At 32.7% G+C, this 72089-nt stretch overlaps 1 protein-coding gene across 1 annotated transcript; it reads left to right on the forward strand.

Moving 5' to 3' along the window:
• The first annotated feature begins 24355 nt into the window (after positions 1-24355).
• Positions 24356-37931, forward strand: LOC143921631 (neuroligin-4, Y-linked-like). The gene is made up of 9 exons (XM_077444984.1): positions 24356-24455; positions 24527-24679; positions 24761-24958; positions 25039-25700; positions 27094-27373; positions 30604-30964; positions 37177-37331; positions 37420-37523; positions 37824-37931. The coding sequence occupies exons 1-9, from the start codon at positions 24356-24358 to the stop codon at positions 37929-37931; spliced, it is 2121 nt and encodes a 706-aa protein (XP_077301110.1).
• The last annotated feature ends 34158 nt before the right edge of the window (positions 37932-72089 follow it).

Consider the following 72089-nt stretch of genomic DNA (forward strand, 5'->3'; position numbering starts at 1 on the left):
TGTGTTTATACCTGAAGGGTATAGACATTTTGTTGTAATCTTCATAAGTGTGTTAGTATGGTTATTAGTGATTCTGTCATAGAATCTACTGGTTAAACTTGTATAATAAAAATTCTGTATTGTTTGTAATTGGCCAGGAATGTGCATTGGGGTTTTCCTGTGAGGCTTTCCTGGTATAAATGTAATAAAAAATAAAAATAAGAGAAATTGGTCGTCTGTTTTTTTAATTATACTATTTTTACTTTATCTATGTATGGACGTTGTAACAATAGATGAAATTTTGTGATCATGCGAAAATTCGAACTCGAGATTTTGACTGATTCGAACTCAGAATCGATCACTGATCACGTTTTAATGTTCTAATGTGTGTGTGTATTTTGGAGATTTTTTGATCGGTTACTGTAATTCTTATCGGTACGACGTAATTTTTTTTCAAATTTTTAAGTTGAGCAGAAATAGTACCTCTCGTTAAAGGTGTCTTTGTTTTTTTAATTTTTTGAATTCAATTATCTCCCAAACGGCTCATCAAATCGGACTGAAATTTTTTTACATGTAATAGAAATTGTAAATTTTATACCTCAATATTTTAAAAATATTTTTTCCTAAGCCGGAAGTAGTACTTTTACTCTTGAGAATAGAGGTTTTTGTTTTTCTTAGAAACCTTTTAATTTATTGAACTGAAATTTAATTTCTAGAAGTTTAAGTTTAATACCAAGCTATGTATAAAATTAGGTAAGCATTCGTCAACCGGAAATGGCAGTTTACTCTTGATTGTTTTTTTCCAATATTTTTTTCGACCTCTTCAACACGTGTGCTTTTCAAGAAAAAATTGAAGTATAATTATAATTAATCGACAATTAAAACTATTTGATAACTTAAAATTCAATAAAAATATTGTATGTTTGTTCATATGTAATTAGCTTCGTTATTATCCATTCGCTCTACCCACTAGTTACATATATAAAAGAAAAATATATAATAATTAAAATACAATCTTTTTCTCAATTACATACAATTGTTTTTCAATTTCGAAGATATTAAAATTCAAACGAGAATTTGGTATGTATGTATGTACATATATTTCGATTTCCATATCTTTTTATATCTATATGAATATACAACGCATTTGTATATCCATGTGTAAAATGTGATAGAATAGTGAAAATAACAAAAAATATTTATTTGACAGATTTCACAGTCGAGGATATTACTCAAATTGGACAATACGTGGATTCAAAGAGAGACATGACGTTACACGGTAAAGATAGTATTTTTCAAATTAAAAATTTAAATGTCAGTTACACAGAAATTCATCTAAAATTTTCAGACACGACTTTCAACTGACATCACAAATGAAAATTCTCACACAATAAATGCATTTTATTGCAAGTGAACGCGACTCAAAATAACATTCCGTTGTCAAGATTCAACTCGTATTACATTTTATTTAAAATTAAGTGTCTTTCTTTCTGTAAAAGTTTCAGTAAACAAAATTAAATAAGCAGATAATTATTAATTACTTTTCATTCATTCATTAATTATTACAATTCCTATTCTAGTAACATGACAGACTTTTCAATATGGCTAAACACTTCGGCGCGCGTACAAAATACTACTCAGTTCGTTCGGAAAGGGTGTACATACATACATATGTATGTACGTAGATACATATTCTGATCTATAAATTCGAATTGAGATAGTTTTCCGCATATGCAGATGCAACATTGCGAAATTGAGGATGATATACCGATTTTATAAATAACTATCTGGGCCCATCTAGTGTATTATACATCAATGCGTTACATCTATCTTATTGGTAGAATTTGATTATGGAACGGAGAATTTAAATGAGATACGTAGAACTGTTTCACTTTAACTTTGTTTTTCTGCTGATGTGTTGACTGCTACTCTCGGAGTCTCAATGGTGATGACTACCACTCTCCGAGTCTTGATGATGATAACTAACTGAAATTCTAACAGTAATGAGTTTATATACTTTAAAACAATGAAGTGTTGAAGACACGTGTCGTACAATTTTGGTTAGTCAGTGTTTAAGATGTGCTATAAATCAATGGTGTTTATAAAATTAGTTGTCTTATCCCTACTGGTTAGTCGACTACATTGATAAGTGAGGTACAAAACAGTACGTATAGATTACTCAATTCTTTGGACGTATATCTGAAAGCTCGTTCCTTTGTTTATTTATCTAAGTATGGTTATAATTCTGGCACGATGTTGCTAAACTAATAATTTTTATTGGCGCAAATTAGCAATTGTCGAGGCGTAAACGCGTGTTGTCGCGCGCGCTTGCGCATACGCAACATCCATAATGAAGTTATCCCGTCGTCGGTGACAGGTAATTTAGCATAACAAAACAAAATTAATGTCGTTCATTCAATTTGCGCGAAAACGCGGGAGGCGATGGTCTCTTCAACCCCCTTTCCTAAGCCCAACCCCCTCGCATTCAAAATAAGATTTTCGCGCTCCCCACACACACCCCGCCCAACATACACAGACAACCACTACTGTAGTATAACAACAATATAAATTTCAATTTGTTCGACGGCTCATCCCCCGGAATTTGGGGAGGAGAGGGATACGAGTGCCTAGAGTTTACTTAATCATTAGGCGGTGAGTTGCTTTTATCATTCGCAGAGTGAACGAATACTCGGAGGGGTGGGTCGGGGTGGAGCCATGGTCTCCGAATTAATTGTTCTCAATTAATTCTATAGCGCGGTGTTCCCTTCCCGAACCCTCCCAGTCCTTTCCTGCCCCCCCCCCCCTTCCCATTCCCATCTTTCCGCTGTGGGAGACGTGCGGATCATCCTAAGACGAGAAAATAATAAATTCTTCCCTCTCGAGGAGGGTCCTCTTGTGCCCTTTCTGCGTGCGTGCGTTTGTCGTTTTACAGTGGAGCACATTCCGAGGGGTCGGGAGGGTCAGATTTTGTGACGTTTATCAACGTTTTTCCAGCAATTAAAGTCCGACGTTGGTATGACGTGCCTCGAGTGCTTTCAAGTTGACGTTTTTCTATACATAAATATTATATCTACTCGTACGTATATTTAAATCCTCGAATTATACGCCAAAACTCACTCTAATTCAATTAGATTCAATACATTACTTATGCAATTAGAGGGTAAAATTTTCTGCTCAACTTTTAGAGTAAATATTTAATTCAGATTTTGTCTTGATTGTAATACCTATGTAATTATATATTATATGGTGGAATACATTTTCCGTTTTCCGTCTGTATATTTGTACAATTCAGACGGCGGTGTATCGCTAATGCCGAATCCACATAAATGTATATATATTTATAGTACATACATATTGTTTATAGAGTTTGTTTATGAACACACTAGTTTATTCATACACGAACTATTTATTGGTTTTTGTTCAAGTACTAACAGTCAAAAGCTATCTTCAAATGGACTCACCCAGGTGTAACATGAAACTTTTGACTTTTGAACTGTCAAAAACTTTGAGATGTCAAAACGCCAAGTATTTAAAAGGGGAATCTTATGGAAACCGCATTACAATGTTGCTATAATACCCGTTTTCACTAATATTAAAAAAAAATATTGCAACCCAGGGTAAGAATACGTATATGTGCATATGTAGAGGATGGGACAAACGATTTAAAATACTTAAAATTATGCTTAATAAATTGTGCTTGAAAAAACTAGTTCGTTTGTCAATTTGTTTTTTTTTGTGTACAGTATGACTGGCTAGATTGGTTCGTGTATAAAATACTACATACATACATATACATATGTATGTACATATATACATATGTATAACTTGGTTATTAATTCGTAGAATTCGTTCATTTTTTTTGTTTTAAATGTTTGGGAATCATACTTATGTATATATGTATTTCATGAATTCATTTTGCTATAATTTTTTAAATCCAATAGCAAATATATAAAAGGACGCAAAAATGTATATTGTTATGTTGGTGCACTATTTATAAATAAATGCACCAACGTTGATTTTGTATTGGATTCGTATGGGAAATTATGGTAAATTTCAGTGAAATTGAAATATATAAAAGTTTAAATCCATACAAAATGTTTTTTTTCAAATTCACATTATCTCTCTTTTATTTAGATTTTGAACCAAGTATATTTTCATTTATATTAATTTATTTACCACAGTGGCATTGCATAGTGATACAGCGCCATTGTGGCGAAATTTCAGCATTTTTTACAATTCAGTGAAATTCGAGATGCTAAAAATTGCCAATTGGTTAGAACCGTTTCAATGAAAATCTGATAAATTGGCAAACTATTACATAATCAGATAGCAAATAATCAACCTTGATTTATATATCAAAAGTCTGGTCAGCAGCAACCGGTGGGATTTGAATCCGTGACCACTTTATTCGAAAGCATTAGATGCTAACCAATAACATATGCTGGTGTTTGTATATTTAAATCATATCACTGAATAATTTTAGTAGTGTAATTTTTATTGCATTTTATTACCTTTCCTTTTGAGATGGAGATAAAATCAGTGTAAGCGAGATTTTTTGAAGCAACAATTAATGTAATCACATTTAGTCTATGGAGTTAGATATTTTGAACAGCCCTTTAATAAAAAAGCCTCATGCATTATCTAGTAGATTTAATTTAAGCATCCTCCATTGTTTCGTAAATGTTTGAATGTTTGTCGTTTTTCTTTACTTTTATGTATTTTTGTGAGATTTCAAAGCCAACAGACTGTGAAGAAAGATATGAGAAAAGCGTAAAAGAAAACAATCCAATCTGACTTCTCTTCTGTCGTTTAAATGTCAATAATAGAAATTTAGCTTCTATTTATAAGACAAAAAAATAATATTTATTTATTATAGATTTAAATTTAAGGGTCTCTTATTATATGCTCGCAGTTTTAAGTATTATGGGTTTGTGCTCAGAATAGAGTTTATATATGTTGAAGTGTGTTTCGCAAACTTTTAAGACGGGTATAATCGGATTGAAAGCGTACGAATTCTGAGAACTATACAAATAGAGTCGGAGCTGTTGTCGCATCTCTGCCGCCTTGGCTTTTCCACGCTTTTCCGCGAGAAAATAATTTCGCAAAACGCGTGCCGCATTCTGGTTTTGGTTTTCAGACACTTTTGCACAGCAATATATTCAAGATGCTTACAAGTGATCACTCGAAACTTTTAAGGCTTTCGGGTGTGGGTGAGGTCGAAGACGAGGCTTGGCCCTCCATCGTCACTACGAGAACCCTTATTAAGTCAACAAGAACACTCTAAAGCTGACTCTGTATTGTTCGCAAATGAGTTTTGACAAAGAACAGAGCTTTTGAGATAAATGCGTATTTTTTATGCGCGCGTTCTGTTTTGGCCACCGCTTTTATGTACACGTGGTCGATGCGCGACATTAATGCTCAATATTGTGGAAAAAAATTAAGCTTCTCTATTTATTTCGTTTTTTTTTTGTCACACCTTATATGTGATGTCTGTGGAGGATTGAAATTATAATTCACTTTTGCGAGATTGAAAGCTTTAGTGCCTAGACGCCTAGATGTTCAAATTAAATAGATTGCTTTTGCGAATTCGCTACAGCACAGCTGCCTGTACGCGAAAGCTCGAAAAAGATAATCGAATTACGCGAGAGATTTTCCTTTTCGCTTTCGCGTCACAGCTAACGGTTTGATATTCTCGCAGGGTATATATATGTACCTATGTTTGTATGTATTTAGATGATGCACGTTTTTCGAATGAAAAAAATAAATATAAATACGTATAAAATGCAAAATGCTCCAGAGTAAAAACAACTCGAATAAATCTCTGGAGCGTGTTACGCGCCATTCGCGAAATTGTAATAAGTTTGTGTGACGTGGATGACAGTGACAGGTGCTCTTGTGTGAAAATTTTTCAACTTAATCTTCTGTGCGCTTTTATCGCATTTTTCTTTTTTTAAAGCGACTTTTTTATCCTTAAAAATGCGTATAAAACGTGTCCCGAAAGCGTACGAAATTCACCTTGTATTTGCATATTTTTATTTCAGTTATACATAATTGTAATTTTTCGGATAAACATATTTAAACATCTAAAGTTCAATTTAGATTTAATTGTATATAATATGAATATATCAATGGCTTGGTGCACAGATATTGTATGTTCATTTTTGAATTTGTATCGGCATGAATTTGTATAGATGCCGTAATAATTCAGGTTTTTTCTTTCAAGGTAATTTATGTATACCATATTCGTAAATTCAATAAAAATTCAAATATATGTATATGGCTAAAGCCATTGATATATGTATATGGCTAAACTCTATGTATGTATTGTTACGCACCCCGCTCCCCTACAAAGTTGCCTAAATTTAATTCAGAATGCTAAACATGGGAAAAAAAACTAAAAAATGCGTGAGATAAATTATTTGTGACAAGACAAACATTGACATTATCGATTAAAATATATAAATTGCCTACTTCTTGTAAAGCAGTAAGTAATAACGATTAAATATTAAACGAACACCGTTTTATTCCTCTGAAGACGTGTGATAGAAGTTAATAAAATTATCATTAAATAAAAATAAATAAATATTGATTGGGATGTCAACTGAATCGGGATCATCCTAATCGACATTTTATGAAGATAACTCTATGTACGGTTTTTATTAAGTTTAAAATTATGTATGTTTGCTTGGTTCAAAATTTTAATCAACATTTGACTTACAAATTTTCGCACACATGTCTATATATTTAAATATTTGTGATGATAAATTAAAGTTACCCTCCTCCCAAAAAAGCTGTTTGAATGCTTACCTGTATACCACTTTATTTTAAAATATACATATTTTGACTAATTTATGTTTATCTTCAGTATTATACCAATATTATCCAGACTTATAAGCTGCCGATATCAATTTCTATCTGCGATATAATAATATGAATATATGTATGCTCATATGTACAAACAATATGATCGTATTTATTTAAGCATACATATGTACAAATCTACAAACAATATCATCATATTTATTTAAGCATTATTCCATTGATATTACACAATATTTTGGAATGTTTTGAATTTTCAATTTGATAGTTCAATCCTGCTAGAACCCCCGACAAGTATACACGTATGTACGTATTATATTATATTTAACTTTAATTATCGTTATTGATCACAATATCATTAAGATTTAGTAATGAAATTGTGCACACGTCCAATTACAGTCTAAATTGTCAATTAGAACACGTCCAGGCAAATAATTCTAATCGTGTTTTTTATATAAATATATATATGTATTTGTAGAAACCTATATATTGACATACATATATTGTGAATTAATAGATAAATTGTGTGCTTGTAATGGGACGGTGCTGTATAATTAGCCGGTTTATAATCCGGCTATAGTTTTGATATATTAGAGTAATGGCATAAATTCGAATGGAACTAATTCACGTTTCTACTTTTCCACTGCTAAATTTAACATAGAGCTGGGCTAGTTTTGAAAGTTATTGTTCGGCGACACAAAACGATGTTTGACAGGAAACGAGCCATTTTGTCACAGTGAACAATGAAACGGCTAAAAGCGATAGTAAATTTCGATGTTGAGTCGTATTTCAGTTTCAGTTTTGCCTTTCAATGTAGGATCGGGGGATAAAACTGATTTGTACGTGGAACGCACATATAATTGAAAACATGTCATATAATTAAGTCTAAATTTTGGTAGAATTGTTTCGAATTTGATGTATAATGTACTCAATCTTATTTTTGTTTTCCCTGACTATCTAGTTATATAGTGGAGTGGTCTTAAATTTTGGCGACAGGGCGAAAGTTTTGATTTTGGTACTCGGATCACGAATAATGGTGTTTCGGGCGAGGCCGAGACGTAAAGTGTGGACATTGTACGTGTTAAGTGTTTTTAAAAGGCTTTCACGGCATGGATTTTCAACGACACTTCTCTCTCGAAGAAAATTTGGAAGTTTTCGGTGAGATCGGAACGTATTTAAAATTGAAAATATGTCACCTGAATTTATTTATTTTTGATCTTTAATTGTAAAGGTGCCTTGACTCATTTCAGATAAATCGTTTTTAATAGGTTTTTTTTACTATATAAGAAATTGCAATACATTTACATTTACATCAGGGATTCGTATTAAAGATTGGAATAAATCAAGGGGATTGAAAATTTTCTTTTCATAATTCAACCCAGTTTACTGTCTTTAATGCAAGCTTCCTCGGATTTTATTTTTTGCTACCGTTTTGACCGGGATTCATTCATTTTTAACATTTTAATAACATTCTAAACCAATTTAGCCAGCAGCATAGCTCGATCGTTACGCTTCTATTTAGCGTCGAGAGGTGCCGGGGTTCGATACCTGGCCCGGGCCTTGAATGAAAATGTATTTTTCAGAGTATGCTGTTGGTCAGACCTGATTTGTGACTCCAGGTTGATCGTTTCCTATCAGAGTTTGCCAATTTTCTCTGGTTTCATTGTTGAAACGGTTCCCGGAAAAAAAAATTAGCTAAAAATCCTTCCTACCTACCATGTCACCACTATTTGATGTATGTTTGATGTACAATAAAATTTATGTACAATTCATAGATGTCTCGTTAATTTGCGAGTTTTTCAGTGTCTCGTAATTCAACGACTTGTATAAAAAAAATGCTGCATTTGTAATTGTAATTGTAATTTGTAATTGGCCAGGAAGGCACATTGGGATTTACCTGTAAGGCCTTCCTGGTATATATGTAAAATAAATAAATAAATTTACATATGTTCGTTTTTAACCATGTGTGTCGCTTTGAAGCAACCTGTAATGAAAACATAGTAAAAATATAATATAAAAAAAATGTCAGTAAAATACATGTTTTTTTAAATAAATTGATAATTATGAATTTTGTAAAAATTATAATTCAATAGAATATTTAAATTGGAATAAATCTGCATTTATAACTTAATTTAGCAAAAATCTTGGAAAAATAATATTTAGCTTTGAAGATGCGATATGAGTACTACTCTAGTATTACTAGTATTATTAGTATTATTACTAGTATTATAAGTATGATTACTAGTATTATTAGTAGTATTACTCTTTTGTATCTTCTTATGTATATTGTTTATTGTTTGTTTTCCTTCATTGAGGTCGGTGACCATCCAGACGAGCGATACTTTATATAAAAAGGTTTTTTTTTAATTTTTCTTCGTATTTGCCCCAAAAATAAGCATTTAAGGTCGAAGTCATACAATTATCGGAATTCACTTGACCTGCGACATTTTCTTAATGGGTTTCCTGGTAGCAATATGCCAGCGAAATGTTTTTCACCCCGATGCCTTGGTCAGATATTTCTTGTCGGTTAGCCCCTAATCGAATATCGATTTTCCGCACCCGATACGATACCCGCTTTTATTTATTGCTCGCCGAATTTACCTACTGGCCTTTTTGCCTTCGACGTCGTAAAATTCGCACAGGCATATTTTGCGTATTGAATCAGATCTGGAGAGTACATTTCGGTGTATTTAGCGTGAAATATGTCGTTTCTTATGGCGTTGACAGGCGAAAGCTCCGCACGTTCCTCGAATCACGACTTTCTCCTTTTGCCGATTGTTCCGTTACGGGAAAAAGGAGGCTACACGTCGCTTCTAATGAAGCGTCCCGCATCCGAAATAAGCTCCAGACATATTTTTTTCCCGGGCTTTTGCGAAAAACCTCGCTCGCTCGAAGGGACGCCTCGGTAATTGAGCGTCTGTTATGTTGTTGATACGTCCGACTTTATAAATAGAACCGTTCGTATCGATAATACAATTACTTACTTCCAAAGGTGCTGACCTGAACTTTGATTTAATCATTTTGAAAATTGGATAAAGCTCACTGACGCGAAGGGATTTTAGGTATTAACTTGCGTTAAGGCGCCATAGCGTGAACGCTAATTCGATTTAACAGGAAAATTGACTTTGTAGTTTCATTCGTTTATACCTACATATATAAAAGCACATACTTGTAAACATTTTATAGTGAATAAATACATTTACAAATCTTTAGAACTACTTTAAAGGTAATACTGAAATAAATAACCGAGGCCGAAGTGAATTTGCTTGTTGTATTTACATATACCAGCAGCATAGCTCGGTCGTTAAGCTTCTGCTTAATATCGAGAGGCGCCGGGTTCGATCCTATGAGCTTACCTCGATTGAAAAGAATTTTTCTTAGTATATCTGTTGTGCTACTGGTCAGACCTGGATATTTGTGACTCCATGTCGATCGTTTCCTATCAGAGTTTGCCAATTTTCTCTGATTTCATTATTGAAACGGTTCCCGGTAAAATTGGCTAAATATCCTTCCTACCTACTATGTCACCACTATTTGAGATGGATTAATGTACAATAAAATTTATGTACAATTCATAGATGTCTCGTTAGTATTTCAGTGTCTCGTAATTCAGTGACTTGTATAATAAAAAAAAATGTTTATAATTGGCCAGGAAGGCGCATTGGGGTTATCTGTAAGGCCTTCCTGGTATATATGTAAAAAATTAATAGAAATAAATAAAATAAATATATACTACATATCTTCGTGTCATTCCTATCGCTAATGTGTACATACTCTCACGAATGTAAAGGTATTTTGTGATGTCAAAAGTGTGAGTTTTATATTGTATATTTACTTCATCACAATCATCATGAGTACTTTATCGAATTTGATGGGAATTTGTTTTGAAAAATTTCGATCCAATTTGGCGCAGGGCGTATAATTCGTTGTTTGGTTTGGAAGTGTGGTGAATCCCAAAGCCGCCAAAATCGGCCGCTATCCTGACAGCCAAAACGAAGACTTCTTGCCAATTTGGTCTAGTAATTTGATTACCGAGTGGCAGGATCAGACCGAATCCAGATTACGCCTGCCGGGGCTGATTTGATTTGTCGGCAGAAGACCTATAATATTGTTTTCAATTCGTCATGTCTGACGGCGGAATTACTTTTGGGTGCCCTTTCGTCGGATATCACGCTTAACGATGAACATTATTTCAAAAATTATAGGCAATGAAAATTTATGTATTAAATCAAATTATTGTATAAGTTTTTTAAAAGAAAGTTTTACATTGGCTGAAAATCAAATGGTGCATATAAAAAGTATTGGAAACATTTCCTATTTCTTACGATCTTATTCTGAGCTACTCTTTTCTCCCCTTAGCCCTCGGGAAAAGTTTTGAATTATGACGCTAGACTCCCGTAGGCGATCTGACACTTTTGCAAGGAAGAAAATTGGAACAGATCTCACTCAATATACCCATATACGTACAAATATAGTATAGGAAATATAATATATCGTATAAAGAATGTTTTTATTTGTACGTGGAAGTGTTCAATAAATACTGAGATTTCGTTATGAAATCTTTATTTACTATCCTTTTGTGTATATGTTACAGTTGAAGTATATCTTCCGGTTGTTATATATTTTGACTAGTTGGAATATATTCCATCTAACCTGGTACCAACTGCCGCTTAGTTGAAGTATATTTTCAGTTGTTATGTATTTTGACTAGTTGGAATATATTCCGTCTAACCCTCGTAAGTTGATTCATATGGCGAATTACATTCTAACTAGTCAAAATATATGTATTTCGAATGAAATTACAGTTTAATTACAAGTTAGATGGAAAGGTTGAGTTTTCGTGAAAACATCACTCGACTAGTAAATTGAGTTGAAGAAGCACATTTTTGTTTTGAGTACATTCTTAGTTATCGTAATACGGTACTCATTACCTTTATCCGTAATATCAAGCAAATATTTAACGCATTATTGAATTCTAAAAACATCACAGCTATAAAAACTCAACTATTATATTACAATTGGCGTACATTGTTGAAATTGTACATATTTGCGCTTGTAGAGATATAATTTACTAGTAGAATTGTATTCGAATATGAATGACCTAAAACGCCAATTGGAATTACAACTGAAAATATACTTTGACTGAAACATATACATTTCTATCTACAAACTTTTTGTCATGCTATTCAACGTAAGTACTAAATATGATAAACTTTATGCTTTATCAATTTTATGCTTTTTTCGTTCAATAAACATATTTTGATATGCATATTATAATTTTATACATTTGTATGTTCAAATACAGATATGTAATTTTATTTGTAGATTAACAAAAAAATAATATTTAAAATTAGAAAACGTAAAAAATAACGTAACGAAACATTCATTATTATATTTGTAATTTTGAAAAGCTTTTTCAGTACAATGCTTACCTGCAAGAATACTTTTGCAGACTTTTTGGTTACTCAATAATCAGTTCTATCACTATACCGTACACAAATCATACGTACAAGTGTAGTATATATTATACATATGATTTGTGAGTTAATTGTATTTTCACTATTAGCTAGAACAATATTTGAAGGAACAATGTTCTTGTTTGTAATATTATACGAACATTGTATGTAGATATATGCAAATGTCATCATGCCCCACTGACAGTTGTGTACATTTAACCTAGCACAAGAGACTGACCTGGTTGTTTATGAAGATTCACACTAATCTATTTTTGTTTATTCACAGGTGGTCAGGTGAGGGGTGGCTCAGAATTTCGATGATGGAGGTATGGCGGTCAAGCCGCTGGGAAGGCTGTCGTGGCCGCTCCTGTTGATTCTATTGATCCTCGCCCACGTCACAGCAGGTCCTAGATACAGCTCGAGGATCGTCGATACACAATCTGGTATGTTTCTTGAGTATATCTATAATTAATTAGGGTCGCCTGTAATGATTGAACATACTGAAAACACAAAATACTTCCGTCTCTTTTGATTTATCGTAGGAAAAATTTTGCCACGTATGAACTATATTTGAATCGTTAAATAGTTTCTACGGAATTTATAATATTTAGCCCGGAACTGCTATTGCCTAATTATAATAAAAAAAAGTTTTTTTAAAAACATACCTCTTCTATAATTTGTATATAAAATTATTATTTTGAATAAAAATACCAATAATTTTATTTTACTACCACCATCTATGTTTAAAACTAAAAACTGTATAGAAGTCAGGCACTTTTCAGAAATTTAATTTTCAAACGCGTCTTACATGATATTTTTGCACCATCGTAATGGCGGAGGATCCATTTACTTTCATATATTGATGACCAAAATGAGCAATATGGCAAAGTATGAAAACGATCGGATAAGAGGCAAATTTTTTCCTGAATTGTAATCGTAAGTGAAACGTAAAGAATGTATATAAAAATGAGAAAGAAATAAAAAAAAATACTGAATATTAAATATTCCATATATTTAAATAATACGACTCGTAAATAAATTATACACTTATCTTATACAATTTTTATAGTATGCATTAGGATCAGATCAGAAGCACCTCTGATTATGTTCAAATTTAGTACATATTTTATTTGATTAAGACTCGAGAAATTATATATTACATATATTAAATACATACTTATTACAAACATACACATATAAATCGAAACAACACCTGACATCTATGGTCAGACATTACAAACATCGTAAACAATACGACCAATAACATTTTTCATGTAATAATATGATTTTTACATTCAATAACACTGTTCGACACGAAAAATGTTTCAGAGACGAGATATGACTTTTCTTATAGATCTATGCCCAGTAAATACGAATCTGGTAATAAAAAGTGTTGATTGACTCGAGATTCGGAGATATATGTGCTTTTTAAATCGCGCGATTTTTCTATATCTTGGTGTTGTTCGGTCGATTTCTCAAAATCTGTTAATTTTCTGTTTAGAATGAATATTGGAATCTACAGTCGGGTATTTTATCTTTCATTTGTAGTACTTTTCAGCTTTCAAATCTCTCTAAGTAGTCGTCCAGTTCAAATCAAAAGTCAAAATTACGTATTTTCACTTGGGATTTTTTCCCACTGTTAATACTATATTATATTGAGTATTTTCTATTGAAACATGTTTATTGAGATAGTTTTCTAGCCACACTATTTTTTGTTTTCGTTTAAAAGGGTTAACTGGAAGTGTGCTGAACTTTAAATCGGTAAAATTGCGAGCAAAAAGCTCGTACTAGTGTTTACTCGTATATACACGAATTTGAATTGAATTAATAGGGATACTATATTAAATTATCTTTATATGAGAATTAAATAAAATTCCACTTAGAAAAATCATATTTTGACTATTCTTGTGGATCAATAACAAAAATTCGTTTATTTTATCGAGGTAAGCCAGTTATCAATAGAATTTTTGAGAAATCAGCCGAACGACACAAAGATAAAAAAAAAATCGCGCGATTTAAAAAACACACATATCTCCGAATCTCGAGCCAATCAACACTTTTTATTACCAAATTCGTGTTCACTGGGCATAGATCTATAAGAAAAGTCATATTCCGTCTCTGAAAAATTTTAAAAGTCGTCATTTGTCGAACAGTGTAATCATCCATAGAGACATCTATGGAGACAAATCTGGCGAAACCTGAGATATAACAATAGCTCAAGGTTTTCAATAGAAAATTGGATAGGAAAAGCCAATTTTACAGGAACGGTTTCAATGAAAATCAGAAAAATTGGGAAATTCTGATAAGAAACGATCGACCTCGACAAACCAAGGTTTGGCCAATAACGAGACTCTAGTGGGAATCGAACCCGTGACACCTTGCACGAAAAAATACAACACTCACCACTAGACCAGGCTGCTGGTTATATACCACAAAATTTATCTCCTTAAAGATTTACATAGACCTCTGATTTCTTCGTTACTATTATAACTGCTTATATAATTTATGTATGTATATATTTAGTTTTGCAACTGTTTTCAATAGAGTGAAAAATACGCGATTTTATTAGCTAGTAAAAATGTTGCGAAAGGAAACGCGTCTTTTGAGATTCGCGTATATCAAAGCTTCATAATAAGGTTTTTCCAGCAACAAGAACCGAAATACAACGCTAACATATAACGATCGACTTATGAAATCTCCGTTTTCAAATAATAGGTTACGGTTCTTCACAGCTGGAATACCTCACCTGTGTGTTTGTCGCGTTTCAGTTTTCCTACTACAAAGTCTATTAAAATAATATAGTTGATGTGATTAACTGAAACCAATTTGAAACCAGAGCTGTTGAAAAGAGTCTTCTTTTTTACGCCCTTTTTCGACATCCTTAATAATTATAAAGAAAAATATCGTTTTTTTAAATTAAAATGCAGTAATTCTAAAATGATACAGACTTCACGGCTAGTATATATTCATTATTTGCGGTCGGTTTGTAATTAGTTTTTTTTTGCCATGATTTTCTCCAGAATTAGGCTCTTTAAATATATGTATGTAACTGGCCCCGGGAATTTGTCCTATTTTCCCTCCTATTGTCAGCTCTGATTATGATGTACACATTTATATGCGTGGACTTTTGGCCGAATGGACACTTGGCCGACGGACGTTATGCCGATTGAAAATTTTAATTGCATTAATTTATTTCTAATTAGCAGGGGACGGTGAATGGCTTTGAATGATGATGATGAAAAAAGGCATAGATAAAATAAAAAGAAAATATTATTACAGGTTATTATTATTTTTTATTTCAATTAACTGTAATTGCTTTGTTAAAAATCCTAAAAAAATAAAATAAAACCAGCCCATTAAGTACCCTATACCGTTTTTATCGTCTACTACTAAATACAAATATATGTTTCAAATCCTTTTATATTTTGATCGATTTTGAAAAAAAGCAAAAAAATTAAATCCAACGATAAAAATGAATAATTTTATATCGAAATTATTCAAAGCTTACTAAAAATAGATCTTCTTCTTCTCAATAGCCTGTCCGCATCCGGACGTTGGCAACCACCTCGTCGATTATTTGAAGATATCCGCATCGGTCTTCATCGGCTCGGAACAGTTCTTTGGCGCTCATATCGGTCCATTTGCGCATGTTTTGAAGCCAAGACAACTTCTTCCTGCCAATTCATCTTCTACCTTCTATTTTCCCCATGGTTATCAAACGGAGAAATTCGTATTTTGGACCCCGTATCATGGGTTCGGGGTACTCCATCTTTCTCCGCTTGATGACAGAAACCAGTTTTCTGCCTCTCCCTATCATGCCGAAGACAGCTTCATTTGATATTTTTTTGATCCACGGGATCATCAGCATACGCCTGTAGACCCAGATCCCAAAATATTCGATGCGGCTGATCATCCTGGTCTTCAGAGTCCACGTTTCACATCCATGTAGTAACACTGTCTAGACGTAGCTCTTCGCAAATCTCAAACGCGTACGAAGATTGAGATGCTTGTTTTAAGCGCCGCTTTCATTTTGATAAACGCTGTTCTTGCCATCTCGATGCGGATTCTCAGATCTTCATCTGGGTCTATCTCTTCATTTAGCCAGGTAAAAATAGATAATTATTCAGAAATCACTTTGACGTATTATTAAGATTTCATATTGTTACGTAATGGGTTGGTTCAGGATCCAAATGAAAGGCCAAAGTCGCTTCACAGCATTTTTCAACGATTCAAGAGGTTCACACGGATTCACCACTCACTCAAAATAATCTGATCTACTGTGTGTACCTCCATATAAAAGACAAGTTGCACACTACAGCTTCCCCGATCCGTTAATGTGTCTATTTTCCAGGCACCTAAAGGTCTACTCTAGCGATTCTATTGTTTACGCACACACTCGCCCAAGTCTATGAGAACTCCAGCGTATCCTTTGTTCAGGCACTTACTGAGTCCCGTTAGCCTAGTCCGGTGTCTCTATTGTTCACCCACAAATGCACTTAGATAGCGGATACTCTCTCTCATATTCCCACATAACAATATTATTGATAATTTTAAGCAATTAAAAATTTCATTCAGCCAATAGTAAGTCAACCCACATTTAGTTCGTTTACTGATATTTTGATCATTTGTTCAATGGACTCTTCAAATATTCAGTTCCTTAAAAGTAACGACCCACTGCGCATTTTAATTCTAAAAAATATAGAAAAATAGCTGAACCCGGCATGTGTTGCAATGCCACTATTTCTGTTTTCCCGTTCCCGTTTTTTTTACAGAAACCATCGCGGGCATGCATACAATAACTCATGTAAGTTTTATCGCAATCGGTTGAATGGAATAGGAACCCAAAGGACACAGACAAACAGACATTCAAACATTGATTTTTATATATGTAGATATTCAGATTTTATACTTTCGTAATAAAAAGTATAAAATAACTAAAGTACGTGCAGGAGACGAATATATGTATATGTATTTTCAAAAGCTTCGGTTCAAGAGGGTGCCAGTACATTGAAGACTACCAGAAGCCGTAAAACCATATAAAAAGTTTATGGATAAAGTCAGTGGTCATCCCTGTTATAGATTTTAGTTTACAGCCGTGCGAATGTGTATCGATATTTTACGGTCGAGTAGGAGAGCTTTCATGTTTGCGAGGCTGTGTGCAGTACACTCCCCGGTAATGCTTATTGACTCTAGCTACGGCGTAGCTGTAGCCAAGTATTTGAGCAAATATACTAGGCCTGAGAGTCCACGAACCGAAATTAATTTTGGCATTGAGCCACATTATGTGTGCGTCAAGCCCCAAATAGCTATATCGTGTTCTGTCAACGCCACGACGAAGCAAACATAAGCGTGGGTCATTCGAAAAGTAATAGGCGAGAGACTTGCGATTTGCACGCTCCGTCTCCGCAGCATACGTTTCTTGTTTTCGCAAAATATGGTTATTAGATGTATGAGTGTGTATATAACATGGAATAATTTCGTAATTTTGGTGTTCTGTTGCATAATTTTTCAATGTTTGAATGTATGAGGCTTTTTTTTAGCTCTGTTACTTTTTTGTGTTGAGGGTTGGGACTATGTAGTAAACGTTGGGACTAAATATATTATGTACTGAAGATTTTTCTGCTAACGGGATGTTATTTTAACGGTCTTTTTTTCATAAAAATGTAATAAATTATATTAAAGGTATTTTTTTTCCTAAATTTAACATAAATGAGCTACGTGCATGAAATGGGTTTGTTATTGTTTTTATTTAGTTCATAATATGGCGGTTGATGTTCGAAGGTATGGGTGAAAAATATCGCTGAAAAACATTTGTATAGAATGTAGTATTCTATTCAGATTTAATTGTTAAAAAAATGTATATTTTAATATATATATATATATATTTTATCAATCATACAATTTGTCTTTGCTTTCACTCCAATCTTGGAAATTTCTCTACAAGCCCACTTACAGCATGTGTAGAAGCCAAAACAATACGAGATTTGGAAATCTTTTAAAATTTTTAAATGTTACTTAAAGGGTGAATAATATTGATAGCCAAAATAGATCATACAAGGAGCCGTATGCGGCTTTAGATATCCTAGTTTGCGATCACTGATATAGCCAGACAGTGCTGTCAGTACCGTAAAAAAAATAATAATCAATTCATCAATTGAATGTCAATATTGGTCAGTGAAGTAGTTCCATCCAGCGAACATACATACAGTGATGAGCGAAAATGAGAAAAAACGGCAGCATGATTACAATTTGACGATAAAATTACATAAAGACGTAGGGAGGCCGCTCTCATCATGAGAAAGGTCTCAAAGTGAGACTACAAACATCTGCAACACGCTGCAACCCCTTGGTAGCCCGAAGGGAGCACGGTAGCAGTTTTTGTATTGTACCTTTATCATTTTCATTGTCCCCTGCATGTATTTCGTACATAGTTCTCCAGTATAGAGATTGGTACAAAAATACATAAATAATTGTCTTTTTACCTCTACACTGGAGTGGTAAAACCGTCTTGCTAGCAAGCATATAAGCAATGAAAGACAACTACTTATAGAAATATTTTTTATAAAAAATCCATCGTTAAAAATATGTGAAGATATATTTAACAAAACATATTGAAAATATGAAACGCGTTTTAAATGAAAGTTCTGGCCTCGAGATCAATATTCTAAAAGTGCGAATTGAGATCTCACATAATCACCAATGGGCTTAATTAATCCACATTGGGGATGACGCGTTAAAAGCTCGCGTAATGTTTGCCGATATATCAGCGTCGCGAAACTTTGGAAGCTCGCATGTTAATTTTCGCACATCGGGAGACATCAACGAACGGTCGGTTACGGCAGGTCACACCCCACCCACCGCCACCCCCATATATATTACCCCACACCCAGCTCACGGTGCAGACAAACGTATCTAATTATTCAGAGCAGCTGCGGCAGCGAGCAACACTTCGGTAATTACAGTTTGGGAAACTTGGACTCGGTGTGTGCGTGCAAGTTCGCGTTTTGATTGCGAAATATGAGATACCTATGTACCGGGACGGGGGATGGGAGAACAATGCGGTCCGATGACAAGCCGACGACGCGGTGTAATTTATCATTTAAGTCGTTACGGTGCGAAAACGCCTTATTTATTATACTGGGGCGTCGTCGCGGGACGCCCATGGACTAATCGCACGAAGGCCCGATAAAAGTGTTAAAAGGGCTCCGACCGTAACAGTTTTAAATCACCGAGCGTTGAAAAGTCGACTCAGTTATTTTTGGGGTGACCTTTCTGTTGGTAAATGTCGCGAGGAAAGTTTTTCCGGCGATTGAAAATTGTGGTGGAAAATGTGATTTTTCACTTGTGGGATTGTGATCGTTTGTGCTGTCCTTTTGATGATGGAATGCTTTGTCGAAGATTTCTCTGCCATTGAGTTGTCAGTTTGTTGATCACTTTAAGGTTCGTCTAAATTAGGACACACTAAAACACATGACGTACTCTGAAACATACACATCATCTTCGGAAAACGGAGACGCTCAGAGTATTCACAAAGGTATACTGAGACACATCTACAGACAAGGATATAACGTGGAGATAAAAAGCACCCACAGAGACATAAGTTCACATAAGGACATAATAAAAACATGTAAGTTTAATTGAAAAAAAATCATCATTTGTCCCGGGATCCCGGGAATCCCATAAACGATCTCGAGCTCCGTCCCATCTCTCGGGAATTGAAAAAGTCCGGGAAATCAGAAACCCCAATTCACACATGAATATTTACACGTAGACTACAGCGCTCATAGACTCATTCAAGGATTTACACGTACGTAGATACAAAGTACTGACAGAGACATGCAGAGAATCAAGCGGCTCAAGGAGACATTATACACAAAGACACAATTCACATGTTATGCAGAGACAAAAAGGCACTCAAGGAGGTACAAGGATATACACGGAGACACACCTGCGCACATCAAAATACACACGGAAAAGATGCATTTTGATTGTATATTTTTCTTAAGTAGTAATAAAATCAAAATAAATCCATAAAAAAGTAACGGAAAAATAAATTCTGTATTATTAAATTTCGTCATTTTTATTTCATTTCTGACGCAACTTCTCTACTGGGTCCATTACCGGAGAACCATATTTTTCATTTTTCATCCCGGCCTAATGTATTGTACATATGTACATACATACATAGAATACATAAATATATGAAAATACAAGCATTTTTAGTACTAACTTCGAGCATTTTGAAGAAAAAAATAATAGATAATAATAATAATTGCTTAAGCGATAGATATTCAATTATGTAATTTTTATGTTAAGTTGTTCCGTCAAAATTTTGAAATTCTTTACCATAAATTATGTAATATAAAATGAAATATTTCTTATTGTGTAGTATGAAAGTTTTATTCGTGTACAATCAAATTAAGGTCAGATTTTTTTCAAACATATTTCTATAGATTATTTGACGAGCTGCGAATTATTCAAGCTATACAAATTTTACATTATATAAATTTTCATTTTAAGTTTTGTCGAGAAAAGCCTGTGAATGACGAAGTATGCAACAACATTGGATGAAATTGAAAGAACGGATGATTGATGAGAGAATTCCACGAAAGTTTCATTGACGTCTCCTTTGAGAATACACAATTTGATTTGATGTAAAACTTGAACGTCGCCAAGCGAACGAAGGTCGAATAATTTCAAGTTTTATAATACCGAAGGTAAGCCAAGCCTGCTTTTGGTTCATTGGGAATTGTTCTCAAACACATTCGATTGCCATTCAAATTAATACATAATATGTACATGCTTAACATGATACATGTACATATTATGTATGTACATACATATATTAGATCTGCCGAATAAATTGATCGTAAGATGTCGAAAGTAATAATAATGATACTTTAATAATTATCTGTACATGTTGTGGCATATTCGGGATTAATAAATTACATTTCATACGTTGAAATTTTATAAAAGATCGATGAAAACGATTTCCTTTTGTATTCTCGTGAGATTCTATAACGATGATGTATGAGAAATCTTCTTTTCCTCTGAATTATATTCTACAGATATTTGTCGAAGGTTAAAGTAAGATATAATTATACTTACATACATATATTACAAGTGTGTGTAGTTTCATTTTTTGTAAAAAAATGCTTATGTCAACGACGAATACTATTTTGGGTAATGCTTCGCAATAAACAGATTACTATGAAATATATGTACATCCATATGTATGAACATATGTATATAGTATTAGATAATACATGTTATTTTATATTTTTTAAAAGTTAAACTTATGGTTTTGCGAAACCAATATAAATCAGTTGAAAACCGAATATGTATTTAATCATCAGAATTTTATATTAATCGTCAGAATTTAGAAAGCGGGTTCGTTTTTTGACATATTTATGAAGTTGAACATATTTTTCCAAACTGATAAATTACCTGACCACATTCGTATATAATTACTGAATTATAAGTTTATGACTTATAATTTGACTGACTTATAGTTGTTTTTACGCAATTGTAATATAAATAATATTTATAAATTCATTATGAAAAGCAGAAGTCATTTTTCATCTTATTAACAAAACAATATGAAGACTTACAAATTTTTATATTAAAACAATGTCAAGAGTGATAATACATGTAAATTTAATATAATATGCGTGACCAGCATTTTTTCAATTAAAAAAATCATCTGAAAATTAAATTAAATTAGCCTCAAGTAAATATAACGTATGTTAAGGCCGGAGTCGGAATTAGCACGATTCGCGCGTAAACCGTTTGAAAATTCGCACAATTTAATCATTTCCGTCCATTATTTTTTTCATTATTTATTTAAATTCATATATTTTTAATTTTTCCCCTTTTTGTGTTTCGGAGCAATAATGTTATTATGCAAATTTTACTGCCGCATTGGAGTGTTTGCGTTTCGAGCGTTCGGTATTTGCGTTTCGTTGCGTATATTTACCGGCCGTCCTATTGTTTTGTGCGAATTCGCTTGCCAACGCGAAAATCAAGGCGCTAAAAAGACCGAAATAAAATGAAAATTTGGAAAAATATTCCCTCACAAAAATTCATGAAGGGAAATTTCACGTTAAATACATTTTTAAATGAACGTTTGATGTTGGCTCTTCCATCTGACGACCGTCCGGAATAGAAACACATATAAATAGAACAAAATGAAAAATACATTCATTTTATGTAAAGCTTACTTGTTAAATAAATCCTAGTCTTTTTCAAACTTTCGCGTAGAACTGTGTATTCCACGTCTCTCGAAATTAAGCTTTTCACCAGTCTCATAAATCAGTAGCGCTTTTGAGTCAACAGAATGTCGAATATTTTTAGGTCAAAGAGGGAGGAAAATTCACTCCAAATATTTCCCTGATTGTGTGTACGTACATATACACATACATACATACGTGTACTTGTGCGTACATTTCATATAAACGAAATCAATAATCAAAGACTGAGTTACAAAAGCTCTATATATTCTCGTTCTGGCGTTGAAAGCGTTGGAATTTATGTACGACTGCTTTTGAATAGGTCATTAGCTTCAACGTTTCAACATTTCTCTTTCGGGTATTTGATTTTTTTTATTTTTTCTCTTTTAGGTGCTATTAGAGGGATTATTCTAGAGCCGAATTCAAGACATTTGGAACCGGTTGAGGCATTTTTAGGCGTACCTTACGGTTCAGCTGAACGTCTGCATCCACCTCAACCACCACCTCTCTGGCAAGGAACCCGACTTGCAGATGCTTTTGGTCCTGTCTGTCCACAACGCTACCCTGATCTTTCAAACAGGTATGATTGCAAATTAATGTGTGTAATACATTTGCGAAAAATATCTCAGAATATTAAGACCCGAAACATTAATTTCGAGATCTTTTGAAATGTTCCGGTATATAATTGCGTCTATTACGCTTATCTGACTGGAAGTTCTGATTTCGATTCCCAAGGGTAGTAATTTTCGTCTATTTCATTGGCGCAATGATATTCGAAGGTATAGCATATATATTTGATACGCAATCGATAGCGTGCTCTGTCGAACACACAGACTTTCTAAATTGGATTTTGTTGTTAATATTAAATATGTATAACCAAAAATATACTTCGATACAGAACTGTGTTCATTTTCGTGTATATTCGTATAATACTATGTATTTATTATAGTTGAAATGTAGCTTCCAGTTGTAATATATTTTTAATAGTCGAAATATATTCCATCTAACCTGGTACCAACTACTGTTATATTAGAAGTGTATTTTCAGTTGTAATATATTTTGACTAGTTGGAATATATTCCGTTTAACCCACGTAAGTTGATTCATTACATTCCAACTGGTCAAAATATATTACAACTGAAAATACAGTTCAACTAGAAAATACAGTTCCATCCTAGACGGAGAGGTTAGGTTTTCGCGAAAACGTCACTCGACTAGTAAATTGAGTTGGATATATACATTTTTGTTTTGAACACATTTTTAAAGTTATCGTAATACGGCACTCCTTACCTTTATTTGTAATTACCAGAAAATATTAATGCATTATTGAACTCTAAAGCATTCGTAAATACATCAGAGCTGTCAAAACTCAACTGTTATATTACAACTGGCGCACATTGTTGAATGAATATTCGCGCTTGTAGACATATAATTTACTAGTTGAATTGTATCCGAATATAAATGACCTAAAACGTCCGTTGGAAAATATTATATTACAACTGAAAATACACTTCGACTGTAACATATATATATATATATATATGTATATATTTAATTCAATTAACTTCTATTGACATTAATTGACTCAATGTCATCTTTTATAATTGACTATTTTGTCATTGAAGGTCACACAGTCCGTGATATGATTTTTTAACCTTTTATATTGCCACTTTTTATTTTATTTTATTTTTTAGGCATTTTCTAGATATTATATTTTACAATAGTTGACTTGTGCCAACCTTTTAGTCTTCTATCTGATCACAAAAAAAAAAATCAATTTGAAAAATACTTCAAATTCTTCAAATGATGTTAAAATTGGTTCGCATTGATTTCTTGTGTTTATTTTATAAACAGGACTGCTGCTCTTATGAGGATGCCTAAGGGTCGTTATCAACAATTGAAAAAGATGATTCCATTACTTACTAATCAAAGCGAAGACTGTTTATATCTTAACATATACGTTCCTGGAAGCGGTTGGTTGTTTTCAGCTTATTTTATATTTAATTATAACTTAATTTTAAACTGATGTAATGTTTCTTGTTAGGAAATCGTGGTGTAGAAGCGCCTTATGCAGTATTGGCTTGGATACATGGTGACTCTTACGAATGGGGTTCCGGTAATCCTTATGATGGTTCAGTATTAGCTGCTCATGGCCACGTTATAGTCTTAACTATTAATTTCAGATTAGGTCTATTAGGTTTGTATTTTATAAATTATATGCTAGTAATGCACAAGGTATTCAGTTTATTGAATTTCGGAATGTTTTTGTTTAATAAAGGCTTTTTAAAAACTCGATCCGGAAATCGTCTCAGTAATACTGGAGGCAATCTGGCACTGAGGGATTTGGCTTGCGCGCTCAGATGGGCACGCAATAATCTTCAATCCTTTGGGGGTGATCCTTCGAGATTAACGTTACTGGGGCATGGAGTTGGAGCAGCTCTGGCCAACCTCCTACTGCTCACAACCGAAGCGAAAGGTCCTAATTCACATACCCAAATCTCATTCAATACCCAAACTCTATCAAAGTTTTATGCCGATTTTCGTCTGGGGTTTTAGGTTTGATTCACAGGCTTATCCTATTGAGCGGGAGCGCGCTCAGCCCTTGGGCTCTGGTCCACGATCCCGACTCCCTCAGGAGTGCAGTTGCTGAACAACTCGGCTGCAACATCGAATTCGAAGCAAAGGGTTTGCCCGTGGAGGATGACGATATCACAGGATGCCTTCAAAACAAGCCTCTGGAAGCTTTGCTCGATGTGCGGATCGACGATGCTAAGTTCATGTCTCGGTGGGGTCCTCACAGCCCTATAGATGCGAACTCTCCGGATCCCGTGCACGCCATGGAAGTGGCCAGTGATAGTTTTATAACGTGTAGTTTAATGTTGGGTGTGACGACTACGGAAAGTTATTACGACTTTAGTGCCACCGATATACAGTACGGTTTCGAGGAGGACTACAGGAACAGAGTGTTGAGGACATTCATTAGGAACTCTTACGTGTACCATTTGAACGAGATATACGCGGCCGTTCGGAACGAGTATACCGATTGGGACAAGCCCATACAGCATCCCATAAATATCAGGGATTCTACGATGGAGGCTTTGAGTGACGGTCATACGGCTGCTCCATTGTTGCGAGTGGCACATTTACACGCTAGGAGAGGTGCTACAACTTATTTCTACCACTTCGCTTATCAAACCAAAGAGGGAGATTATCCTCAGGTACGAAAATCATTTACATTTATAAATGTCTGGGACAATCAAATTACATTAACATCAAAGTCTGGGACGAGTTTAATTTTATTCAAAGTACCACAGCGCATAGGAGACATGATCGCAATGGAAATTTGTATGCATGTATAATTTTCTATATATATTTTATATAACCTATTTTTACATACTCGCACTATAAAATTTTACTATAGTATATAACATATTTCACGTAGAAGCTCTTTCATTATGGAATTCTAATGCCATATTGAAATCAATATAAATTTACGATTACTTACGAACAAAGATTTGCTATTTGAATTTTCATTAGTTGTACTACGTTTATTATTGTATTGTTTGTATGTACATACATCATCATCATTATCATCTACAGCTACACACCATCCACTGCTTGTACTTCTTTTGTCCACCTTTTGTCTATTCTTCTTGCCATGTACTCGCCCATTGCCATTCCAATCTCTTTACTCTATCCACTTTGTCCACTAAACTTGGCATACTTATCTATGTATATACATACATATGTTAATATGCCTGTCTATTCAAGGTCTGTTTATTTTATCCAGCACTGCACGTCAAAAGCTCGGCACAACTCCACATGGAAAAGACTACTTCTTTTCATACTATACAGCACCGCTTGTTTTCAGCACGTTCATACTTTTTTTAGACTAGTGCAATGCAAAATCGTTTAAATATACATTCATTAAATATCGCGATGATACGGTGCAATAGTACTTGCGTCGTATCATGGAGTCAATATTGTCACAAATGACGTTTCCGAAAATATTCATATGCGTATGCGCACATTCGTTGGTACGTATGCACTTGTCACCATGACGTCACACCACGGTTTTGCATATACCAAAGAATACTTTTCGTACTGCTGTTTACATGTAGGTGATGTGTCAGTATTAGCAGACCTTTATACTTGTCCATACCGGTATATAGATTGATTTCAGACTTAAGAAGTCATATTCAAGACCATAGATTGACTTAGAAATCAAAGACCCTAATTGGGCTGTAATTTTAATGTATCAAGGCTTAAACTATTTCTGCAGTTCTGAGTCAGAACTGTTATAATGTCAGAACTTCAGTTCAGAAATGCATATATAAGGTCAAAACTTCTAACCTTATAACTTTTTGAAACATTCTTGAATGCTCAATTTGCTTTTGATCCAGACGTATGAATTAAATACGGCTTATTTTAAGCGTATAGTTTTGGGCGGGGACAATAGTGCTTGATAATTGAATAATAATGCTAGATAATGGACAAAAATGATTTACACATTTTTAGTATTGAGTTTTGTAATTGACATGTCCTAGCAACTCGTTGTGTTTGTTTGAATTCAAAATAACTAATTTTTATGTATTTCAAATAAAATTTTAGAGATTAGGCAGCGTTCATGGCGAGCAGGTGAGCTATGCATTTGGACTACCACTCGTTGGCGGTGTACCATACTTTCCAGCCAACTATTCTCGTCAAGATGCTACCGTAGCAGAAGCCCTACTAACCTTGATCGTCACATTTGCAAAAGTTGGTGATCCAAACGGCAGACCTGGTGATCCTGCCCCTCCTCAATACGCCGATTACGGCAGAGAAAGGACTCAATTCAAAGGCGTTTCCTGGGCGGCATACGAACCTGGAACGCAGAAATATTTAGCATTCGGTATTTATAAGACTTATATATTATATAAAAGTAATTTTCTCTTTAATGAGACTGTTTTAATAACTTTTAATCTCCCGCCGTCGCCAAGAGGGGTGATGAAATTATATTGCCCTCGTGTGTGCGAGAGCCTAGATTCAATTTCGCTTAATGAAATACTTAAATCTCTTTATCCTCTCTCATAATTACTAACAGGAATCTCCGAACTGCTCTCGCGTATCTCTTCCTTCATATTAGATACACATACATACATATATATAAAATACATTCACATGTATCTGCTTTCCGCGTTATAGACGCCACGTTAACAATATTAAAATTTTAATGAGAAAGCGGTCTTTAGCTACTCTCAGCTCAACGTTATTAAGTGATTAAATTCTTCAAAAATAATTCGTAGAATATTCATGCATTTTATAAGTAGCATTATCTCATATTATATTTTGATAGTGAGATACGACTAACAGCGTTAAAATGTCGATGAAAGCATAATGCAATCTTCAATAATTACATTATTAGTGAAATGAGGCATCATAAGTGGTTTCATCACCATAGAGCTACATAAATTAGTAGAATTAAATTATTTGAATTTCATTATTGGAACAAAATTTTCTTGGATAAATGTATGAGAATATAATATAACGTAAAAAATAGTAACCACTAGTTTCGTCGAGGATGAGGAAGAGTCAACATTTACCAACATGTCAAGAATTGTTTTCCATAAATATTGTATTAAAAAATACCCCCTGTGCTTTATTTTCACTGTGAGCTATTTTCGTATGTCTGTCTTAAGGCCATTTATGTATCAACAACATTAAAAAATTGCTTTGATCGTAATAAAAACTTGACATGATTCTCCTATTAAGGGCTGCAGACAGTTGACAATTAACTATGTCCATAAGAGGAGTAGATAGAACATCAAACCTTTCAACACTTAAATACTTCTCAATTATTTATTTAAAGTTTGGAGCATTTTAGCATTACAGGAAATCCTAATGCCCCACAGTGGTCAAAAATATAACAGAAAAGAAAATTATATTAAATGACTTAGGAATAATACCTACTATTATATATATTTTTATATTTTTTTTGCAAATTGTTATAATACGCCTTTAATGAGGTAAAAACAGAGTATGATATTTAGTATCGGTAAATGAATCTGAAATTTTGTTTCGCCGAGAATAGAATAGGAGTCATTTTTTCTTATAACAATATTTTTTTAAGTACTAAGTCTGCAATTTATTTCACTCAGAGGCTACATACTACAAAGAAAATTACATTCAAGAGACTACATATATATTTATATGTCCCAGTATAGGCAACATTGGTAGTATCTTTCGCAAAAATCGCTGACCGCTTTGAAAGTTGGAGTGCATGTTCTGTACATTCAGGTGTCTTTCTGGCTTCATTAAGGCTCGCCACAAAAGGACCGTAGGACGTCTGCAGAATCCTGCAAACTACCATTAGTGACCCGACATGAATAATTCATCACATTTGTTTGTCGGTAAATAATCCAGGCGCAATGAAGCGAACAAGATGGCGACGGAGCGGAACGGAAGATGAGCCGACCGCCGAGTAATGTCCGGGTGTCTTGGCTCATTCAAGAGCCGCTTATCAAACGAACCCCACTGGGGGATGGATAGTTGAAAATTTGTATGATAATAGTCCGAGGAAGGGAAGGAAGGGCTTCGGTGAGAAAGCCAGTGCTCCAATGCGAAACTAGATGATAAGTAAGAAAGTTCCGAGATCAATAACCATTGTTATCTGATCGAGAGCGACCAGTCTTGGTGCCTAATAATAGATCAAAATATGTATGACATTTTTTTTTTAATTATGCAGTATCGTTTGAGGGACTTCTACAGAATAACATACGAAATATTAAATCAGACACGTGTTTCTTGCAGAAGTGGAAATTAGCTTCACGCAAAATTTTATACATTTTTCCAATAAATTCGACATACATATGTATGTAAGTCTGACTACTGACTAGGGTTTCTTCCCGGGTTGAATTCTTATCACGAATACCGGGAAAAATATTTCAATTAAAACGTTCTTTAAATGGTTTAATAAAGGTGAATTTATTAAATCATACAATGAAACTATTATGAAGCGATTGTTTCCTTTTTGTATTGACGATTCCACAAACTCTGATGAATATGAGACATTTCTGTGTTTATTATAACACACTTTGTAAAAATAAAACCAACTTCGATCGAAACTGAGAGTTTTTTCCATTGCTGGAAATATATGTGCTTAAATTTATAAAATCTAAAAATAGGCTTTTTCTAGATTTCTAATTTAAATATTTTGATATTCTTAAGAAGCTACTTCAAGAAAAAAATTATAATTACATTTTTTCAGTTAAAAGATATATTGTATCCTTTTTTTTTTAAATAAATTAGATTGATTGAAAAATCTACATCATACGTCTAAGGATTCCGGGAATTCCGGGAATGATCTTAACCTCTGTCCCGTATCCCGGGAATTGAAAAAGTCCACAAAACCAGAAACCCTACTATTGCTACTTCAGCGTAACTCACTGGTTAAGTTATTGATTACAAGTAGATAGGTCGAGGGTTCAAATCCCGGCCGGAATCGAGTAATTATTCGATGTATATGCGCTGCTGGCAAAACCTGGAGGATTATCTAATTCAAATCGACCGTCGCCTGTTAGATTTTGATATTTTATTCAACTTAATTGTTGTGAGGGATGCAATAAAATCGGTATCTCTCCTCTATGTTTCTCAAAAATTGGTCACAAATCCTAATTTATATATAAGATGCCTTTTTAGAATGTGTTTAGTATTCATGTATAAATTTGGCTATAGGTGTCACCTTGGAGCAACCTGCTTTTTTAAATTTTTCATAATTTCAGCTACGGTTTTTGTGAGACGACTTTGAACTGTCTATATAAAATTAGATACAAATGTAATATTATATAGAAATGTAAATTTGAACGAAATAATATAGACGAAACGAAAGTGGAAATTTTATATTAAATTATTTTATTATTATTAAACGGCTGAAGCGGATTAAGTCGGATTAATTCTAAATGAAAAAGGTTGCTAGTGACAGAAAAGTAATTAGATTAAGCTGATGAGCTGAGTGCTCGCGTTTTCATTTCGGCGAAATATAAAATGTTTGCATTTTTAAAGAGTAGTGTACGGAAAGTCAATTAGCGAACGCCCTGTTTTTCGAAATCGCTGTGGTGCTTTAATTTTACGTATTTTTTTAAGGATTGAAACCGAAGATGAAGAGCCACTATCGTGGCCATAAAATGGCTCTCTGGTTGAATTTGATTCCACAATTACATCAACCGGGAGCTTCCGACGTGTCAATGAGACATCACCATTTCCGAGAACGAGATCCCAACTTTTACACGGGTCCCGTTCGACCGGAATCGTTCACTTTGGTTTACGGTAGGAACGATTTAGCTATAGCCAGAGCAGCTCCGACTGAGTGTCAACCGACCACTGATAATTTAGCAGTAGACGAGGATGAAGATGATGATGAAGACACATTAGAAGAAGAACCAATCCTAACCCCGGAAAAGGAGACTGATCTGTTGCAGAAATTAGCCAACAAACACTATTACAGGTATGAAGTATTTTTTGTATACACAGTAAATTATTTATATTTAGGGAAAATAAAACACATAATCGGTAGTAAAGAAGAGGAAATTAGGAGACGTATGAAATTAGGATGGAGTGCATTTTGGGGACTGAACCCTGTTATTAAATCAAAAATGCCACTTTGCTCAAATGAAAAGATCTTCGATCAATAAGTTTAATATGTGAAACTTCAAAATTTAACGTCAAAATATAATACACAGTCCAATGCACTCAGAGTATGGAATGCTGTATGCTCGGCATAACGAGGAATGATCAAAATACGTGGGTGAGAAATATGACAAGGGTAGTATATACATATATAGTGAATAGAGTGAAGAGATTCAATGGCGATGGGCGGGTTACGTAGCTAAAAGAAGTGCTGGAATGGTACCCGAGGGAATGTTAAATGGTGAAAGAAAGATTGGTGGGTGAAATTAGAAAAATGTGTGGGTGTCAGATTAGGGTTACCAAATATTCGAATATAATCGAATGTCAAATATCGAATAGTAGCTTTAAATTCAATTAGATTTAAGAAAATATCTCATTAAAGAATTTCACTATAACTTGAAAAAAACATCGCTTGAAGTAACTTCATTCCTGACCACCTGTTCGGTCATTCTGGTATAATTTTAATTTAAAAATAAAACTAAGAATCATTCTTCTTTTTAAAAAATACAATCTTTAAAAAATTCTCATTGTAAAATCCTGGCCTATACCTAAAAGAGACTGAATGGCTAAAAATCAAAGTAAATAGTCATATTTTAATGAAACATACCACGCTTTCAAATGAATAAAGGTTCACCACCTCTGGGATATGAATCAGCCATTACTTTTCTTTTTCAAATGTGTTGAACACAAAGCGCGTATGAAGATTATTAAGTCCGCGGAGATTAAAACGAGCTCATGAATGTGTGTGCGTATGTGTGATTGCGTATACATTCGGGTGTGCAAAGGGTGAAAAAAATATATAAATGAAAGGGTGGGTAACGCAGGGTCCAATACCGCGAAAGGGAACAATACAACACGCAATTACAAACGGTACGCATCGCGCCGCCCCGGGACATGGCCTTATATTCAGGATATTACGCTCGGGTACGACGAGCGTGTAATGTTTTATTGCGGCCGTTGAATGTCGGCCCTGATTTGTCGCACGGCCCTGTGTTTTTATACGTTAGCGAGCTTATGAAAGCGAAAAGCTCGTACGTCGAGCTTTTGTTCGCAGTTTCCGTACACATCAATTACTGACGCGCCATACGTATCGTGTCATTACGGAAAACTGCAATTTGAAATAAATATTTACAGATGCTGAAATAAATACAGAACCAAAAGTAAAGTCTGCTATAAAGTCGCCGTGTATATTTATATCGTTAGGAAACGTTTGCTTATTCAACTCTGTTAGAGTTTGCATATCTCTTCGAGTTACCGCTGTCGACATAAATACGTATGCATATAAAATGTTTAAGGATCGTTAAAAAAATATTTAAATTTATAAAACTTTATTTTACATAACATATGTGGCTAGAAGGATGGACGAAAGGTGGACAAAAGAATTGCTTAAATGGTACCCGAGAGAATGCAAAAGGGTAAAAGGAAGACCGCACGGAAGATGGGTGGACGAAATTAGGAAAATGTGCGGGGTGAGATGAATGAGAGTTGCGCGTCATAAGTGGAAGCGTGTTGGAGAGGCCTTCATCCAGCAGTGGATGGTGAATGGCTGTATATGTATATGTACATATATACAAACATATATAATGAATAAGATAGCTTCTATTCCAAGAGGTATCCGTACTTCTCAATGAAATCGTTGTTTCAGAGTCTGAATGTGATATTTTCCACCTCAGTGAGCGTAGGTTATCGGAGATTATTTTAACCTACATATTTGTCTGGTAGCCTGCGCTCATCATTATTTTCATAATTAAATGTGATGTATGGGTGGAATTTTGATCTTCTCTCTTCAATTTGGGCCTCACAGGGATGTTTTGTATGTACGGCTGGTTCTTATTTTATTTTATATTATTTTTTATTTATACCAGGAAGGCCTAACAGGTAAACCCAATGCGCCTAACAGGTAAATCCTGGCCAATAACAATTACATAAACATATATAGGTGCAAGACATTCCATACTTTGTGTTTTACTATATGATATTATTACATTATCTGCTATTGTTTTTTTTATGAGTATGTATAAATATATCTTTTTTCTGCGTATATATGTGTGTATATATTTTTATTTTTCTCATTTATTTGTATTTTTTGACCATTGTGGCGATTTATGGACTCCTGTAATGCTACAATGGTCCAAACTTAAACTTAAAATAAATAAATAAATGATTCTTCTTCGTCAGGTGCCAAGTTATCCAAGAACGTTCGCAAATATACATATGTAATTCATATTTGTATCTTATTCATATACGATTGAGTGGTATTTTTGACGATTTTTTTTTATTAAAGCGTGATAAAGCATAACATTTTTGTTATGGATCAATTATTTTTGTCAATTTTATACAAAATAAACTCATCAATACTAAGATAAAATACACAAATTATAATATTATTTCCACCAAATTCAATCAACAAGTATGTACATAAATGTGTGTACGTATGTATGTTATTCTTGATACTTTTTTCTACTCAACAAAAAGTCCAATGCATTAAAATCATAGGAATTCGTGGGTGAGAATTATGACTAAGGGACAAAAGTTAACCATTTTTAATAGTAATTGTAATTAATAATTTAATAGTAATAGTTAATTAGTTAAAAGTCATTGACAATAGTAAACCATTTTTGGTTTATAATTGTCAATGGGAATTGTTCTTGGGAAATGGAAACACCACGTCGATATCTTATTATGACAGGGGTGTGGATATAGTGTGGAGATAATAAAGATATTGAAAAAACAATGGGCGGGTCACGTAGCTAGAAGAATGGACGGAAGGTGGACAAAAAGTCCTAGAATGGTACCCGAGAGATTGTAAAGGGGTGAAAAGAACATGGGCAGACAAAATTTGGATTAGAGTTGCACAAAATAAAAACGAGTGGAAGCGTGGTTGTAAATGATGATGAAATACTGGATGAAAAATTGCTGATTAGATTTAATTATTTTTACTAAAATTTCTTCATTTAAATATAATATTTTATATGTACATATATACATGGCTTCTTGTATTTCTATTCTACATTTACCGTGTCCAATTCTGTCTTTATATTTCAAATTCGAGTATATTCGACGTTCGCTTATTTCTGTACGATTTCGTCGTAAAAATATATCGCCTATATTTTTGCTGAACTGTGCTTTTATTTACCCATTCTTTTAAGGAAACAATCTCTTTGTTCCTTGAGAATGTTATTAAGAAAGTATATTTGAAACTGTATATTATATATAGTGCATTAAGAAAATATATTCGTATATATTTGCATTGGTAGACTTAAAATCATATTATATTATCAAAGTTATTATTACTGTTTCACACGTTATTAGAAATATTATATATGTACATATATCCAGATGAAACTATGTAATTTTCTGTATTATAGGTTTTTCGTTCCACCCTTTACCCTTTTTCATTTCAAATTAAATCTTTTTCATTTCAAATTTACCCTTTTTCATTTCAAATTTACATTGAAAATTTAAATGAAACAGGTCAATTTCAAATAAAAAAAGGGTCAATTTGGAATGAAAAACCTGTAAAAGAGTAACTGTACTGTAAGTTTATTAAAAACTTAATAAGATAAAAATTTATATCACCATTGAAATTATCTGAGAGGGTTATACTAGTTACATATGTATGTAGTATATGCGTAGTTGTTTTACCGAGTCAGAAGAGCCCTTTTAGTTTGGAGAAGTACTTTTAGTGTTATCTATGAGTTTAATTTGGTTTAATTTTGGCACAAATCGGTTCGCCTATCATAATAAAAAACATGGTCCTTTCACAAAAGTAATTAATCGCTTGAAAAGGTCGAAAAACACACCTCGAATATTTTATTTTTGGAAATTCGCGCTTCGCATATGTTGTTCGCACGTCACGTTTCGCATTTTGCAAATAATACTATTTTGCGCGAGCTCAAATACAACAAGGGGTGAGGGGGTTGAAATGTGATATTGAGTGTGAGGGAGACCGAACGGCGAATATGTGCAAAAAAATATTTTCAACGCAAATCCCCATACGAGGGTATTAATTATGCGGGAAATCGTTTCCCAGGGAAAACTCATAACGTGAAAGTAAATATTCAAAGGCAAAAGAGTTGAGCCGCCTACGGTCAAAATGTAACGGCACGTGTATACTTGCATAGTTGTACAAACATGCCTTTAAATTGCTTGTGCTGCGGTTTTCGAAAGCACGCAGACTTTTTGGCTATTTAATCTAAAACAATGGCTCAATTAAATGTATATTATTTTACGAAAGTAATTCTCCCACTGTTCACTACGGAAAAATAATATAAATATATAGACATAAATCTGAACTACATATATATGTACATATATTTAAAAAAATTGAAATTAATACTGGAAGCACGTTTGAAAAACGTTTAAAAATTAAATAAATTGTTCATATATTATACTATTATACATATATTATTAAATGATATTTTTAGATAACGTATGAAAGTAAATCAATACTCAAAGAAAAACTAATAAGAGCCTTGTTTTTAAAAAAGTTTTTTTTATTAGATGGTATTAAAATAGATTAAGAGGACTGTACACCCGAAACCTTAATTCTGTTACCGTTCCTTTCTTCGATATATATATTGAGTGTATGTATATATTGAGTGAATGCGACAATATATATCAATATATATATTGAGTGAATGTGACAGTTGCGCTTCGACCACATAAAACGTATTTTAAATTGACAAAATCGAGGTTTCGTATTCTCCTATTTTCTCCTCCAAAACTGGACCAATTTTAAATAAAATTTCATCATCGGTATGAGAAAGATACTTTCTGTGCATCTATCGGCGTATTTTTTTTAAAATCAACCGTAAAATAAGTACGCTGGACTCGTTTCATGGGTGATAAAAAGAGGCGATTTTATAGATGTTTGGCGGCTCCTAGCTCCTATAAAAAATAATTAATCAATAAAATAAAACGATTGATGCACCCCAATGGTGGATATCCATAGCATATTAAAAAATAATTTCTCTAGTGCCATAATTGAGGAAGGGAGAAGTATAGTATGTTTGTATGGACAAGGCGCTGCTGTCCAGCCCTCTTAAGGACCCTAAAGAGTTTTTTTTTGTAAGATGGTATTAAAATAGATTAAGGACCAATGTAAGGAGTTTTTTTTATTTATTATGGAGAATATTTCATCAGCGAAGTGACGGCCCACACCGATTGACTTGTGAGCAATTTGGTGATCTTGTTGCGTGATCAGATCAAATATATATAGTTGTATGGATCGTGCCACACCGGGCAATTCACTGTTTGCCCAAGTCATAAAATCTCCTGACCTGATTGCCGGAATTTGGTTTGGTCATGGTATTGTAGCATATGCGAAAAAGAGCCGCCATTTTAATTGGTTTTCGAGGATTATCTCCAGGCTTAAGTGCAGTCGGCTAACAATGGAGACCTCCGAATTGACTTAGTGGTCGGTAACGGCACTCCCGTTCTTTGAAGTTTTTTGAACGGACAGCGCGAAAGCGTGGGACTGCGTGCCGAGACTGTGGGACTACATATCTGGTACCTGACAATAATAGGTAAACAAACGCGTCGAGGAAGATGCAGTGAGCGACCGGCCTTTTATAAGCAGGTACTTGGGCCATATAAAGGCATTCTGGACGGAGCACTGGCAGTGCGTGGATCTCCTTAATCACCCAATAAATGATGTGAAGCGACTTTGGCCTTTTATTTGGATCCTCCACCCACCCCTACGCAACAGTATTTAATGCTTGGGTGACTGGCACGAATCCTCAAAATGTGTTGTATTAATGGGTGACACACTCGGTTACTTGTCACCGACGACTACATAGTGAAAAAAACCATGAACACTTGTAATTGTACCGTCACGTATTGAAAACTCTTATAAGGTATTTGTGAGTGGAAGTTTGATTGATTTTGGATGCCTTAGTTGAGTAACCTACAGTGAACATAAGCAACTTCGTTTGGGTGATAAAGTCACTGACCAAATTGCTTGCAAGTCACTCGATGTGGGCCGATTCTTATCAACAGACGTACTGTATAATTTTTTTTTCCAAACAGTTCCACAGCTGCTCTAGGCGTGACAGTAGGAATAGGTTGTTTTTTACTGGTGCTCAACATGTTGATATTCGCTGGAATTTATTATCAAAGAGGCAGAAGGAGAGCCGCTAGAGCAGCCAATATGAGAGAATCGTCTGTTCAATCCAGTCCGGATAGTAAGAAGACCATTAATCAACCACAAACACCATACAAAATTTTATTGTATTAATTATATTATTTGTAACCATCCGATTTACTCTACAGCCAGCATACAATTAAGAAACACAAGTCTGGAAAGCACACATCTTCCTATTGAACCGAATCTAGAGCCTCCACCGTCGTACAGACCGAAAGTTCAACAAAATCAGGTTTGTTTTTTTTTAATTATTTTTTTTTCAATTTTAATAAAAAATTGCGTCAATTTAAATGCTTATCAAATGAACTGTGTAAGTTTAATTTGTGGTTAAAAAATAAACGAAACGTCACAAACGACGCACACAATCAATTTGCACAATTTTGCCATGCAAATTTTACGGTAATTCATTGTGTAAATTTTAACGAATTTCATTGACAAATTTAATGCACAAAATTAATTAATAAAATTGACTATCGGTTTGGAAATTTATGTAATTCATCGATACGTGAAATTTCAATTTTGTTTTATCTAGACAATAAATTTATTTTACACACGTCAACTTCGAACCACCGTATTCAGTGAATACGGTGGTTCGAAGTTGTTTATATTGTCGTTTATACACCGGTATAATAACGTTTAAACACCGTTATTGTTGTTTATACACCGGTTTATATTGTCATCATATTTAATTTTAAATAATTATATTTGATTTTTTAAATACTATGCAGTACAGAATTTGAATAGGGTCAAAATATTGATAGATTTTATTATTTCGAATAATGAAAATGAACTTGCAAATATATTTTTTGATATTTAAATGCTTTTTATTATTAATAAATTATGTTCACAATACGTCTTATATATATTTTAATAGCTACTGATCTATTGATCATATTCTATTTTGCAATTTTATTTTATTTTTGTAAGTAATTAAAGTATTATATTATTCTAATGTTAATGTACAGCATAATAGGAAAAAGATCTCAAAAATCTATTCACAATTCTTATAAATGCTCATAATACATTTTATACATAATATCAACTAAAGAATCTAAAGTGGACAATATAAAGCAGTATTTTATTATATAATAATTTAAGAACATATTATATTATATATGTATGTATGTATGTACATATGTAGTAGATTTATGTCTGGTTACTAGCTTGTAGTTAATTTGTATACGAAATTATTTGTGGAAACTATGCTACGGTCACTATGTGGTAAGTTTGACGTCAAGTATACATAATTAGAACGGATTCTGGAACTTTGAACAAACAATATAATTGAGAATCGCAAAACAATGCGACTGTCCTTACAAAATTGAATCTCCATAAGGATGATTTTCCAACGTAACGTCATCAGATTATTCGATCGATAGTCTTGAAAAGCTCCATCGGTAAGAACGATGGTGTGTATGTTCATACCGGAAAGTTTGCCGATGGGGTTTCGAAGAACCCATCCTTGGTCTGACGGTATATCATAAGGGATGGTAGCTGGAGAAGTTTTCCCGCGCGATAAATTACGTATATTGGGGGTGGGGGGTTTGTCGGATACGTACATGGAAGTTTTCCCAAAACAACAGACTGAGGATAGCCGTCGGGGTGCTTCTTGTTAAGGGCAACTTCGACGACCAAAGTTATACCCCGACAAAGACCTTCGTCGACTTCGGAATTAATCTTCAGCGTTGTGCATTAACAGAGCAACACCTGATTTCACCGTCGAAGACGACATTACAATCACACGATATTATAAAAATTAATACAAGATATTTGTGGTTTATCGAGACGATTAAACAATTTTTTGTCTTGTTCCAGTCTGCGAGCTCGAATGAAGGTACGTTGAGGCCGCCGAAGAAGAGAGTTCAAATTCAGGAGATATCAGTGTGATCGAATCGAATTTAGATATTTATAATATATATGTAACATATAAATGAATTAGAATATTTTGTATATATTATACGTATAACAATAATAAAGTTAAACTGTTTTTCAAAAATGCGATAGTATTTTACCTATATATATATATATATATATATATATATATATATATATATATATATATATATATATATATATATATATATATATATATATATATATATATATATATATATATATATATATATATATATATATATATATATAACTATATATATATATATATATATATATATATATATATATATATATATATATATATATATATTTATATATATATATATATATATATATATATATATATATATATATATATATATATATATATATACACATAATACATTTTTAAATCAGCGAAAAATATGTATGTAAAATATGTATGTAATATTCATATTCATCAATCAAATTTAATCATTTATAATTCAATGAAATAGTTGTGCCCTACATATAAATATATATATTATATAATATAACATTAAACGAGAGCGAAATTTCATTCCATATAAATATGTAATAAATAATCAACGATTGCATTTTTTTATGTAAGTATGTTATTTATTTCCGACTGATAATCATGTTGTTCATATGCAAAATATATGAAAAAATGTTTATATATCATTAAATGATTTTTACATAAAAATAATGTTTATTTTTTTTAGTTGAAACCTTTCTCTTATATTACATGTACATTTACAGGTATATTTTATGGTAACCGTTGAATTATTCACAGTTCATTTAAACTACAATTTTAAATCTCTTAAAGCATTTGTATTGTTTATAAATTTACGGCTTGAATAATGTTTAATTATTTTCAACCAAATTTACTGCATTCATTGATGTTTGTATTTTTTTAATTTTCTTTATTTTTAAACGAAAACCAAAGTATTAGATTTTAATTTGCATGTAGTGTTAGCATAATATAACTCTGATTTAAGCGGAAAAAATAATCTAAATAACGCGTATTGATTATTTTGAAAAGTTCGACAACTTTCGCTTGGCCTCTAACATTTCGATGCCAATATATATTTTTTTATATGTTATATTAAAATTAATTATCAAATCAACCAATTGAGATTCAGAAAAATGCTAATCTAGTGTAAAAACAAGCTTTTTATTAGCTTCAATTGTTTCTTGGATGGGGTTCGATATTTAGCGAGTTCATTTTGAACCACTTCTACTCTTCCGATCGGTTTGATATTTTACCTACATACTAACTGTCAATAAAATAAGCAAATATCTCCAAAATACCACTTCAGGAATACATCCATTACGAAATCAATAAAAACATACATCAGAATCGTCTGTCAGATCGGCCTGGTGAAAATCAAGTACATACTTACGCTTGGGGCGTATGTTACGCCATGGGAATAATTGTAGCATAGTCAGCTTTTCTAAAAAGGAAAGTTTTAATATAATTATTTTTCAGGATAAAGATTTGTCGTAAACTATTGAGGTGCAGAAGGATAAATTATGAGAATCTTCATGGATTAGCGTAGAGTCAGCACGAGAAATATATAAGGGGGAACTACTATATAAAATGGCTAGGTCAAGAATACAATTATTAATATTAGATAAAAAATTGTATTGATAAAGTTTATTGTAAGATAAGAATTGAGTAACGGAAAGGGAAGGAATTAAATGCAGATTTGAGTCAGGTTTTATCCAATCAATAATGGGAAGATTGTAATCACCGAGTAAAATAAATCGATCCTCAAGATAATAGATATATACATATACATATCATAACTTTTACTATTCAATATTTATGCTGCATGCTAGTATAAATATTTGGTTCAAATATGGATAATCTTCCGCTATCTTAAGTATTTTCACATTTTTAGATTTTTTTTTATTTTTTATATATCATACAACACAAAAGTTCACACTTATATCATGCGTGACCTACCACACACTCGATTTATTTTTATTTTTTTCATACATCTACATGTAAAGAACGATCAGACCGCTTTGGGTAAAACGATCCGAAAACGATCCAGCCATCGTAAATACGCCCAAATTTTTTTTGATAGACCTTTATCATTGGCATAATAAATATAAATTTTCCCGTTTTTCTTGGTTGGTTTAGCGTCCTTATCGTTTCGGGGTGTGGTCAACGGCGAGGAACGTCGCGGTTGGAATATAAATGCGTTGCGGACAAAACCACACCACACTCTGAATATCACCGAGGCCGAAGGACCATTCAGGACATTCAGGACATTCGAGACATTCGGGCCCAGGGGGATGAGACGGGTTGACGGGTTGACCAATGACGGGAATTGAACCATTCCACGAGAGTGAGCCTTGCTGCATCGCACGCCATGCGTTCTGATGAGTTCCGGATAACGGGGATAAAGTCGTGAAAACCGTGACATGCAAATCGACCGACTCTCAAACCGTCGTCAAACGGACGGTTAATGGGTCCCCAAGTGCTCTAGTGGGACCTTATCAATACCTTTCATTTTAGTGCAATCGATATTTATATCCAGACATAGGGTATACGCATTTTTGATATGTACATCAATGACTGATATATGTCAGATAATATCAATTAAGTCTACATTCATTATATTTGAGAACCAGCATTATAAAACTTTACGCAACATTTGAAAAGCATGTCAAGTTTACAAGAAGAATTTAAAAGGTAAGTCAAAAGCAAAATGTACTGTAATAAATTCAACTGAGAATCGGGGTTTGGTGCATCCGCTCTAAAATCGCCAGATTAACAGAACGGCAGCTTTAAACGTAATTCTCGTTTTCTCGAATTATAGATTGCACATCAGATGACGAGTAACCTTTCGATGTGCACAGATGCAATTATTTAATAAGGCAAGATTCGGAACTTATCGAATCTTGCCTTATAAAATCACCTGAAAGATCAAACTAAATTTTAATAATTACCATTTTAATAATTGCATCTGTGCACATCGAAAGGTTACCCGTCATCTGATGTGCAATCTATCATTCGAGAAGATGAGAATTGCATTTAAAGCAGCCGTCCGTTAATCTGTCGTTCAATTTGTCTGGCGATTTTAGAGCGGATGCACCGCATCCGAGAATCGGAAGTAGGTAAAATTTCCAATCATCTATATCTACATATATGTACATATAATGGTATTTTGTTATTTTTGTCTTGTATATAAAATTGAAACGCCGTCTGTAATTCGTTTCTGATTGGCTATCGTCAAAGTCGTTTCTGATTAGCTGTCGTCAAAGTACTTTCTGATTGGCTGTTGTCAAAGTCGTTTCTGATTAGCTGGTTTGGTCAAAGACGTTTGTGATTGGTCGGTCGTTAAACAAAATACATTTTTTTCGATTCAAATAAATTTAATAAGAACACAAATGATTTTTTTTTTCATGGCTCGATGGTATTCTCACTACTAGACTGCATTTCCATTTCAAGTTACTTTTATTATATCCGTGCTAAAGCGGAAGAGGTCATCAAAAGTGGAACCGAGCGAAGCCGGTTAGCACCACTAGTTATACAATACATAATAATGGTGGTGAAAATTGGAAATTCAATGCCAATATGCTACACAAATTCCAATAAACTTGAAGAAATATGAGACGCTGTATGCTCTGCATAAAGATAAGAGATAGAAAACGGAATAAGTGCGTGAGAAATACGACAGAGATGGTCGATGTAATGGTACCAAAAATAATGTAAAAGAGTGAAGAGAAAGCTACAAGGACAATGGATGGACGAAATTAAGAAAATGAGTGAAAGTTGCGTAAAACAGAAACGAATGGTAGTGTGTTAAAAGAGGCCTCCATTAAGCATTGGATGGTGAGTGACTTTATATGATGATAATGATAATATAATAGTATAGTGTGGTAGGGGGCAAGAATATAAATACAAGAGTTTCGGTATTTTTTACATGAATATTTATGGTAACGATTTTATGTGAATTTAATGAGTAGGATTTTTTTGCTATATAATCCGATAATCCTAAGGCAAGCTTAAATTTAAAATTTAATTCTATTTTATTATTTTTCGATGTAATTCGGATACTTATTTATATTATCATTATACATAAATACATATATACATAGTCGAAATAAAAATATCGATTTTCAATTTGAAATAAATTACATTCTTTCAACATGGTCTAATTTTAAATTAGTTCAATCTTACCTACTCTTCTTTGTAGTGTACAAGCTTGATGAGCTGTATCTAAAATATAAATCGGCGATATTGTACGTAGTATAAAAGTTACATGGAAATTACCTGGAAAGTTTTATTATGTACGTAATTTGCTTCCATGCAGACTCGCTGATTTGAGTGGTTTTCATTTACAATATAACAATATTTAAAAATTTCATTCAAATTGAAAAAATTACTTTGAATAGTGAATATATTTTCCGAAAAAATCTCGACTATCCATACATGTGCCAGGTTGTCGGATTTAAAAAAAGAATCCACTATGGCATGGGCTATTAAAAAAATAAATTGCATCGACAAGTATTTGTCCATTAAGCTGTGTTCGACATCGGCACGCTGTCGACCCCTGCAGGTTCAATTCAACAACAAACAAATGCAAATGCAACATGGGACTGAAAGCTGCCGAATATACAGTTAAGTGCATAATTTAGTTTTCCGGTGGATAAAAGGGACTTTTAAAACGCAAATTATTCGTGTAGTTCATTTAAAATAAATATTTATATCCAAAATTTAAATTTGCAATCAATTTCATTCAAGAAAACGTAAAAAAAAATGACACGAAACAATTATTTTTAATTAAAGTTCAATTTTTTGTGAAGAGATGGCTCTAAAAAGACATCGAAATTTCGACCCTACATATATTTTGTGTAAAATTGATATTTTTATAATACACGCTATTTCTATGCACGTTTACGTGTTAATAATAGTATTTAAATCAAATTTATTGTATTATTTATAAAAACAAAGGCTAATTTACCGAAATATTATAAATAATCAAATTTGTGGGAATACTTAAAATAAAGTAAAATCAAAGGAATAATTACGCTGACCCTTTTTTACAGCCTGTTCTTTAGATTTATTTATTTATCTAAAATTGCCCTTTTATCGTTTATTTTGTAATATCGACTATCGCTGAAAATATTAACGTCGAAATATTTAAAAATGCGATTTATAAATTGTATCAAAGCTGTATTGATTACACTGAGCAACGAAAAAAAATGAATAATTAATATTTACTAAGTTTCAGACAAATCAATCTCTACTGACGGATTAAATTCGAATATGACAATATTATTTTTGTTTTTGAGATGTGAGCGTTTAAAAAAATGCGTATTTTTTTTGCTTTTATAGTCTATAACTCAATATTTAGTATTGTAATGCCAAAAGTGAGTATTGGAATCAATAACCACATATTTTTCGTAATGATTGTGATTTTTTAATGCTTTAAAATACTTATATTTGATTATCTGGCGAATATTAAAATGTCAAAAATATATTTTTTCGTGATGTAATGAGTAGAGTACGGACCCAAAACGCGCTGCCTATTGTTCAATTGTTGTAAATGCTTTGTTAAAAAGGTTAGGCAAACCTTTAAAAATGCATTTACAATATTTGAACAATGAACGGCACCCTGGTTATCCGGGCTTTAGTACTGAGCATATTTCGTTAATTTTTCAATTGGTTTTATGTACATATATCTCAATTTTATCTAAACTTACTAATTCAAGCGGTAAATGTCTTTTAAATTTTAATAATGTGTAATAAATATGATCAAATGTTCAAAACTCTAAATTTTATTTGCTAATAATATTTTATAATAAATGTTATAAACTTATAAAGTATTTTTACTTTATTTTAAGTGATAAAACAAATCTTTAGATGTATGTCTTTTATTTACTCTTAAATAATTTGGTCACCGTAACTATAATCATTGACATGTTCAATTCATCTATTTAACCTCCTCGTACCGTCTTTAAATTAATAATGTACATATTATATGATTAAAAAGAAAACTGTAAAAAAATATTGTATTAAATATTTTGTAGTACATACATAAATTGGTGGTATTTACCTATGTGTATGTAAAAATGTACAATTACGGATAAAAATTGAAAATTTATTATCATTTTCAAACATCATAAATGATGCTTTTAATTCTAACACAATATAATCTATGTATATTGAATTTTTTATAAATCTATATTTAATTCTAAATAAATCTATATTTATTTCTTATCAAATCTATAGTTAATTCTAATAATATAATCAATATTTAGTTCTATGTAGTAATAATTTGTATTAAGCTCTAAGCTAAATCTAAAATATAATTTAATTCTAACTAATATATCCGAAAACCAACAGAATTGTGCGCATGTATGTATATTTGGATAAATGAGGATAGTGCGAGAGATGGAAATAGGTAGTGAGAGGAGGAGAGCTCACAGTAACGAAAAAAAAGTTCATTCGAACGCGAAAAAGCTCTCGTACGTTCATTCGGAAATTACAATTTTACTGGTGCATAACAACCGAGCTGGCCAAAATGCACGTGTTATTTATGCACGAGCATGTGCGCGTCAAAGCACGTGCACGTGCATCAAAACACGACTCGTGATTCACGCGGCGAAATTTGCGCGCAAAGGAAAACTACGACCATGAAAAATTAACGGCGCGAACACGTCGTTACTCCCGTTCATTTATATGCCAGGCAGGACGGAAAATACTTTGTATGGGTATTTAATGTTCCAAAATGAACATACATACATATAAGCAGACTCCAATTTAAAAATCTACGACTGGACTATGAGGACGTAAAACTATATATGTACTTGGAAGACTTGATAGTTAGCTACATCTGAGATTATTTTTATAGTGTAAGTAGTGTTTTTTACCCGGTATCTAAAAGTAAACATTTTATTAAATTTATTTTAATAGTTTTATTTTATTTAAATTTATTTGAATATTCATTTGCTTTATTCTTCGAACCAAACAAACACACAAAATTTCTTTCGAAATTATATATTACATAGATGTGGGATCATTAGAGTATGTCCACTACTGTCTAATGCGATTTGTATGTGGACAATGGTCACCTCGGATTTGGCTAACGGGAACAAGTAAGTGACCGAACAAAGGATACGCTAGAGTTCTCACAGACCTGGCCGAGTTCGCGCGTAAACAATAAATACACCATGGCAATTTTTTAAGGGCCTAGATAATAGGCAAACTAACGGATCAAAGATGATATTCTGTGCAATTTTTATTTTATAAAGAGGTACACACGGTAGATCAGATTATTTTGGAGTGAGTGATATATGTGGACCTCCTGAATCGTTGAATAAATGGTGTAAAGCGATATCATCCTTTCTTTTGGATCCTAAACCCACCTGTACGCAACAATAGCATAGAAACAATACTCAAATTACCGAGTCGGAATAATAAATATTCCCGATATTTTAAAATTCCTATCCTTCTATCCTAACAATCTTTCTGTTAGGCGACGTCTCACTGATGCTACATTTCTTGTTATGCTCCTAAATGGTTTCCTTGATTGTCCCGATTTACTGAGTATGGTTGGTTTCAGGATCCCAGTTAGGTATTCTAGACACGTTGCACATTTTCACTTAATCCTTTCAAAATCAATTCCCTAAAATATTCCTATCTACACCGTGTATAACGGGGAGCTGAATGACGTTGATCTATTGGGTATCTCCTTGCATCAATTCAGGACTGCCATCAAGAGAGTCTTGATTGATTGATCCTTTTCTATTTCTATTATATAATCTTTATCCAATATTGTATCACTTTATGTGTAGTTATGCACTTTCCTATTTTAGTTTTTATTATTTTCTTCTTTATTTTATTAGTTGACCGTAGTAAACCCCGCCTTGTCAAAAACACGTCAGTAGAAATACGATTATGTTGGTTACGGATTCACTTGTACAACAGAAAAATATGGTACACAATGACCTCAATGCATCTTATGTTCCAAGATGTTTTCACACTCCAATCTTAAACCACCAAGTTGTTAGAACATTTTAACAACTTGCATGTTGGTGAAGGTGTAGGTCATACATACATAGTTTGAACATCTTGAAGTCAAAGAAGGCTCGATTTGATGCCAATTTGTACAAACAAAGAAGGCTCGATTTGTACAATCACAAAATTATGTGGCGCAACAATTCAAAAGCCCTTATGTCCTATCAAGTAGCATATCATAAGCTAATTAGCTTATTGTGGAAATTGATGATTTCAGATGTATATCTATGTATGTATAACAGACAAATATTTATGGGGCAAAAAGGAACCAAGAAATTTTTGAAAATACAAACAGTTATAAGCAGATGTCCGACATATACGTAAGTATAAGTATACTATTGGAAAATAGCCAAAGGTTCCCATCGTAAATCAGGAGTGATAAGCACAGAGATTAAATCTACGTGTTTGTTGGTTTTAAGTGTCAGTGAAGGGGAATAGGACGTACGTGGCGTTTCTGTGGACAGTTCAGGGTCCTTCCTCTGAGAACACGTCTCATACTTTATTCAGGACGACAAGTGAGCACATAGAGCTTACGTCAATGGACGGCCACGTCTTCGAGCTTTTCAATAAGGCTCGAACGTACTTTCAAGTAAGTCCAGGATCACGCCTTAGAGGAGGCGAGTATCGAAAGCCTCTTTATGTAAGTGATACACGACAGCATCACTAACTTTCGTGTATGTACTGTCGAACTATCCCAAATCCAATAATTTGATTCGAAACCCCTAATCGACGTGAAATCGAATTAACTAAGGCAAACACGCTTGGTTACGTATCTCATGTGGATTTTCACCGTAAAAAACTTCCAATGCGATGGAAAAATTTAATATTTTGCTTCGGTATTTTTGAAAGTCAACCATTTTTAGTAGGTGGGTAGTATCGTTCCACGGGAAAAATATATTCGTTTTCAATAAATCGAGTTATACAAGCAATATGTCTTTGCTTTCAGCGTACATTGCACGGTGATGAGCTTGCAATTTTGCCCTGTGTGTTATTGGATGAAACGTTAGCGACGAAATGAAAATTTGTCTTTCATATCCTTGAACATGTCTCCTATATTGAAATAATAATATATACATATACGTACATAAGTAGGAAGTATCCTTGCATGTCTCATGTACTAATTTTATTTTAAATTAATGTCAACATCACTAAAATAAATTGAAATTCTCACCGAAAGTACGATAAGTATTCATAATATTTTATTTATTTTTATTTTTATTTTTAATGATTTTATAACGATAATATATCAATTTAGATATGAATTGAAACTTAAATGAATCGTTTATTTTTAGAATAATAAATAAGAAATTCCATTTATAATCCATACATTATGAACAATTGGTTCAAAGAAATCAAAATAAATATTTAGAAAAAAGCAAAGCTTTTACATAGATGTATGTATCTACATATGTACATGTTTAGAAATGTACGGCACACCTTGGTGACACCAACTGTGATAGACGTGTCTTCACGTCATTGTTAATTCATATGGTAATATTATTTTGATATTCAATGAGTATTTAATTAGTTTTTATTCAAAAATATTTCTTACGAAAATATCCTCTATTTTTCATTCTCTACGACTCTTTTGTCAGAGGCCAAGCAAAATTTCAATTCCAATTCCAAAAAAACCGATAGGCGTCGCCACTGCAACTCGCCAAGTTAATAGTGTGGCCACACCCAAAATTGTGGCACGAGAAGGGTTCGTGGTTTTCAGCTGTGATGGGTGTATCTTCATGTCAAAGTAAATTTGTATAATTTTGTTATTTTGACATTCAATTAGTATTCAATACGTAAATATTTTATTATATGAAAATATCCTCTATCTTTATTTCTCTATGAGATTTATCATCCTTACCCCCTCTCTGCGTTACATACAAGTCATAGGCCAAGCGAAATTTGTCAAATTTTTCAAAAAAACCGATAGGCTTTTTGCGACTCGCCAAGTAAATAGTAAGAGCACGCCAAAAAAGTGTGACACGGGACGGGCTCGTGATTTCCAACTGTTCTGGGCTAATCTTCAATTAATTCGTACGATCTTATTATTTGGATAAAATTATCCTACATTGCTTCAAATGTGTTATCGATCACTGTCAATACAAAAATATCACCAAAAACACTACAGGGGGTGAGTTTTGCCAAGGATTGCGATGGCAAAGATTAGGCGTGTTAGCGTTTTTTTACTTTATCTATGTACATATATATATTCGTAGTAAAAATATATGAAGTTTTGTGATCATGCGAAAATTCGGAAAAACTATCATAAAAGAAAACCACGTGCCGGGTGCTACTCTGTGTGTCTAATTTTTTATTCTTTAATATCTAAAATATTTATATTCATACAGTTTTTGAAGCAATGAAAGTAAACATCCCATACTAGATTTATTCATGCAAATACATTTTTAGTTTGAATATATAATATTATTAACTAAAATAATGGATAGTTAGATGGATGTGGATCTGGATTTGAATATTCTCATACGTAAGATCATACATATGAATATTTGAATCATAAAGTGCACTTCCATTATTTATTTTTTTCAATTCGACTTTACCACTTTAAGTCCCGGCAAAAATCACTATTGATTCGTAAATATTGCAAGCGATTGTCGGTTTTATTTTTCCACGAAGCTCGCATAAAAATGTCAACGTGTTTTCACTCCATTAAACTTACGGCACACCCGGTTTCTTCCACTCTGCGAAAGGGCACAAGCAGAGAAAAAAGGGCCTCTTTCCCCAAAGGACTCCAGATGCATCAAATGGATGTCGTTGACAATCCCTCGAAGTGAGAATTTACATCGCACCCTATCCCGAAAGAAGAAAAAAGAGACCCGAAACGCAATCGAACGAATAAATTTTATAAAAATACATACTGCACAAGCCCAGACGTTCGGATGTAGTCTTATCCACTTTTATTTATATTATTTTTTCGGTCACATATCTCGTAATTTAATTTGGTCACGCGCAATGTTATGGTGATGGATTTCGGTTCGTGATGGTGCTACAGTGAGGTTGAAATGATTTATTGGTTACTTAACACCATGTGTCGCTGTATTTTTTCCTCTCTCCACTCGTACGTACACCCATACATGCACGGGAAAAGATGGGTTTATTGAAATAAAAACCTCGTCGGAAAATATATAGCTCTTACGGAAAACACAATTTTCACGTTTGCCGTACAAGGTAGTCAACGGTAGCAAGCACGACTCATTTTTTTTTTTTCGGAAAGCACTACGAATGTCAAAATGTGGAGAAAGTGTTTGAGGGAATTCATCAAAATTACATTAGAAATAATCCACGTTATTCTAAATCTAATTAGTTAATTATTATATTGATTTTATTGTCATACATATAGACATATACATATGTATATGTACATAGAGTTCGGTTGATACCATTAGGTTGAGAATCTCAATTCGTTAGTTGAATGCAATTACTTATGCCAGATGCAGATATTTCCCTTCTGTTGCAGACGTAAAACGATGTTGGCTTATTGTCAAGTCGTTTGATGTGCATTTGCTTCCATTTAAGCTTTCATTACTTTAAACAAACAGCACGGAATTCACTATATTACAATGTTTTACATTGCAAATTAATTTATAAAATCTTAAACATCCTATTGAATATAAATCTTCTAAAATAATATTATGAATATAGTGATACTTATACCTACCACTAAGCCATATTGCCAGCAGTAATGGTAGCGTGTATGTTTAGCACCAAGTGATCAGTGGGTTTGATCCGCCATAATGTTGGTTAGATTTGGCGGTATTTCTAACTCCAAATCGATCGTTTCTTATCAGAGTTTGTCAATTTTATCTTATCCTTGTTGAAACGGTTCCTCGAAATTGGCAAAAAATCGTCGTTTCCGTTGTCACAAATCTTCTCTATTTATTGTGTGTAAAATTGCATTTGTAAAAATTATGTACAAAATCTAAATCCATAGATGTCTCAATGGATTAATTCTGTGATTAATTAATTAATTGTTATTACGTGTTCTTTAGCTTCTGGAAATACAGTGATTTATGTAATAATAAAATGCTGCATTGTTAATAATTAATTATCCAGGAAGGTGCATTGGGGTCTTCCTGTCAAGCCATCCTGGTATATCTATGTAAAAATAAAATAAAATATACATAAAGGTATTGATTATAGAGTTTCTACCTTTGTTATTTTATAAAACGTAAGCAATAGAAGAAAGCCAAATAAAATAAAGATTCACTATTCAAAAATGATTGTTACGTTGTTCATTTATGTGACATATAATAATTTTATATAATATTTATATTTCTTATCTTATTATATTGAACAGATATTGCACCCTAGTAAGACCAATATAATATGTAATATTATTATTTAAAATAAAAGCTCTCATGGAAAATGCATGCGAGTTCAGAGAAATAAAGTCCGAGTGTAATACAAACGCAATAAATGTCGACATTTTGTATGCCAACATGTCGAAGAAAGCACCTTATAGACACATAGCATGCAACAATAAGAAAACGTGTTACATACGACTGTAAAAATACGTCTTTTTAGAAAACAAATAATAATACTGCAATATAATACTACAATATTCATTTATGTATATGTAGCCACATCGTTTGATTCCAGCTTCAAGCGACAACAAAAGAATTTTTGATTGCATTATCATCACCGTATACATAATATGTACATACGTATTTATAAAGAGAAAGATGAGTTGATATTATAAATCAATGCCATAATTTATTCCTTGAAAAAATTCGGACCATTGTGGCATTACAGTTAATTATATTAAACCAGAATGGTCAAGTCAAAGTATAAAACATACATATATACATACATATGTGGATGAATCTAATATAAAATAGAATAAAGGAGAAAAAAGTAAGTGAATATTATTAAGAATGAAATATGTAAATACACATACATGTTGTATGTAGTACCTACATATGTATGTATGTTTGTATGTACATATGTACATATGTATGGATTTCAAAACCAGTACTACCAAAACCGATTGTACAGGTTACTTCCGGAAGTGTAAAATAGACCAACCGTGATCCGAAATTTGATTAATTGCAATTTTATATTAGCTGGATTGTTTTGAATTGAGAAGAAAACATTGTATCGCTTAGTGTGTATGGATTAGTCGAAGAAGAAAAATTGGTACCTGGAACGTAGAAGTATGTACGAACCGGGGAAAATTCACAACAGTATCCTAGAAATGAAAAAATTAAACATTTCAATACTTGGGATAAGTGAAATAAGATGGCTACAGACAGGGAAGTGTTCAGTTGACGGTTACACAATATATTATGCTGGAGAAAATAGCAGCTGTCATCGTAATGGAGTGACGATCGTAGTTAAGAAATAAATATACAATGCAACAACAAATTTCACTCCCATTTCAGATAGAATTGTCTTATTATAAAAAAAGCTATTCCAGTAAATATTAACATTATTCAAGTCAATGCACCTAACAGCAAACTATGAAGAAGATGTTATAGAAAAATTCTATCATGACTTGAATCGTCTATATATTACAACAAATGTAAAACAACGATATTACGATTTTAGTAATAATATTAATAATAAATATTATAATAATAATTAAAAAATAAATAATTATCAATAAATGGGAGACTTGAACGCCAAAGTTAGAAATGGAAAACATGAAAAAGTTGTACGAGAATATGGATTGGAGATCAAAGCTGAAGGAAGTGAGTGATTCATTCTAATATGCTTGGAAAATGATCTAACAATTATGAATACACATTTTAAATTAACAAAATGGCGCCTATAATTGTACATGGATATTTCCTGTAGACAAATAACATATACCTATATGTGAAAATTAACATAACCTGTATGTGAAAATTTTATAATGGCTTTTTTTATAATAATTATTTTTTGTTATATCTATAAAAAAAACTGTAGATTTGCTAATAAAATAAATAAAAATATACATACTGTTATGTACCTCGCTTATCATTGTAGTTCCCACAATACTCAAATTCATATACGTGAGTAACAAGTCCATTCAAATTCATGTAAAGGGATAGTCAGATAAGATAACCAAACCAATCAGACAACCCAAAAGATGAAAATAATTTATATACATAGATCACGATTAGATCACATATGTTAGTCATCACCATCGAGACTCCGAGAGTGGTAGTCATTAATATCGACCCCGCAAGTGATGTTCAGCACAGCAGCAGAACAAAGTGAACCAAAGTTAATTAGTGAAACAAAGTTCTACGTATCTCATTTTAAATTCATCATCATTCCATAATTAATCTGTAGTTTTCGAATATATCGAATATACCAATAACATAAAATAACGTTTTTATGATAATAAAGAAATCTTTGGTTTGTTAACCAAGTAATTTAAACAATATATAAACTGCGTTTTGGAACATGTAAAACTGTATCGTTTTGCAATTAAAACATATTTAAACAAAATTGAAAAAGTACTATCGTACTTAACGGTATATTTTACAATAATTTCCAACCCAGAGTAAAAATTCACGTTTAATTTAAGGCAAGCATATCGAGTCTACTCTTGGGTGATGGTTTCGAGGCCGTCGAGTCGGAAATTTCATAGTAGCTTTTGTCCCGAGGCACAGCTTCCGGCTGAATGTGACGCAAAGTGTCGTCGACGTCCTCGGGCATCGTTTTAATTGAGATGCACTGCTGAAAATTGCAACGATGCACCGCGCTGTCTGTCGCACTAGAAACGCTTCATCGATATTGCAGTTCGGCCTCCATCCACCCAGATACTCATATCTCTTCTCTGTAATTTTAGCATCACTATTATGTACATATGTATATATTTGGCTGGATTTCAATACATATAAGTAGTCTTAACCATCGCCAACTATGTACTATGTACATGTAATATAAAATATATTGAAAAAACCAAAAAATACCACTTTTTAATTGCATGAAATTAGATGAATAATTTTTCAGTACAACTCAAACTAGCAACTGCACGCTAACAATAATTAGAAAAATATTCTTAAGCTCTTTCGATATGTACACATTTGTATCTTTCGTAATGTGTATCAGATGGCGTATCGAAAACAGCGGTTACCGACACAATCTATTCATATTATACAGCAGTGAAAAACGTATAAAAATAATCGATTTTCTGTGGCCACTGTGTAAATATTTATACACACATGACGTGAAATCACAGTAGAGAGTGCACTCGTACTGACGTTATCATGTTGCATTTGAATAAATCCGGAAACGTCATATTGTGACGACGCAAGCAATATTGCACCGTATCGTCACGTTCTGTTATGTATATGTAAGGTAATTTTAGCTTGCACTCATCCAAAACAAAAATTATTGTGCCGAAAACAAGTGGTGCTGTATAGTATGAATAGAAGTATTCTTTTCCATGCAGTGCTTTGTCGAGCTATTGGCGTAAAATGCGGGATAATATTATATAAACGCAACACGGAGACATGAATAGAATTGTTGGGGTTTGGTGCAAACGATCGAAAAGCGCCAGACAGATTGAACCACAGATTAACTGGATGGCTACTTTAAACGCAATTCTCGATTTCACGAATGAAAAATTGCATATTATATGATGAGTAACCTTTCGATGTGCACATATGCAATTATTAAAATGGTAATTATTAAAATTGAGTTGGATCTTTCTGGCGAGTTTTTAATAATTTAATTAGGAAAAATTCGAAACTAAAGTATCAGAAGCACAGAAGGTATACAGGGTAGGTATGTGGGGCTTCGGGTAGATTTCGCTTAGTGTTAGTGCGAGCAGTGCGCACGCATAACGTACACGTGTCGTTAATCTGTGGTTCAGTCTGTCTGGCACTTTTCGATCGTTTGCACTGCATCGAATTGCTGACATAGCGACGAGATTGAAAAGTTTGATATTATAATAATGAGTGGATAGAAGAATAGAAAAAAAATGACGGTTATAAAAGCTGGAATGGTACCTAAGATATTTTGAAAAAGTGTAAGACAGGCTACAAAGTAGACGCAGTAAGGAAAATGTGCGTTGGTAAGTAGACCAGTGTGGCTTAGAATATAGAAAAATGGAAACTATGTAGTTGGAGAGGATTCATCCCAGAGTTATTTAGAGATCACTTGCTATTTAGTTATTTAGAGATCACTTGATTTTATGTACATACATATGTTTTACTAAGCTGTTTTGAGACTATCGAAACAATAGGAAACCTTTCACACGTTCCGTTGACTAGGATGAGTTTAAATCGCCTTGTGCCACGCCGGGTCCGTTCTATTTTAATTTCAAGTTTTTCCCTTTGACACGTACAAAGCGAAACTTCGACATTAGCCTTTAAAATTTTCCCGGGACGATGAAAGCTCTCCTGTGTCGTTTAGCAGTTTTTCACGTGTGGCCCCCCCCACAAAGTAGACGATTACAAGCAGGTGTTGTTTGGCATTTGAGCACTTTGTGTCCCGTGCCGAAGCCAAAGGATTAATTTTCGATTAAAATTCACCAAACAGAACCACTCCAGTAGTTGAAAAACCAAAGTCTTATAGCTACATACATACAAAGTACTACCCAATTTCATGTCGATATATTTAAATATATATTATGTACGTATGTCGAGTGCAAAATTTGTACCATGCGATACAAAATGGATACACACTCGTGTGAAAATGTTTGAATAAATTCACCGTGCTGTAGCAACGCTACATCATTTTAAATGTACATAATAAGCCAGCAGTTTGGCTTAGTGATAGCGTATATATTTAGCATCACTGAGGTCATAGGTTCGTGTCCTCGCCACTGCTGGTTAGATTTGGGGGTTTTGTGACTCCAAATCGATCGTTTCTCTATCAGAGTTTGCCAATTTTATCACTGCTGAAACGGTTCCTGAAAATTGGTATTAAATCTAATCCTGTTGTCACAAAAATCTGCCTGTGTATAATTTGTATTAATTATACACAGTAATCTGAAATCCATAGATGTCACTATGATTATTATTTCTGATTAATTGTTATATTCTATATATTCTGATAGTATATGTATGTATTACTGTATTTCTGATTTCTGATTATTTATGTATTTCATTAACGTAAACCCGTCGCATTGGAGCAAATCTGTAATGGCGAGTGTGTATTGATTTGTGACAATAAAATAAATAAAATAATACAATACATAATTTATGTTTTATTAATCAGCTTACTGTTTGTGTGATATCCTTTGTACTATTGTGTAATTTTAGTGCGATATTTTACTGCAATAGTTTTTAAATTGTAATTAAATAACTCGATTTTTAATTGAATATTCTATTTTTTTTTAACACACACTCACATTTTCTTTAAACCATCAAATGATAATGAAAACAATATAGTCAAAATCTTAAACATAAATTTTCTTATAATCACAAAATTTCATCTATGTATCACAAATGCATGTATCATATATGTATCGTCTATGTATCATATATGTATCATGTATGTATCATATATGTATCATGTATGTATCATGTATGTATCATATATGTATCATATATGTATCATATATGTATCATATATGTATCATATATGTATCATATATGTATCATATAAGTATCATTTATGTATCATATATGTATCATGTATGTATCATATATGTATCATATATGTATCATGTATGTATCATATATGTATCATATATGTATCATATATGTATCATATATGTATCATATATGTATCATATATGTATCATATATGTATCATCTATGTATCATATATGTATAATCTATGTATAATCTATGTGTGACCTATGCATCATCTATGTATCATCTATGTATCATATATGTATCATCTATGTATCATCTATGTCTCATCTAACTTCATCTATGTATCACAAAACTATAATATATGTATGTATGTATCGACATCATAAATAGCTATTCGTCATCTACTGCTGATGAAGACATCTCCAACATGCACCCATTCGTCTCTGTTTTGGTCAATCATCATCCAAATCACCCCACACATTTTTCTGATCTCATTCACATGCTCACCGTGGTCTTTTTTGCATTCTTTAATATTAACTAGCGTACCATTCGATGACTTATTTATCACCTTCGCCACCTGTGTTTTAGTGTTTTAGGTGATATTTTATCCTTGTATTGACACACATAGGTTTGACGGTAAAGTTAAAATGTAGGAGAATCTTGTCGAAATAATAATATCGTACGAATTAACAATGACATGAAGATACGCCTACTCCAGCTGAAAACCACGAGCATGTCCCGTATCACACTTATGATTGCGTTCTTTACATTACTCTCACCATTATATCAACCACCTTTGTAATAATTACATTTTCTATCTTTCCTCGTTATGCCAAGTATACAGCGTTCTATATATAGGTAAAGTAAACTTTGTTATATGGCAGACTTTGTATCATACCTTTATATTCAATTGATTTACAACTCTGGAGAAAAATAATTTAATATCTTTATCATCACTATACTGAGGTATGTATGTATACAAAACTAATAGATTTTACCGAAACCCACCGAACAGTAGGTAAGCGAACTTCAGAAGCTATTTCGAATCTGTTTTTTTTTTAATAAAAAATATCGTGTTTCAAAAGTTTGCAACATAAGTATTGGAAGATATAATTTAACTTAAGTATATAAAAGGCAAGTATACTCATAAAATTTTATTTTCAAACATTCGCTCACTCAATTGAAACAAACATAGTATAAGGTAACATCTGAAGTTCACTAAAAAATAGCAAACGAAATGCAAAATCGTTAACTTGAGATATAGAGTCTTGGTATTAAAATCATCTTATCGAACACCCTGTACTGTAAAGGTCACACCACTTAGCTAGTGAGGAATAATCTCGACACCGTCGGCTGTTAAATAATTAGTTCCGTTAACACCCTTTGCGGATAAACCCGTTAAAATTACAGAACCCACCGGGCAAAAGGTGTCCCACCCCTTTTCCGCAGTAAAGGCAGCGGGAGAGAGACAGAGAGACGAGTTTTATTTACTTTAGTGTCGCGTTTATATCCACTTTTACGACCTTTAATATCTGAGTCGGCGAGCGAAAGGCCGGGAAAACTCGCACATGTGTTCCCGTTTTCCCAAAAGGGAACTCCGACAACGACTTCACCTTCGAGATTAAAGGTTTGAGCGGTCGTGTTGCGGAATCAATGCGGAATGTGCTTTGCGGGCCCTAATGAAGTTTTCCGCGGCTTGCGAGAAAATTAATTCCGCAAGGGAAAATCGCTTAATACGACTCGCGGGAAAACAATTGCCGATTTCGAAAACCGGTAACAGTAACAATCAACGACACTTTTAAACTCACTACAATCACACAACAGGGGCTTGCAACGTTTTCATTAATTATTTGGACATTATTTTATGAACTGTATTTAAATTGACAGTTATTAATTAGTATTTTCGGTCGCTAAATTAAATTAGTTTTCAGTAATGTGTTAAACTACTCTGTTTCTAATTGACTATTATATAATCAGCTATTTATATAAAAGGGTTAGTACTTCAATTAAATAGTCAATGATTCAAAAAAGGACACTCACGTTGACAGATCGATGATGTCGTTAAAAGATTCCGTAAACCTGGAAACATCAAATCGCCGTACGGTTTGAAAATTTCTGTAAAATTCATTATTGTTTAAAAATAAACAATAATGAATTTGAATAATGAAACATTATTGTTTAAAAATAAAAATAAAAAAAGTGTATTGAAATACTGAAATTAGTATAATATATTTAAGTCAAGTAGTGTTTCATACCGAGACATGAGAACCAAAATAATAATAATATTAAGGTAAATTGTTGTTTTTTAATGACCGTTCAATATTTTCTTCTGATCGTTTACTGTTTTTTACTAACTGTTTATTGTTTTTACTGACCACTTTTATGAATTCTCACTGACCATTTTGCAATATTAATTAATGACTAGTTTTGTATTTTGTAACTGACCAAAAAACTGATTTAAAAATATATGAAATAATAAAAAAAACTTAAAGTTAAAAAAAATGGTACAAATATCGAATTACAATAATCACAAGTCTCAACAAAATCAGAGCTACTCAGTATTTACTAAGTATGATCCTTTTTAATTTTAATATAAGTTACATATATATGAATTTTGCCAGTTAACCTTTGCTTATGAGAGCTTGAAAATTGCACAATATCTACAGATTGCGGTTTTTATTTATTTTATTTATTGAAAAATCAACAGACAACAGGATGTACATAGATATGTAAATAAATATTAAATATATAATATATGTAACATCCGAGTCCAATAACAGATTTATACAAAGATTATAAAAAAAATGAAAAAGATAAATATAAGGAAAACAAATGAAAAAGAAAAGAATAAAGGCTATAACATGACAAAATATGTAGAACATTGCATAATTAAACTATAGTATTAAAATATTGGAAAAAGGTTATAAAATAGAATATAAGAAGAAATTGAAATTTACAAATATAAAACAAATGAAAAAGGTAAATACAAAATAAACAAATGAAAAGGAAAATAATGAAATATTAATTTTTAACTCAAATATTAGTATAGCTGTACCTACAATGAGCTTAGGAATTAATATTCAGATTTATTTATTAATTGTGATTTTTTATTGTTTTAAAATACTTATTTTTTTCCATATTTTTCCGTTTTTGTTTTTCTGAATTTGTTTTTCTTATTTTTTACTTTATCAATGTGCGTAGTAACAAATAGATTTTTTTTTATCTAAGCGTACTAATTTGAGCGTTATATATGTATGTACATATATACATATAAAAAAATGAACTTCTTTGTACTTTAGTATGTATGTATGAGTTGAAATAGTTCACTACAAACATAATATGTAGAATACAGTATATGTATGTATGTACATATGTATAAGATGAATAAGATTTTTTTGGGCCACATGCGGGCCGAAGCCTCAGTTTGCACGTTTCAGGCTTATACGGATATCGTTATAACAATGAAGATGAAATTAAATTTGGAGCTGGAATAACGATTGGTAACTATATCCAATATCCTTAATATGCGTTGTTCGTTTTCAGCAACGAATCGTATATTTTCCGAACGAGCCTCGAATAAGAAATGAAGGCAACGTAATTGTAACAATACAATTGTTCAAATATAAGAATATAAATATAATATATACACATCCGAAACATACATATAATATAATACATACATTCCTATGAATTTATGTAATAAAATGAGATTGCGAACGTAGATACCAATAATTTATTTACAATATCGCAAAATTGAATTATCGACGTACAAAAGCCGAAATTATTACGTTTAATTAAATTTGCTCGCTTTCGACCAGATCAATATATTCTCTCGGCTAGCAGGGACGAAAGAGGGGAGGGGATTAATATGCAAAAGTCGCACAAATTCAGCCAATAAATAATAACGGTCATTTATTTATTATTTCGGGTTCATAACCGAAGAACGCTTTCAATCAACGGCTTAAATGGCAATTTGGGTCAGCTGCTTGACAAAATGGAAACATTTTCAATTTATCACGTCGGAAAGTTGGCATTGTCAAAGTGATATATTTTTGAGACTTGTCAAAGTTAACCCTTTCTTCCCCTCAGCAGAAATTCCTTGTTTCCTTTCCCCTCGTCTATTGATCCCCCATGAACGGCAGCTGTTCAATCCATTTAGTCCTTAGCCCACATATTTCAGGTCACTTAAGCAAACTTAAATTCATTATTTATGTATTCGATTTGATTTAAAATCCGTTTTGTTAATCAGAATCCGTATTTATGTTTTTTTTATCAAAATTTTATTTATTTTTTTATCAGGTTTCATTTTTATTACAATTTTTTTTTGTATTTTTGATTAAAAACCGCTTTTAATGAATTTTGTCAGTAACCGTATAAAATCCGTTTTTTGTGTTTTTTGTCAGAATCCATTTATTATGTTTTTCACCACAATGTTTTTTTTATCAGAATACGTATTTATCAGGATCATTTTTAATAAGAATCCTTTTTTATGTTTATCAGAATCGGTTTTTTTAATCACGATCCGTTTTTTTATCAAAATTAGTTTTCATCAGAATACGTTTGTTTTTTATCAAAATCCATTTTTATCGGAGTTCATGTTTTTTTTTTAATAAAATTCGTTTTTAAAAAAAGAAATAAAAGAGAAATTTTAGTAAAAAATAAAAACTTGTCGAGTTAAATCAATAGGTTCGGAGACGTTGACAATAATTACTCTTTTTTTTGTTTGACGTTTCCTTGAGCCAAGTACTACTTGGCGTAGTACTATGTATGTAGGTATTTGAAATCCAAAGTTTTTGTTTCGGCCTAGATATGTTTGGCATACACACATATGTATCTGTACATATGTACATATAAACACATAATAAATGTACATATAACGTATTTATATTTCGATGGATTATTTAATAAATACTTATCGGAAGCGGAGGAAAAGAAATGGAACTTTTTAATTTTTCCAGTTCAAGTTTTTCTCGTAACTTTTTTATTTCATATACGCGATCATAAATCGAAATAAAATTCACCGATCATTCTTTGCGTTCCAAAAAGTCATTGAAATGGCCGTTTGAATATTTAATTTTTCGGAAAAGCAGTCAAAGGAGGAGAAAAGTTGGACATGTTTGATCTTTTTCTGTTTGCGTAAGCATAAACTTTTCCGGGGTAGTAATAATGAGGGAGAAACGATTTGAGCTTGACTTGGAGGAGAGTGCGAGTGGGAGATCAGGCCATGGAATGAGCTGGGTGAACAAAAAAGTAGGGAAAACTGGAATGAGACGTCGATGTGTTTTTCTTTTCTCTTCCGGGACAAATTGCGTTGCACCGTGTGCCCCCTTGTATTGCATTGTTGCATTGCGAAATGGGGACGCGGATCGCCCTTTGTTTGCAGCCGAAGGAGCTGGAGTGCTTTTGTTGAACGCTCAAAGCTCCTAAATAAGCTTTTGTCTTGCGCTTTCGACGATTGGACGCTTTTCTAAAAACTAGCTTCTGCTTTTAAGCCATCGTGCCAAAAACCACCCCCGAGTTGGCGCTACTTCAACGTTCACTGTTGAACGTATGAGATTAGTGGATTTAAAAATCTACGGTAAGAATTTAAAATTCAATTTCACGCTGCAAATATCGTTATATAATTTAATAATAATAAAATTCTGAAATTTTAATATGAAACATATTAACAAATTGTACGTCGTGCACTGTACACAGAATCATAGGTATGCATATTGCATTCGCTTATGAATGGAAGTATTACATATATATGTACGTACATGGGTACATGGCACAGAGTGTTGCAAAAATGCTTCATTTTTACATACCTCCTTTGCATTTCACATGGATTTCGTGTAAGTGGAAATTTTTATATCTCTTATCTCTTATCCGATCGTTTTCATACTTTGCCATATTGCTCATTTTGGTCATCAATATACGTTAATGTATCGTCTGCCATTACGTTGGAGATAAAATATTGTATACAATGCGTATCAAATATCCACAATCTCGGGTACGGTGACGTCTATGACGGTGACGGCAAGCTACTATAATCTATCTTTAACCTTTTCGCCTTGATATGGCCATATCAGATTTTAATTGTTTAAACGCCTATAATTCACTCTATATTTTATAAAATTTGCTCTATAGGTTCTCGTTATCTCTAATATTTAAATATTTATAGTTTTAGCTCTCATATGGATATATAAATTTTAAATTTGGCGTCTAGCTTCATGTAATGTAATACACGATATATATTGATTTTTGGCCAAATATGTCATTATTATTAGCCTCTTCTATACTTCACTTCGCAATAGATTCAGAATATTTTCCTACAGTTTTCCGATCGTTTTGATGCTTTAAGTATGTATGTAATGATATAAAGGCTTGAATTTAAATTTAATTTTGATATAAAGGCTTAATTGATTTAAATTTCCATCGTTGACTAAACCGTGCAAAATTACAAAGTTTCAAATCGATCGGACTGTTTAAAGGAAATTTAGCTCAATCGTTTACGAAATCAAACATAGAAAAACCTACTTAACCTACATACCTAAAAACCTACTCAACCATTCTTTTTGCATTTTTTGCTTCAGCCTTATTTATTGCACATAATATGTATTTTATTTTATTTTTAAATAGATATATACCAGGAAGGCCAACAGGTAGACTCCAATGTGCCTTCCTAGACATCTAAATACAAACATTGCAGCATTTTTATTGAATAAATCGCTGTATTTCGAGAGGTTGAAGATCACGAACTTAACAATTAGTTAATTAATGAATTAACCCATAAAACATACATATATGGACTTAGACTTGGATATAAATGTTTAAATATTGTACTGTTGCGTAGGGGTGGGTAGAGGATGCAAATAAAAGGCCAAAGTCGCTTCACAGCGTTTATTGGGTCATTATGGAGATCCACGCATCGCCAGTGCTCCGTCCAGAATGCCTTCATATGGCCTAAGTACCTGCAGGGCAGATCGCTCACTGCATCTTCCCCGACGCGTCTGTTTATCTATTATTGTATTCACGTTCCAGATATGCAGTCCCACAGTTTCGGCACGCAGTCTAGCGGGAAGTGGCTGAGTGCCGTTACCAACCACCAAGTCAATTCAGGGATCTACATTGTTAGCCGACAGCACTTAAGCCTGGAGATAATCCTCGAAAACCAATTATAACGGCGGCTCCTTTAAGCATATGCTACAGTACATAAAAATACTAAAATAAATAAATACTGCTTTTCCGAGGTTTTTGACATATCGACTTAAAACAAATGATATTATTTGTACCGTGAAAATTGTTCCCAATTACATAGAGTCAAGATTGAAACAGTCGAGCTAAGTGCATTAATAAACAAACTTAAGTTTGAATCACTCTGTACACATTCAAGTGACGTCATGCTCGCTTGTTCATTTATTCCATTTGATGCGATAAGCAAAGTAGTGCATCTCTCTCATATTCACGGAGGCCGAACGAGACAACGCTCTACGCTGTCTTGCACAAAATTGAATTTTCCTAACGATAACTTAATAAAACGCAATAACGCCTTCAATTTATTTACATTATTCATTTTAGCGTCACAAAACAAAATAAAGTAAAAAAAAACCGAATGAAAGTCAATATTTCATAATAAAATAACGGACAGGAGACCGCTCAGATTTATGTATATTACACAATCTATTTATATGCATAATATAATATAATATATAATATTACGTACGAGATGATAGATAGATATTGACGTTAGTCAAATAGTGTCGAGGGATATCCTTCGTGTTGTTTTGCCAAAGCCAACATACAATAGTGCCATATTTCGATTCGTATCAATCATTGTCGAATAATTTGGTTCTGACGCGTGTATCCATATTTGTCATGTGTTGACAAACATCTTATGATATATGACATCTAGCTAAAGTCAAAATGATTATTACTACCATTGAGAAAAAGCAAATTAAGATTACTACACTAATTAATATCCAATTTCACACACTTAATAAAGAATACTTTTGATATAATTATGAGCACCAAACTACAGTTTACAGAAGTATAAATATATAGCTCCTATGAATGGCTCCTATTCCAAGAGCGATTCGACTTCTTAATGAAATCGTTGCTGCCGAGACTGAATATGATATTTTCCACCTTAGTGAGCGTAAATTGTCGGAAATTACTCTAACCCATTTATCTGGTAGTCTGCGCTCATCATTGTTTTCATGATTGATTGTGATTTATGAGTGAAATTTTGATTAACTCTTTTCCATTTGGGCCTTACAGGGATGTTTTGTATTTGTAGTTGTTTCTTACATATTTATTGAAACTGGCTGTAGGTGCAAGGCATTCCTTATGCTATATTTTATTTGATATTTTTACTTTATCTGTTATTATTAAATGCTATTTTTTATGTTTATGTATGGATGTATTTATGTTTATGTTTAATTGTTATTTTGTTTTGTTTTTTTTGTGTTATATTTTTTGACCATTGTGGCGCTTTAGGAATTCCTGTTATGCCACAATGGTCTGTTTAGAATAAAATAAATAAATAAATTTATTTTTAGATATTATGGTATAGCCAGCAGTATGGCTTGGGTTTTGCATTTATGTTTGGCACTGAAAGGTTACCGGGTTCGATACCGTAGTAATATCTAATACTGTTGGTCAGATTTGGATATTTGTGAAGTCGATAATTTCTTATCAGAATTTGCCAATTTATCTGATTTCATCGATGAAGCGGTTCCATCAAATTGGTAAAAATCATCCTACCCGCTATGTCACAAATATCTGAATTTGATTTATGTACAATGTGTAAAAATTTACGAACAAGTCTAAATTCATAGATGTCGCCATGGATTAATTAATTGTTAATTTCGTGTTCTTCAGCCTCTTAATATATGTACAGCGATTTATGTAATAAAAATGCTGCAATGTTTGTACTTAATTGTCTAGGAAGGCGCATTGAGGTATTCCTGTTAGGTTTTCCTAGTATATACATATGTATATATGTAAAATAAAACATAAATAAAAATTAAAGTACTACATATACAATCTATCAATCTTATAATCATCTTTAACAATGGTAAAATAGCTATTCCGCGTATATTTGAAAGAAAAGTCGAATGAGTTTAATTGATCGAAGATGACTTTTGACAAAGATCGTTCTTGTAACGTAATTATGTTTTGTATGCGCGGGAAATTCTCATGGAAAATCCGATAAGGATGCTCAGAAATGTTGTCATTTTCATTCGAGCTTCGTTCGAAAATTGTCCGAGATATTGCCACTCGGCAAGCTGTTATGGGAAACACATTTCCTTGAGCTTTCATTTGTAACGAAATCGTTTAGAACAAACTGTGACAAGCTTTTACACCGTAAAGACTCACGTGAGAAATATAATGGGACCTGCGAGCACGAGGAGAAAATAAAAATATGTAGCAACTTTCAATACCGTACCACTTTAGAGAGATAACAAGATTCCTTACTTTTTCTCGGCGCACAAGGGAAATTCTCACGTGAATACGTGCCGTCATAATGTGATGATTTTTTTTTGTTCAGTCGTCGAACATAAGAGGGGAAAAAATGTAGCTCAGGAAAGAAAAGTTTCGGAAAGCGCGAAAAACGTACGGTTTCCTTCCGTCGTCGTTCGAGGAAAAGTGTCTTTCGCAGATACCAGCAGTTTTGAACAGTTTTATCGTCGCACATATACGTGTTTTCCACGATAAAAAAACACCAAGTTTATATTAAATAACACGAAAAAACTTTCTCGCAAGATAAATAAATACCCGGCCTTATTTTTAACGAAAATTTATTTATACAACAACAGCGAGAAATTTTCTAACAAATGAATTCGTATTGCGATTCATTCTAGTACACTACAAAAAAGTTTATGATGAGAACTAATATTAATTTTTCAAGCACGTACATTATTTTCCGATGATATTATTGAATTGGAGTAAAATAATATGCTTCATTTTCTTAGCTTAACACTCAGATTATGAAACTTTTACCATAATGAATATTTCAAAAGAGTAAGATTTATTTTTGAAGTAGACGAAAGTTCTTCGAGCACAATCAAAAGTCTCTAAGAAAATATTTTACTTTCAAACTTATAATACATAATTCATAAAACAATGGATACAAACAAAAAGTAGTACATACAATGAAACGTGGATTGGATAAATAAAAAATATATAAAATACAATATTTTTATACATGTAAATATAATATAAATCGCCAAAAACGTATATTTTATTTTATTTCTATCATATTAGCCACAGTGACATTAAATAGTACTCTAACGCGTCACTGTGGCCAGTCACATAACCATAACACAAATAAATGTATATAAAACATCCGTGATTGACATTTATAATTGATAAAATCAACCACGGGCGTTGCTCCACAACCACTCAACCAGTTCAGTGCACCTTATATTAATTATTATATGTATTTAAAACTGTTCTTCAAGGAAGATTTTAATACAAACGTAAATTCATATGATAGGTATGCAAAAACATATAGTAGAGAACATGCCTCATTAAGAATTGAAGCGTGCGGCCGAATAAAGATATATACATATTTATTTATTTATTTATATATATTTTAGCTATCAAGCTAATTTAAAAAAAAAAAATACATCTTAATTATTATACTTAACTCTAAAATTTATAATTAACTTATATGTACTGTCCCTCACAGAGGTGTCTCTTCGCACCTCGCAGGAATGCATCCATGTTTTTAGCAGACCTGACGCACTCAGGGAGGGCATTATACATGAGCACACCCCTGTGAAAAACACCCCCAGCCGTCTTATTCTTTCTTACTCTACTTACAACTAGTTTGTCCTTATTTCTAGTATAAAAACTATGTTTATCTCTATTCCTTATTATATAATCATCAAAATACTTAGGTAATAACTTATGATCTAACTTATAAACAAAAGACAATGTACTAATATTTAGACTAATTCTAATAGTCATCCATCCTAATTCATCTAACATACTTCCAATACTCTTAAATCTACTCACATTCAAAATAGCTCTCATAGCTTTATTCTGTATTTTTTGCATTTTTTCTAAATCTTGGCCACTAAACAAATTAAGCACAGTGGCACAATAAACCACATGTGGCAAGACAATTGAATTAAACACTAAAATTTTACTTTTTTTACTTAAAATATTTCTTAATCTACATAATACACCAACTTTTCTAGCCATTTTTTTTATTATATAGTCAGCGTGCATTTTAAAATTTAGTCCTGAATCTATGTATACACCTAAGTATTTTATATTTTCAACTTTTTCAATTAACTTATCATCAATTCTAATTTCATTCAATATATTTTTATTTTTACCATTCAACCACATCATTTTTGTTTTATTCACATTCAACTTTAATTTATTTTCACACAACCAGTCATTCACATAATTTAATTCTATATTTAAAATCTCAGACATTACATCAACATTCTTTCCAATTATATATATCAATGTATCATCTGCAAACAAATGTATTTTACACATCTTAATTACCTTAACAATATCGTTTATATATAATATAAATAATAAGGGTCCCAATTTGGACCCTTGCGGCACTCCATGAGGTGTTACAAATTCAGAGGATAACACCTTATCAATTTTTACTCTTTGCCTTCTATTATTTAAGTATGATTGAAGCCACTTTAATACTATACCATTTATTCCTAACTTATATAATTTTTGTAATAAAATATTCCTATCTACTGTCTCGAACGCTCGCTTAAAATCTAGAAAAACTGCTCCAACAACCATGCTAGATTCATCCATCGTCTCCATCCAATCAGAAACCACCAATTGGATAGCAGTTTCTGTTGAATGTTTCACTCTAAATCCAGACTGTTCCACAACCAAACAATCATTTATACTAATGAACTCTTTCAATTGAATCATAACGATTTCCTCCAGCATCTTCTCAACAATTGGTAACATATTGATGGGCCTCATTTCACTGGCTTTATGTGTGCCCGTAACCTTTGGTACCGGTACAATAGTAGACACCTTCCATGCATCCGGGACGGATCCCACTTCTAACGATTCATTTATTAATTTCAGTAACTGAGGTCCAACCATGTCCCAAGTGTTGATTAAAATATCTAGAGTCAATCCATCCATACTAGAAACTGATTTCATGCCCTTCAATACACCATTTAATCCCTCCATTTCCACTAATTTAAACCTTTCAAACTTATTTAAACCCAAATTAATATCATCATTCACACTATTATGCCTTGTTTGTATTGAATTAACTATATCATTCACACTATTGATGTAAAACTCATTCAATCTTTCAACCATATCCTCTTTATCATTATATACTACTCCCTCGACTTCTAATTCATTCAAAGAAACATTTTTTCCCCCGGAAATCAAAGTTTTAATTATTCGCCACATTTTTGTGGGATCTTTTTTTGCACCATCAATATTTCTTTCATGCCAATCCCTCTTCGCATTACGTAAAACATTCACACATTTATTCCTCTTTCTTTTATACTCTAACCAAGCCTTTTCTAATTGGATTCCATCCATAGCCTTAATAATTTTATATCTTTTATAACTAACATTCTTATCAACTAAGCTTTCCTTTACTTCCTTGGTAAACCAAGGTTTCAGCTTATGCTTATGCATGATTCTTGTGGTTTTTACGCATTTACTTTTAGAATATGTTATATTACGATACATTATCTCCCACATTTCATTCACACTATCACCATCCTTTCCCCATACACACTCCTTTAACAATTCATTCATCAATTGATAATCAATGTTTTCTCTTTCAGTCACCTGCATATTTTTAAGTCCTCCGTTACTAAACCGCTGTCCCAAAAACATGTTGACAATAGAATGGTCTCCTATTTTCGGTACATCTTTCACCTCACACCGCAGATCCATTATATTTGTTATAACCAAATCAATGAGAGAGCTTGATAAATTATTCACTCTCGTTGCTTCCGTCACTTTTTGTTTAAAACCCAATTCATTTACCCAATTTCTCAACTTTTTTACATAAAATTCTTCTGTCTGTAACCAATTAAAATTCCAGTCCCCAAACATAATTATATTTTTACTCACATCTATACTTCTTTCACTCAATTCTTCTAAAAATTTAAGAAATCTTCCACTTCTACCATTCGGAGAGCGGTAAATTACTAGCAAAAACACAGTAACTCCATTCACAAGCAGATCCACACCAATTGTCCAAAACTCACCATCAACCTTATTAACTATTACATTACCGTAACTTAAATCATCCCTTAAATACAATAGTACCCCACCCGTATGTCTAGAATTAGAGTCACATCTCAAAACACAATATCCATCTATATTCAGCTCAAAATCTTCAAAATCACTAGTTACATGCGTTTCACTTAAACCTATAAATAATGGTTTTTGACTTACAGTTAAACTCCAAACCTCATCCTTGTGAGCAAAAAAACTTTGTACATTTATACCGATACCTTTTGGTGGTTGCTATATATTATTATACTTAATTCTATTTCTCATTAATTCTATATTTCTTTTATATACACTGCACTTAGTGTCCAACGGTCCGTGATTTGTGTTCAAATTTAATTTTAATTTATTATTACTTTTAAAGCAATTATTACATTTTATTATTTTATTGTCCCTCGCTTTTGTGCCCTTCTTCTCCACATTTCGCACATGTCACCTTGTTTCTACAATCCACCGCTTTGTGATTAAATCCGTAACAATTTAGACATCTTAGAATATTAATTTCTTCAAAAACCCTACATCTATCCCAATTTATATTTACTTTTCCATCTTCAATAAATGTACATGTGTTAAAATTTTACAAAACTTTTTTGAAATTGATTAATACACGTTTCATCCTCTAGTGACCCGCATTCACAGTTTCTCTAAAATGTAATTGGAAGAGGTTCAAAATGCTCTGTAGGAATGAATTTTTCCGCGGAATAAAGATATACTTTGCGAGTAATTAATATTATTATATATCGAAAGTGGAATAAAGATATACATATGTATGTATTTATATGTTGCGTTAATGTTTTACTCTTTACAACAAGGCGCATTGGTACTTTTGTTATTTGGCTCTCTGAAGAAACTTTAAAGTATAACATACATATATCTTTATTCGGCTGCACGCTTCTATTATTCAGAATGCAGAAGAAACGTGTATTTAAAACATATAGACATTGCACAGTTCAATTTAAAATTTCACATATTAATCAATGAATTCGAGTGCAAGTTCCATAGATAAAATATTAAACTCAAATGGATATCCAAACAGCAATGGATGTTCATTGAAATACGAACCGTTCAAATGAAATGCATTTTTCCTTATATAATAGGTACTATTATACATTGATTTACTTGACGAGTGGAGTCAAACGTTTCCCGTTTTCGATGTTCATTTCAGATTTAAAGCCACCCGACTGTTTTTATAGAATGAAATAAGCTAAATTTGCTCCATAAATATTGCATTTTATTGAAAACTCGAATACGAATAAAACCAATATGTACTTATTTACCAAAAAAGGATTTTATATTCGTATATATATTTTTTAATCAAAATGTGAAAACGTATACGCTTGTATCTAGAAAAAAATGTCAAGTAAAAACTACTGCAAAGGGTAAATTTAAAACGTTATACTTTAACAGGTATCGATATCAAAGGGAAAATCTCATTTGATTGGCGCCTTTTTTTTGCGAACTCAACAAGGGGAACCGGGTCTTCTCTTATTTTGCGTCTTCTTTTTTTCTCGTGAGCGTATCGAATAAATTTGCAATTTCTTCTTTGAAGCTTAAGAAAAAATCGCAAATACACTGGAATACACTGGATTGCGCAATGAACGTACAATTTCCATGAAATAAATATCTCATTTTCGTTCTGTTTTAGCAAGGAAATACGTTCAAACGTCGAATGTGGACTGTGAGTCCTTTTTACACAACAAACGGTTATTTAGCGATCGCAAGGGAGTTTAAAAAGCTTTACTTACTCAATCGAAACACAAAAGGATGTGTGGCACGGAGGAGTGGTTCTTCGAGCAAATGAAAACTTCCTTTTCCTTTTTTGTGTGTGGCAGAGAGTCTCATTTCCTCTCGATTCTGATTATATTACCTTATCTGGAAAAAATAATTCAATTATTTTATCTTTCATAACTCCAAATATATGTATATGGAACAGAATAAATTGCTTTTATTTTATTTTCTTAGTAGATTTCTATGTTACGAATGTTAGTACGTTAGCAACGACGTTCGCTCAAGCGAAAATAAATAAATTCACAAAGGAAACACATAAGAATCCGTGTGAATGTACAGTTTTTGGCATCATAAATTTGCGTTGTAAACTTGTCTTAAGATACTGTGCTCAGCTTGAGTTTAAATTTTGCACGAAACT

This window comes from Arctopsyche grandis, chromosome 13 (genome assembly GCF_051622035.1).
Source record: "Arctopsyche grandis isolate Sample6627 chromosome 13, ASM5162203v2, whole genome shotgun sequence".
Taxonomy (NCBI): Eukaryota; Metazoa; Arthropoda; class Insecta; order Trichoptera; family Hydropsychidae; genus Arctopsyche; species Arctopsyche grandis.

Coding starts and splice junctions, on each gene's coding strand:
- LOC143921631 (XM_077444984.1), top strand. CDS start 24,356: ATGCCTAAGGGTCGTTATCAACAATTGAAAAAGATGATTCCATTACTT. Junction 24,680..24,760: donor TTTCAGATTAGGTCTATTAG/GTTTGTATTTTA, acceptor TGTTTAATAAAG/GCTTTTTAAAAACTCGATCC. Junction 27,374..30,603: donor GCAGAAATATTTAGCATTCG/GTATTTATAAGA, acceptor TATTTTTTTAAG/GATTGAAACCGAAGATGAAG.